This window comes from Triticum aestivum, chromosome 6B (genome assembly GCF_018294505.1).
Source record: "Triticum aestivum cultivar Chinese Spring chromosome 6B, IWGSC CS RefSeq v2.1, whole genome shotgun sequence".
Taxonomy (NCBI): domain Eukaryota; kingdom Viridiplantae; phylum Streptophyta; class Magnoliopsida; order Poales; family Poaceae; genus Triticum; species Triticum aestivum.
Window position 1 is genome coordinate 612,261,423 of NC_057810.1, and position 72,089 is coordinate 612,333,511.

Here is a 72,089-nt window from a genome sequence, read left to right on the forward strand (position 1 = left end):
TCTGGCGTTCTACAGTTCAGTCCACCGATATTGCCTTTTTACACATATACCCATGCATATGTAGTGTAGCTCCTTGCTTGCGAGTACTTTGGATGAGTACTCACGGTTGCTTTCTCCCTCTTTTCCCCCTTTCCCTTCTACCTGGTTGTCGCAACCAGATGCCGGAGCCTAGGAGCCAGACGCCATCGTCGACGATGACTCCTACTACACTGGAGGTGCCTACTACTACGTGTTGGCCGCTGACGACGACCATGAGTAGTTTAGGAGGATCCCAGGCAGGAGGCCTGCGCCTCTTTCGATCTGTATTCCAGTTTGTGCTAGCCTTCTTAAGGCAAACTTGTTTAACTTATATATGTACTCAGATATTGTTGCTTACGCTGACTCGTCTATGATCGAGCACTTGTATTCGAGCCCTCGAGGCCCCTGGCTTGTATTATGATACTTGCATGACTTATTTTTTTTAGAGTTGTGTTGTGATATCTTCCCGTGAGTCCCTGATCTTGATCGTACACGTTTGCGTGTATGATTAGTGTACGATTGAATCCGGGGGCGTCACACCCCCGAGCCTTAATGCGGGCACGGGAGGCCGAATTAAGGATCGATATCCATATTAAAATCACAAATTATGTGTAATGACTCTATGTATCGAGGTACTTTACATCATTAATGCTTGGATCCGCATTGTACGAAACTTTGTTGACCGACCATCGGCTTCAACCTCCTCGGCTAGCAGCCGAGGAGTGTTTGTCCTACTTTATAAAGCCTTTATGAGGGCAAAGATTTATGGCAAACAAGGCAATCCGGCCATACGGTTTTATAAATAAAGGTACACTGAGAGACATGTTATATTATTGTTTAACATAAGAAACATCATCCAAAGAAAATAGTCCCGCTATCGGTTTATTTCTTTGGGTAGTCATGCTAAGCATGACCATGAAACCTCAGCTCCGATAAATGTGGGAGGAAAATACTGAGGATTTAGTTCGGGGAAAGCTTCCAAAATCTGTGGTCTAAATGAACCCAAATTTTCACTTCCGTTGCGACCGTTTATAATCTGAAAGTGGCACATCGTCGGCTTCTACCCCCTTGTAGATGCTACTCAGGGTGTTTCCGAAATAACAAAACAACCCTTAGCCGACGTCTCGGTGCCCGAAGGCGGTTGTGTTGGCGGAAGCGAGGCAATCAGATATGCGGGCTTTATAACTTTCACTTAGTCATAAGAGCTTAAAGTTGGGAGGTCAACAAATAGCCCCCCGCTTAGTGTTCGGCGACAGCCGAGGTCAAGCCATAAACACTTCGGCCAATGTTATGAACGGTCCGTCATTTAATACAGTCATCAGACTGCTGACGTGTTTACGCTTATTGTGACAGTTAGTTTTCGGCTTTCTCCGCTGTGGTGCTTAACCATGCGAGCTGGAAGCACAATCGCAGTGGTTCTCCCTTTGCACACCTAGCCGAACAAAGTGGAACATAGGAGGCAAGCATATGAGCCGTGCAACCCAACTATTGACCGAAGACACAATTCGAAATTGATGCATATATAGAAATATCCGAGAATTTTTGCCGAATCTCTAAAGGTGTCCGGCGTTGCACTGCGAGACTTATGCGGAAAATACACAAATAGTTAAAAAGTGCCATAGGATTGGAAAACCAAAAAACATTAGTAAAAACTCGACGTCTGAACTAGATCAATTGTTCGGTGCTAATCAGAAAATTGGTCTTAGAAATAAAAATGTGCTTCTGTCGTGCTTTAACATGACACATCCTATCTCAAGACTTCAAGCGGGTCAGATTATGGCTTCAACCTCCTATCCCGAAGGCGGAGTACTTCTCGTTAGGCTAGTTTAGCAAACTTTAGCGGCTTTGAGAGGGAAATTAGGCTCCCCGGCTATTGACCACAAACTCGCGTCGAAAAAAGGAGTGATAGAAAAAAGACTTTGCAACGACTAGGAAGAAGAACACTTATTATAAAATAGCTCACATAAATTTAAGGGCCCCGAGTGACTTAGGTAAAAGAATTTTATGTATAATGATTGTATGTACCGAACTATTTGAATCGTATCTGTGTTCACCCGAACTTTATACGCATCTTAACCGACCGTCGGCTTCTCCCTCTTCGGTCAAGGACCGAAAAGTGTTATGTACTCCACCTGCCGAGAATATCGACGGTGTTTCTGATAACCAGGCAATCATGCCATAAGACCGTAATAGACAAAACGCGCTCAGGGAACTTATCCTATATTACCGACGAAGTGTAAGAAGCATCTTCGAAGAAAATAGTACCCCCACCGATACCTTTCTTCGGTTGCTCATTATTACTGTGAGACTTGTGCAATAGATTTTTTGTACTCATGAGTTCCGTTGTGTGCCGACCATTATTGAAAACAGTAAGAGCGCTAGCTTTCGGCTTCACCCAGTCTGAGGTCCGGCTCGGATGACCCGATCGTGACAATCGCAGAGGTGCTCCCTTTACTCCCTAGCCGAACAATCAGGAATGTAGGGGTAAGCACATGAGCCAGGCAACCCAGCTTGCGGAACAACTTAAGTCAATATGGTGCAAATTGTGGCATAATACACGAACAAGGAACGAAGCCGTACAAGTATAATCATATGCAAGAGGAAATGCTTCATAAAGGAAGCCCCCAAGGAAACGGGGTATTTGAATTTGTGTCTCACAAACAAAGTTTGGACAAGGAAGTTTTTCGCAAACAACTTTTTGCCAACAAAGTATAATGCTTGGCCAAATCGAACAACATTTAAAACTGAAAGTTTTGGAGCATGAAAGTGACTTAGCTGTTTAATGTGTTCGGCATTGATGACGCGGTCCGAGCTTGATGAGGGACAAGGTTCCATCCTCCAAGCCGGTCCCGAGGTGGCGGGGTGAAGAGCTCGGCAATCTAAAGTGGTGACATAGTACGGCCAATGCAGGCCGGCAGAGTGACGCCAAAGTCCCCAGCGTGGGGTAATGAAGTGTTGATGAAGTCCCCCGTCCAGCCGAGGTGATGTGGTATGTCAGTACGCCGAGGTGACAACACTGCGCGACCCGGATCATTTTCTTATTCACAAAAAATAGTGCAAACCGGAGATAATAGTAATAATAGTAAATTTTAAAGAAAAATTGTCGCATAATAAATAATTTATGCAAAGTGAGTAATAAAAGAAATATGACCTGTGCGCCGAACACTCAATGAGGTAGAGCTTTCTCGGTGATGCCGAAGTCCCCGAGGCAACCGAACACGTCGGTATAACAACGCGACCAACAAGTTGATCATGCGAGCCGATTTATGCCGATTGGGACGACAACATCGTCTTGCCGAAGAGACCACGTGACGCAGTCGAAATCCATTACCTGCTTAATTAGATAATATAAAGGGAGAAAAGGAAAAAAAATAGGTCAAATCTTCCTATTGTTGCGCCGAGCCGAACTCTCTTCGGACTCAATGGGCGTCGCTGCGCCAGGTAATGCGCGGTGTAAGTTAATTCCCTACACAGATAAAATAGTGCAAGGCCAGAGATGATAATATATATGTTTTTTTATAAAAAATGTCCTCTACTTAATTAACTTAAGTAAAGTAATAATTAAAGAAATATGGCCTGAACACCGGGGTCATCCTGATAGAATGGCCGCAGACATGCTGACACAGGGACGCGCGCTGACGCGGCGCCGCAACTTGATCGATGCAGGCAGAACGACGACGTCGGGCCACAGTGTTGACCACGTGACGCAGTCGAGTTAGTTACCTGCACACGTGAAATAGTGCAAGCAAGAAATAACAACAATAATAATAGTTGAAAGAAAGATGATTATTTGCATAATTAATTTTATGCACAGTAGAAAAAAGAAAAATAGCCTGGATGTGGCCGTGCGGAGATGCCGGCATAGGGATACACGCCAAGGTAACAGTGCGGCACGAGGTCGATTATGTGGCCTGTGCGTCAAAGATCCAACAAGGTAGAGCTCCTTGGGCAGTTTGCGTATAACGAGGTCGGCCGAGTCACGGACGCACAGTCCGCCGTACTATAGACATGAAAACAACCAGCTTTGTACGGAGCACCTGAAAAGTAAAAGGCTGACATGGAGCTCTTATTTAGATTAGTACTCCGCATAGTTTAGTCAAGATGCACTATTCATAAAACAATTAGTACATGTCTTGGCAAAAAGGGTACGTGGAAGTCAGACTACTTATTAAAGTAGTATATTTTCTTAGGTTTCAATAAAGAAAGGAAAGAACAAATAGTAGTTAAATTTTCCCTGATGATCCTTTGGTAAGCGCAACGCCTTTTAAGAGAAAAAGGCTGCAACTACGGCCTTGAAGTGTGTGCACCGGGATTTGACTTCCTAGTCGGTTTGCATGCTAAACCGAACTTGATTTCCCCTGGACCAGCAACACCTGCTACGGTTGATCTTGATCTCCAAGTACAGCTCGATCTCCGCTTGAACCTATGCCGAACAGTGGAAAAAGAAAAGAAGACGCATGGCGGTCGCTGGACTTTGACCCGATGTGTAACAGCCACAGGGCCGCCTCAAGGCACCACGCAGGGCATGGAGTGGAGATCGGGTTGAATCATGCACAAATCTAGGATACCAACTTTTGATCTCGACTTTTAGGCGAGAGCAAAACCGATCTGTGCAAATAAATCACACACGGCGACGAAAATAATTTGCAAACAAATTGATCTTTATAAAAAACGAACTATACTGAAAGTATAACACCTGATTTGACGTCGATCGAAGATCCCATCGAACCGCGACGATCACCTAGCTGGCTCTCAATGAAAGCACCAATGTCGATTCAATATCCGGCGTATCTCGTAGTAGGGGTCCTAAGCTAGGCGTCTTGGAGCGATGGTAACATAGACACGGGGTTTTACCCAGCTTCGGGCTCTCTTGATGAGATAATACCCTACATGCTGCTTTTGATTGTATTCATATGGGTGTAGTATAGAGTACATGTATCTACCACGAGATTGTAGTAATGAATATGAGATTGTCTATTGACTAGTCTGGCCTCGGTTTATATAAGACATCGGAGGCCTAGGGTTTAGGAGAGTCCTTGTCTTGGGCGCCAAGTCTTGTGGAGTCTTCCTTGTATGCGGCAGGGGTTGTCCGAACTGGCCCATGAGTATGCGGCCATGGGGATCCTCAGCCCAATCTAACTGATTGGGAGACGACCTGATGAGTACCCCCTAGTCCAGGACACCGTCACCATCCTAGGCGATGCAGCCACCGCGGACACCGCCGCGGATGAGAGCGCCAAGGGGGAGGTAGGGGGCTCCTGCTCGCGCCCCTCTCCCAGTCCAGCCGGTGACGTCGAACGCGCCAATGGAGAGGCAGGGGCGGGGGCCTCCTGTCTGCGCCCCCACACTGTCCGGCTACGGTGACCAAGTTCGTCGAAGGAGAGGCAAGGGCGGAGGCATCCTGCCCGCGCCACCCTCCCGGTCTGACCGTACCACTGTCCCGCGGCACGGGCACCGCCAGAGGAGACAGAGATGTACATCGCAATGCCACCTGCCCACGAACATCCCCACCAACTAGGCCCACCTGGACACCCAGATCAATCTCTGCCTGTGATGTCAGTGAACTCTCTAGCGAGGGTACCGAAACAACAAACTCATCAACCACCGGATCATCAGCAATAGCAAAATCCAAAGGAGGAAGCGATCACTCAAGCACGTCATCACGCTCCACCTGATCGCTCCACAATCGGGGAGGAGCAAAGGTAGGCTCGAAGGATCCAAATCTCAGTGAGTTCATGGGTGCACCCGTCGATGGAGCAGTCTCTTTCCCGGATGCCGGTGCATCGGAACTCGTGATGTTAGATGCCTCGCGCCCACTGTCATCCTCGTGCACCTCCTTATTGCCCGATCCATCCTCCTTATTGAGCATATCCACATCATTCGCAGCCAAGGCCTCAGAGAAGAGCTCGGTTTCCTCGAACTCAATCTCGAGGTTAAAAGTCATGCCTCTGTGAACCCACTTAACCACATCCGGCACGTACTCAATGTCTAGGATACTAACAAGCAATCTGGCCACCCCGTTGGCTCTGGTAAAAGCCATATCCACCCTCTCGGTCTTCCCAACCAGCGTCCCCAAACTAGCCGCCACTCGAACATCATTCAGCGGCTTAGAAGGTGCCCCTGAGAATCGTAGCCAAACCTGAGTGAGCGGTTTACCCTTCAGTTCAACCCTCTTCCACTCATGAAACTCGAGGATGCACTGAGTACCAGGAACTCAGCACAACCCAAAACTCAGAAGCCTTTCCAAGTCCTCAGTCGATGGGAAGTCAACCTTGTACATATTATCCTCAAGCCTAATAAGTTCCCACTGATGGTTACCTGGAGCTAGCTCGTTCAGCCTATGCAAGATCTGTGCATCTGTCAATACGCCGTGGGTCACTTTCACTATCCCCATGGTCGCATTCTAGGGCACATCAGGCACCTCCAAAGCACTGGGAGACTCGGAAACCATCAACTCTGCGCAGCAAACGCCATAAATAGTCAAACCTGGCAATGGATCACGCAAAAGCGGGCACTCTCCCGTAGCATGGACCGGTTTGGAACAAGTGTCACATAGTTCCGTCGTACATTCTGCAATGAAGTGCCCCTGCTCACCACAGCGATAACAAATCATTTTCTCTTTCTTATGGGCCCATTTGCTAGCTCTCTCACCGCCTGGCTTATCAGAACTCCCGACCGCACCCGCCACCACTAGCTCAGGCGCGAGCACAGCCGCAGTAGCCAATGCCGAGACTGCAGCCAGGACCTGTCCAGACAACGCAGGCGTCTGCGCGACACCCGCCTCTAAGGACAATGTCTGCTCAGCAACCTCGGACACAGTAGTAGTGACAAGCGGTGGGGGCTGACGGTAGCGGTTCCTTCCACCGCGGCCAATATGATTACCTCTGTAACCACCTCTCTGCCGGTGGTCCGGGCCAGATGCCCCCTCAACAAAACCTCCCAGAGGGTCGTAAAACGGATGCTCCGTCGAACCATCGCTCTTCCAAGCATAGCCACGACCACCACCAGATGACGACGAGCCACGATGCTGACCATCGCCATAAGAATCATATCCGTCGTCTCCCCATTGACCCCCGGGCGGATCACGACCAGCCTGACAATTAGCTCTTCCCCGGGACACCGGGAAACGATGGTAGCATGCGCCATCACCCACCACGGCGTGCCGGCGGCCCTGTCCTTTCCGTGGCGGGAGCATCCCTCGCCAGCTCCGAACTCTCCGGACCAGCTCGGTTCTATTGCGGTTGCGCCATGACATGAGGCGGAAGGGCACCCTTGGGTTTCGGCGCGGGTGCCGTCACCAGATTAGACCCCCCCTCGGCCCGGAACGGCGGCAGCGGCGTGCGCGGTGGAGCTGCACCCACGCGCGGCGGTGGCTTGTGGGTGGGCGAAGGCGCCCGAGGCACCGCGGTAGTGATATGTCTCCTTCGTATCTATAATTTTTTATTGTTCCATGCCAATATTATTAAACTTTCATATACTTTTGGCAACTTTTTATACTATTTTTGGGACTAACATATTGATCAGTGCCCAGTGCCAGTTCCTGTTTGTTGCACGTTTTATGTTTCGCAGAAACCCCATATAAAATGGAGTCCAAATGGGATAAAAACGGACGAAGATCATTTTTGGAATAATTATGATTTTTGGGAAGAAAAACCAATGCGAGATGGTGCCTGAGGGTGCCATGAGGCAGGGGGTGCTCCCCAGCGGGGCAGGCGCGCCCCTGACCCTCGTGGGCAACCCGTAAGGCGGTTGACGCTCTTCTTTTGCCGCAAGAAAGCTAATTTTTGGAGAAAAATCAGGGTGAAGGTTTCAATCCAATCGGAGTTATAGATGTCCGGATATATAAGAAACGGTGAAAGCGCAGAATTCGGGAGCGCAGAAAAAGAGAGAGACAGAGAAACAGATCCAATCTCGGAGGGGATCTCGCCCCTCCCATGCCATGGGAGCCAAGGACCAGAGGGTAAACCCTTCTCCCATCTAGGAAGAAGGTCAAGGAAGAAGAGTAATAAGGGGGGCTCTCTCCCCCTTGCTTCCGATGGCCCCGGAACATCGCCGGGGGCCATCATCATCACCGACATCTACACCAACAACTTCATTGCCTTCATCACCAACTCTTCCCTCCTCTATGCAGCAGTGTAACCCCTCTTTTACCTGCTGTAATCTCTACTTAAACATGATGCTCAACGCTATATATTATTTCCCAATGATGTATGACTATCTTATGATGTTTGAGTAGATCCGTTTTGTCCTATGGGTTAATTGATGACCGTGATTGGTTTGAGTTGCATGTTTTATTATTGGTGATGTCCTATTGTTCCCTCCGTGTCGCGCAAGGTTGAGGGATTCCCGCTGTAGGGTGTTGCAATATGTTCATGATTCGCTTATAGTGGGTTGTTTGAGTGACAGAAGCATAAACCCGAGTAAGGGGGTTGTGGCGTATGGGATGAAGGGGACTTGATGCTTTAATGCTATGGTTGGGTTTTACCTTAATGATCTTTAGTAGTTCCGGATGCTTGCTAGAGTTCCAATCATAAGTGCATATGATCCAAGTAGAGAAAGTATGTTAGCTTCCTCTCCCTCAAATTAAATTACAATAGTGATTACCGGTCTAGTTATCGATTGCCTAGGGACAAATAACTTTCTCATGACAAAAATCTCTCTACTAAAACTAACTTAGTTGTGTCTTCATCTAAACAGCCCCTAGTTTATAGTTACGTGCTCTTTATATTCTTGCAAACCTATCAAACAACACCTACAAAGTACTTCTAGTTTCATACTTGTTCTAGGTAAAGTGAACATCAAGCGTGCGTAGAGTTGTGTCGGTGGTCGATAGAACTTGAGGGAATATTTGTTCTACCTTTAGCCCCTCGTTGGGTTCGATACTCTTACTTATCGAAAGAGGCTACAATTAATCCCCTACACTTGTGGGTTATCAAGACCTTTTTTTGGCGCCGTTGTCGAGGAGTCATAACGTGGGGTGAATATTATCATGTGTGCTTGTTTGCTTTAACACTAAGTAATTTTTATTTGTTGTTCTAAGTTGTTCTCTATCTTTAGTTATGGATATGGAACACGAAATACCAAAAAAATTAGGTGTACTTTCTACTCATGGAGATGGGGAACCTCCTAAAACCCTCGATGCTCATTATGTGAAAGATATTATGTACTACTTTGATAATCCTGAGAAAACCCCATTCAATTCTGTTATGGGAGACACGTTGGATCAACAAGAATACTTTAGGGATTATCGCTTGACACAAAAAGGGAAACTATTATGGGATCAAATTTATATGTTGCGTTGGTATGCTCGGGAACTATGCTTGAGATATGATTATACTTGTTGCTCTAGGATGAAGGTTGCACACCTTTCCTTTTCATGCAAATTTAATGATAATGAAACCTTGGCTTCTTATGCTCATGGTATATATGATTACTATGATGTGGAACAAATAGAAGAATTTGTTGCTTTTATGGGTACTGATGAAATTGAATCTTTGTTTAAAACGTGTGAAAATCCTTATGATGCTGTTTACAGACCTGAAAATTTTGCTATACTTAAATATTAATATGAGAATTAAGAATATAATGCCGATATTGATGCATTTATTGAGGAAGTCTCCGCTGTCCAAGAAGAGATTAATATTTTGCAGGATGATGACCCGCAAGTGTACGGGATAGTTGTAGCCTCTTTCAATAAGTAAGAGTGTCGAACCCAATGAGGAGCTAAAGGTAGAACAAATTCTCTCTCAAGTCCTATCGGCCACTGATACGACTCTACGCACGCTTGATGTTCGCTTTACCTAGAACAAGTATGAAACTAGAAGTACTTTGTAGGTGTGATAGGATAGGTTTGCAAGATAATAAAGAACACGTAAATATAAACTAGGGGCTGTTTAGTAAAGAAGCAATAAAGTAAATATAGCGAGTGTGGAAAAGTGGTGGTAGGAGTTGTGGAATTGTCCCTAAGCAATTGACTATGTTACTAGACCGATAATCACTATTGCAATTCTATTTGTGGGAGAGGCATAAGCTAACATACTTTCTCTACTTGGATCATATGCACTTATGATTGGAACTCTAGCAAGCATCCGCAACTACTAAAGATTCATTAAGGTAAAACCCAACCATAGCATTAAAGTATCAAGTCCCCTTTATCCCATACGCAAACAACCTACTTACTCGGGTCTGTGCTTCTGTCACTCACGCCACCCACCATAAGCAAATCATGAACATATTGCAAACCCTACAGCGGGGATCCCTCAAGCTTGCGCGACATGGAGGGCACCATAGGACAGCACCAATAATGAAACATGCAACTCAAACCAATCATAGCAATTTATCAATCACCGATAGGACAACGAAAATCTACTCAGACATCATAGGATGGCAACACATCATTGGATAATAATATGAAGCATAAAGCACCATGTTCAAGTAGAGGGTACAACGGGTTGCGGGAGAGTGGACCGCTGTAGATAGAAGGGGGAAGGTGATGGATATGTTGGTGAAGATGGCGGAGGTGTTGGTGAAGATCGCGGTGATGATGATGGCCCCCGGCGGCGTTCCGGCGCCACCGGAAGCAAGGAGGAGAGAGCCCCCCTTGTTCTTCTTCTTCCTTGACCTTCTCCCTAGATGGGAGAAGGGTTTACCCTCTGGTCCTTGGCTCCCATGGCTTGGGAGGGGCGAGAGCCCCTCCGAGATTGGATCTATCTCTCTGTTTCTGCGTTCTCAGATTCTACCCCTTCACCGTTTTTTATATTCCCGGAGATCCGTAACTCCGATTGGGGTGAATCTTTCGCCCAGATTTTTCTCATAAAATTAGCTTTCTTGTGGCAAAATAAGGGCATCAACCGCCTTACGAGTGGCCCACTAGAGTGTCGGGCGCGCCCAGGGGGTGTGGGCGCGTCCCCTGTCTCGTGGCCACCTCGGACACTGTTTCGCGTTGATTCTTCCTCCGGAAAATCCCAAATATTCCAAAATAATTCTCCATCCATTTTTATCCCGTTTGGACTCCGTTTGGACTCCGTTTGATATATGTTTTTCTGCGAAACATAAAACATGCAACAAACAGGAACTGGCACTGGGCACTGGATCAATATGTTAGTCCCAAAAATAGTATAAAAAGTTGCCAAAAGTATGTGAAAGTTGAAGAATATTGGCATGGAACAATCAAAAATTATAGATACGACGGAGACGTATCACAGGAGTCTATGGAAGAAGAAATTGATGAAACTGTGAGCTCATTGGATGAAAAAGATGATGAGGAGAGCGAAGAACAAAAGGAGGAAGAGCGGATTAGCTACCCGTGCCCACCTTCTAATGAGAGTAACTCTTCAACCTATACTTTGTTTAATTTCCCTTCGTGCTTACCGAAGGATGATTGCTATGATGATTGTTATGATCCCATTGATTCTCTTGAAATACCCCTTTTTGATGATGCTTGCTATGCTTGTGGCCAAGATGCAATTTGAATTATGCTTATGGAGATGAACTTGCTATAGTTCCTTATGTTAAACATGAAATTGTTGCTATTGCACCCATGCATGATAGTCCTATTATCTTTTTGAATTCTCCCAACTACACTATATCGAAGAAGTTTGTGCTTATTAAGGATTATATTGATGGGTTGCCTTTTACTACTACACATGATGATTTTGATAGATATAATATGCATGTTCTTGCTGCTCCTACTTGCAATTATTATGAGAAAGGTACTACATCTCCACCTCTCTATGTTTCCAATATGATAAAATTGCAAGAAACTGCTTATGCTATGCATTGGCCTTTACTTGGTGTGCATGAATTGTTCTTTTATGACATGCCGATGCATAGGAAGAGAGTTAACTTCGTTGTTGCATGATATATGTTACTTTGTGCTCACTACTAAATCACAAGTCATTGTTAATTAAAATTGGCTTTGATATACCTTGGGATCTGGGTGGATTCATTACTTGAGCACTATACGCCTAACTTAATGGTTTTAAAGAAAGCGCTGCCAGGGAGACAACCCAAAAGTTTTAGAGAGTCATTTATTTCTATTGAGTGCTTTCATAAAGTTTAAAAACAAAAAAATAAAGGGGGGAACCCAAAACTTTTCAAAAAGGAAAGTGAAAGTGAGAAAGACAAGCATTGTTGAAGTGGGGGAGCTCCTTGAACTTTGTTCATGCTCATGGAAACTTTGTGAATCTTAATTATAGAAACTTTTCATAAAAAATATGTATCCCCTTGTACAATTCCATTGTATTATAAAAATAATGTGCCAAGGTTTGTCTTTAGGATGTTTACAATGCTTGTTGGTTTGTGCGGTGCAGGACAGAAAATTTGGCTGTAGTGCGCGATTTTACATTTTTTACTGGAACGTCAAACGGTTCTGAAACTTTTTACACTGTATTTCTATACAATTTTTTTTATTTTTCCTAATTTTGGTAGAAGTTTGGGATAACAGAAGTATGGTGAATGTTCAGATTGCTACAGACTGTTCTGTTTTTGACAGATTCCGTTTTTGATGCATAGTTTACTTGTTTTGATGAAACTATCAATTTTTATCAGTGGATTAAGCCATCGAAAAGCTATATTACAGTAGACACAATGAAAAAAAATATGAATTGGTTTGTAATAGTACTTAGAGTAGTGATTTGCTTTATTATACTAACGGATCTTACCGAGTTTTCTATTGAAGTTTTGTGTGGATGAAGTGTTTGGTCGAGGAGGTCTTGATATGAGGAAAAGGAGGAGAGGCAAGAGATCAAGCTTGGGGATGCCCAAGGCACCCCAAGTAAATATTCAAGGAGACTCAAGCTTCTAAGCTTGGGGATGCCCCGGAAGGCATCCCCTCTTTCTTCAACAAGTATCGGTATGTTCTCGGATTCGTTTCGTTCATGCGATATGTGCAAGTCTTGGAGCGTCTTTTGCACTTAGTTTTCACTTTTATTTTATGCACCATGCTGGTATGAGATAGTCCTTGGTTGATTTATAGAATGCTCATTGCACTTCACTTAAATCTTTTGAGTATGGCTTTACAAAATGCTTCATGTGCTTCACTTATATCATTTGAAGTTTGGACTGCCTGTTTCTAATCGCATAGAAAACCGCCATTTGTAGAATGCACTTTTGCTTCACTTATATTTGTTAGAGTGTGGCATATCTTTTGTAGAAAGAATTAAACTCACTTGCTTCACTTATATCTATTTAGAGAGATGACAGGAATTGGTCATTCACATGGTTAGTCATAAAATCCTACATGAAACTTGTAGATCACTAAATATGATATGTTTGACTCCTTGCAATAGTTTTGCGATATAGAGATGATAATATGTGGGAGGTTCTAGTAAATGGTTGTGTTTAGTAAGAATATTGGTGTTAAGGTTTGTGATTCCCGAAGCATGCGCGTACTCCTGACTATGTAACCAAATTGGCACGCATTGTATTTTGATTGTTTATCTTTGCGTGAAGGTCGGGGGCGCGCGATGGTTAACTCCTACCAACCTCCCCCCTAGGAGCATGCGTAGTAGTACTTTTCTTCGAGGGCTAATAAACTTTTTCAATAAGTATATGAGTTCTTTATGACTAATGTGAGTCCATGGATTATACGCACTCTCACCCTTCCATCATTGCTAGCCTCTTCGGTACCTTGCATTGCCCTTTCTCACCTCGAGAGTTGGTGCAAACTTCGCTGGTGCATCCAAACCCCGTGATACGATACGCTCTATCACACATAAGCCTCCTTATATCTTCCTCAAAACAGCCACCATACCTACCTATTATGGCATTTCCATAGCCATTCCGAGATATATTGCCATGCAACCCCCATCATCATCATATGCATGACCTGAGCATTCATTGTCATATTGTTTTGCATGATCGTAAGACAGCTAGCATGATGTTTTCATGGCTTGTCCGTTTTTTGATATCTTTGCTATGCTAGATCATTGCACATCCCGATACACCGCTGGAGGCATTCATATAGAGTCTTATTTTTGTTCTAGATATCGAGTTGTAATATTGAGTTGTAAGTAAATAAAAGTGTGATGATCATCATTATTAGAGCATTGCTCCAGTGAGGAAAGGATGATGGAGACTATGATTCCCCCACAAGTCGGGATGGGACTCCAGACCTTATGAAAAATAAAAGAGGCCAAAGAAGCCCAAATAAAAAAAGGCCAAAGAAGCCCACCAAAAAATAAAAAATAAATAATAAAAAAAGGAAAAAGAGAAAATAAAAAAATGAGAGAAAAAGAGAGAAGGGGCAATGTTACTATCCTTTTACCACACTTGTGCTTCATCATAGCACCATGTTCTTCATATAGAGAGTCTCTTGAGTTATCACTTTCATATACAAGTGGGAATTTTCATTATAGAACTTGGCTTATATATTCCGATGATGACTTCCTCAAATGCCCGAGGTATTCATGAGCAAGCAAGTTGGATGCACACCCACTTAGTTTCAGTTTGAGCTTTCATACACTTATAGCTCTAGTGCATCTATTGCATGGCAATCCCTACTCCTCACATTGACATCAATTGATGGGCATCTCCATAGCCCGTTGATTAGCCGCGTCGATGTGAGACTTTCTCCCTTTTTGTCTTCTCCACACAACCTCCATCATCATATTCTATTCCACCTATAGTGCTATATCCATGGCCTGCGCTCATGTATTGCGTGAGGGTTGAAAAAGCTGAAGCGCGTTAAAAAGTATGAACCAATTGCTTGGCTGACACTGGGATGAGCATGAGGGGTAGCTTGTGTTAAAAAAAGGAGCATAAAAGACTATATGATTTTGTAGGGATAACATTCTGTAAGCATTGGTATTTTGAAAGGCCCGAGTATTAAATTCCTTTATGTCAAATGATAGACTATTGCTTTGAATCACTCGTGTCTTAATATTCATGCCATGATTAGATTACATAATCAATATTGTGCTAGGCAGCATTCCACATCAAAAATTACCTTTTTTATCATTTACCTACTCGAGGACGAGCAGGAATTAAGCTTGGGGATGCTGATGCGTCTCCGTCGTATCTATAATTTTTTATTGTTCCATGCCAATATTATTCAACTTTCATATACTTTTGGCAAATTTTTATACTATTTTTGGGGCAAACATATTGATCCAGTGCCCAGTGCCAGTTCCTGTTTGTTGCATGTTTTATGTTTCGCAGAAACCCCATATCAAACAGAGTCCAAACGGGATAAAAATGGACGGAGATCATTTTTGGAATATTTATGATTTTTGGGAAGAAAAACCAATGCGAGACGGTGCCCGAGGGTGCCTCGAGGCAGGGGGGCGCGCCCCAGGGGGGCAGGCGCGCCCCTGACCCTCGGGGGCACCCCGTAAGGCGGTTGACGCTCTTCTTTTGCCGCAAGAAAGCTAATTTCCGGAGAAAAATCAGGGTGAAGATTTCAATCCAATCGGAGTTATGGAGTTACGGATCTCCGGATATATAAGAAACGGTGAAAGGGCAGAATCCGGGAGCGCAGAAACAGAGAGAGACAGAGAGACAGATCCAATCTCGGAGGGGATGTCGCCCCTCCCACGCCATGGGAGCCAAGGACCAGAAGGGAAACCCTTCTCCCATCTAGGGAGAAGGTCAAGGAAGAAGAAGAAGAAGGGGGGCTCTCTCCCCCTTGCTTTCGATGGCGCCAGAACACCGCCGGGGGCCATCATCATCAACGCGATCTACACCAACAACTTCACCGCCTTCATCACCAACTCTTCCCTCCTCTATGCAGCGGTGTAACCTCTCTTTTACCCGTTGTAATCTCTACTTAAACATGGTGCTCAACGCTATATATTATTTTCCAATGATGTATGGCTATCTTATGATGTTTGAGTAGATCCGTTTTGTCCTATGGGTTAATTGATGATCGTGATTGGTTTGAGTTGCATGTTTTATTATTGGTGTTGTCCTATTGTGCCCTCCGTGTCGCGCAAGCTTGAGGGATTCCTGTTGTAGGGTGTTGCAATATGTTCATGATTCGCTTATAGTGGGTTGCTTGAGTGACAGAAGCATAAACCCGAGTAAGTGGGTTGTGGCGTATGGGATAAAGGGGACTTGATGCTTTAATGCTATGGTTGGGTTTTACCTTAATGATCTTTAGTAGTTACGGATGCTTGCTAGAGTTTCAATCATAAGTGCATATGATCCAAGTAGAGAAAGTATGTTAGCTTATGCCTCTCCCTCAAATAAAATTGCAATAGTGATTACCGGTCTAGTTATCGATTGCCTAGGGACAAATAACTTTCTCGTGACAAAAGGCTCTCTACTAAAACTAACTTAGTTGTGTCTTCATCTAAACAGCCCCTAGTTTATATTTACGTGCTCTTTATATTCTTGCAAACCTATCCAACAACACCTAGAAAGTACTTCTAGTTTCATACTTGTTCTAGGTAAAGTGAACGTCAAGCGTGCGTAGAGTTGTATCGGTGGTCGATAGAACTTGAGGGAATATTTGTTCTACCTTTAGCTCCTCGTTGGGTTCGACACTCTTACTTATCGAAAGAGGCTATAACTGATCCTCTACACTTGTGGGTTATCAGGTAGCAGGCACAGGGACCGGGGGCCTATGCCCTTGCTAACCACCAGCACCGCGCCCCGCCATGCCGAGGGGCGGGATGCGTGCGGCACGTCCCGGCATGCATGCTGGAAACCCCAGTGTGGCGACGCGCTGCCGAACCCTAGCCGGCGGCGACGAAGGGGAACGAGGATGAAGCGATACAACTCTGCATGCGTCTACGTCCTCGCGAGATGTGTCAACTAGTTATGCCTGGGCCTCATGCCCCGCTAGTCCCAGCCCACTCCTGATCGTTACACCGCGGGCCAAATTCGTCGCTTCCATCGACGGCCCAACCGAGCCCAACAAGTCATTCAAGCGTTGCGCCCGGGCCTCCCTGATCCCGATCTCCGGAATCACCACCATGGACGCCGCGTTCGCCGGCGGAGGCGGCCGAGCCAACGTCCGGCGACCAAATTTTCTCCTCACAACCTTGGCCCAAGACTCTGGACGGATTAAATCGAATAGAGTTAAGTTTGAAAGACATACCTTGGGGAAGGGGCCCTTCCATGGCCGGATCGCCGTTGCCGCCGTCCTCCGATGAATGACACGTCAGACCATCTCATTCTTCTCTCCCGCATGTAGTCCAATCCTAGCCGGATCATCGAGTGGTAGCACCTTGTCAATAGTTGTCGCCACCTCCTCCTCATCGTAACCTGAATGGAAGAATTCACAGATCAAGTCGGAAGGCGTCGGCGACGGCGGAGACTCCGGCGAATCCTCGTCCATCTCCCCATCCGCATCGCCTGCCGCATCAGCAGCAGCAAGCGCCCAGAAGCGTCCCCCCACTCGGGGCCGCGTGCGTTAGCCTCTCACGCTCTCGTGGATGGCAACTGAAGGGGCGACTAAGGGGGCGACGGCGCCAGAGACGGAGATCGAGCACGGGCGACGGTCGCCCGCGCCGTCGCCCCCTTAGTCGCCCCTTCAGTTGCCATCCACGAGAGCGTGAGAGGCTAACACACCTAAATAATTAATTAAACCCTCCTTCATCACCACGACTCCTTCCCAACCTCCATGCTCCACCTCCATCACCCCATCTTCGCCCCCACTCCGCCCCCGTCAGCCTGTTGTGCCATCAGGTCGTGCGCCAGCTCGTGTAGGCCGCCCCACCGGTTTGCCTCTTTGTCCCATTCTCGTGCGCCACTCCCCATCGGTCGTGATCTACATCTCAACGATGTGCGCCACTCAGGTTGTGGCTGCTCGACGGCGGCAATATTTCATTTTGAAATTCTGAACCTGATTATATGTGTGTGCTTGTTCTATGTATATCTGAATTCTGAAACCTGTAAGTGTATGGTTTGAGCCTCGATACTACCCGAACGGAAACCTGCTTGATACAGTCTTCTCATCGGATGCATCCCCGGTCTGGAGAGGCATTGAGTTTGGTCTGGAACTCCTTAAAAAGGCCTCATCTGGCGTATTGGAGACAGCAAGAATATACACATCATTAGGGACCAATGGATCCAAAGGAAGGAGGGACTGAGAGCAGCCTCTTTTGTGAGAATATCGAGGCTCATATGGGTTAGATAGATGGAGAAACAAAGGAATGGAAAGTTGAGCTAGTAAAACAAATTTTCCATAATTTTGACGCTGAGGATATCTGCAAGATGAGAATACCGAAGGGAGAGGTTCAGGACTGCGTGGCATGGCACCATGAGAAATCAGGGATATTTACAGTTAGGAGCGCTTACAAACTTGCAGACTCTTTGAAGAGGAACAACAGTGCATCGGCCTCTAGTTCTATAAGCGAGCCGGATGACCGTAAAGTTTGGGATGCTATCTGGAAAGCGAGGATACGAAACAAAATTAAAAGCTTTGGTTGGAGAGCAGCCTCCAACTCGCTTGCCACCAAACATAATGCTTGTAAAAGAACCATTCCTACGGATGATGTATGTGAGATATGTGGCATGAGCAGGGAGGATGAATTTCATGCTATCATTGCATGTACCAGGAGTTTGGCATTGAGGCATGCTATGAGAGAATTCTGGGCTCTCCCAAAAGAAACGGAGTTTAGAGATACGGGCCCGGATTGGCTGCAGATGCTGTTAATTGCAAATCCCGAGGAAGTCAGGAGGAAAATCATGTTGGTACTATGGCAGTCATGGAATCTGAGGAACAATGTCATACATGGCGATGGAAAAGAGACAGTATCGGGTGCGGTGCAGACACTACTGAGGCTACATGCGGATCTGATAGTAGCTGACGACGATCCACTTGAGGAGAGGAATAAAAACAAGCTATCAACTTTCCCAACCATCGGTCGTGTTTCTCTGAAGCCGGATGCAAACCACTGGGTGGCTCCTTCATCAGATGCAGTAAAGTTGAACATTGACGCTGCTTTTTTGCATGATTCTGGTGAGGCTTGGGGAGGAGCAGTAGCCAGAGACCACCTGGGCCGGGTGCTCATGTCCATCGGCAAACGCCTAGACTGCTGCCACTCAGCAGAAGAAGCAGAGGGTGCAGCTGTCGAGCTGGGGATAACCACCTTTGCGGGCCTGTTCAGAGGACGTATCATCCTAGAAACAAATTGTGCGAACATTGGTGGACTGCTCCAGTCGACGGAAGGGGAGTGCAGATCAGCCTGCCGTGCAGTCCTGTCCAATGCCAAAAGGCAGCTTTCCGCTTTCTCCAGTTGGGAAGTGAGCATCGTCAACCGTACCAAAAATTCTCTGGCTCATGAATCAGCAGCTATAGCTAGAAGGAACGGGGATTTCAGTCTGATTGAAGAGGTCTCGGATGATGCAATACCTGTAATGACGAAGGAAACTGTAACCACCATGGCGTAGTTTTTCCCATGGTTCTAAAAAATAGGACACCGCTAACGTCCATACGTGTGGTGGGAGTCAAACCTGCCCACACGCCTTATAGCACACAGACTACGCTATGTTATAGGTGGAAATCTTAAATGCAAAATCCGATTGAAGATCGATTTTCACCATTAAATCTCTCGCGACGAGATCTTCGAAACCAGATCTCATATCAATATATTTCGATGGATTTTTTTTGGGTTAAAAGTTGCCATGTCTATTGCACATGAATTGCCATGATGTTTACACTGAAGTTGTCATGATATGTTTCATCTATTTTCTTCTACACTTAAAGGTAAATTTCAACATATTATAAAACAAGGAATTAAGAAACTAGACTTGCCATGCGCCATAAATTAAAATTGTCATGATACATGCAGTTAAAATTGCCGTGGTTCATACAAAAAAATATTTTCATGATCGAAGTACTGAAATTGCCATCATCGAAAAACTAAAATTGCCATGATCTACAAACTAAAATTGCCACATGGAAACTTTAGTTTAAGCACTATGGCAACTGCAGTATAAACATCATGGCAACTTTTGGGCAAAAAAAAATTTCGTCGAATATATCAACATAGGGTCTAGTTTTGAAGATCTCATCGAGACGGATTTAATTGTGAAAACAGATTTTTAATTCGTTTTTTAATTAGAAGATAAAACATTTTTAAGTCGAAAACCAAAAAAAAAATCTGCTGATGTCATCTATTTATACGTGGCAAAATGAGTGGTGATGGAGGCGTGTGGGCGATGTGCAAACGCCCACACGTGTGGGCGTTAGTTTTTCCGAAAAAAATGGTTTGGGCCTCAATTCAAGGTTAGTAATTATTTGTTCCCAGATAGTAACATTAGTAAGGTATATACAGTAGATAATTCCTCTACCCTTGGTGTTATTTTACATGTGTTATACTCATTTGCTTTGTATCAGCCACAGAATATACCACATAGGAAAAACGCTCTGAGCTTTTGTGAAATTATGGTTTCATGATCTTTATTTGCCTTTATTCTGGTTTTCATGCACCCTGTAAAAATATGGTCCGTGAAATATCGCATCCGAAAATAATCAACTACTCGGCGTGATTTAATTATGCCTTTAGTTACCCTAATTAATTATGCCCCGTACAAATTTGACCCGTCAAAATAGCCAACTACTGCACGTGTTTTGAATGTCTTCTTGCTGCCCTGATTAATATATGATCTTTGGCGCCCCATGCAAACCTCCCAGCGCATGCATTCACAGAGGATCTTTGCCGTGGATTGCATATGTGGTTGCTGCTCGATTTTTGGGTGGTATGCAACGTGGAATATTGATCAGGTATATACAAACAATGGAAAACGCTTGGGTTGTTCCCCTAATTAAGGATCACGTGACTTATGTACATGAATACCGGCGGAGGGAGCAACTAATCTGTTTTACTGACCAAATCATCGTCACCTCATTGCTCCAACCTTCATCTGACCCCGAGCAGTCGCTCTGTGGGCGTGTCGTCACTGTACCATCGTTATACGCATGGAGACATCAGGATCTCAGCCCAAGAAATCCATACACGTTCCGAACTTTGATTCTCCTCATAATAACGAAACATCCAAACAGTTTACTGCGGTGCGTGTTCTATCCAGATAAATGCTGATTGAATTGAGGGATAATTCACCCAAATTTGAATTGAATGCTCAAGATCTTTGGTGATTGTTGTTTTCGTGGATGTTCCAACAGCCTTGCGCGGCTACAAAGATGAGCGAGCAATCGGACGTGTAATGCAAAATGTCTGACATGCAGTCAGGGACCAAATCCATCACGGTCGATCAAGAGAATTCAGAGGTTAGTGTACCGACCAAATTAGTTCAACTCAAATTCTCTTTGTTGCTGCTTCGATGCTAGAGATGCCATTAAATACTGTTACATTTCACGGTGAATCAAGATAGGAATCCATTTTTTACCTAATCCTTGGACACCAATATCATGTGAGCTGGGTGTTGCAATGAGTAAGACAGTTTTGCGGCTAGAAAGAGTTTTTTTTACTGTTATCTCAATGCTGCTGTGATAACTGATTAAATTAATGATCAACAGTTGTTGGTTGCTATAGATGGTTCACATAGACTGCGAAATGGTTTTCAAACCTAATAATATTTACAGCAATCAATGTGTGGTTATATTTGTAGAATTTATAATTGGAGAAAGTACAATGTTTTATTATGTTATCTCTTAAAGGAATATATGTATTTTCTAATCTTCAATTCCAGAAGTGTTACTTTGGTTCCCCCATTTCACAAAATCAGTGATATTCATGTCACAAGCGTGGGGGGTCAGAGCGTTAATGGGCAAAACATTTCGAAGCAATGCACATGGAAATTTCGTGTTATACGTGCATTCTCGAGCAATGCACGTCAAAATGCCACTAGACTTTGTAATCATTTGTTAAGGATTTGAAAATTGTTTGTTGCAGAATTCAGAATCATATACTGGTTTGGAGAATAAAGAGGGCAGTGGTCAAGGATGGTATGCTCGTCTGTCCGGTTTGAAGAAAGCGGAATACCTAAAATGCTATGAATAGCACCCCGGGCGAAAGAAGATGCAACTAAGTCATCTACACCATCCAGCGGATTGGTTGAGCATGAGTCTGCTCCGTTTACTGATGTAACAAACACGTTCGCAAAAGGTACATGTTTGTGCACCCATCTCTCCATGGTTGCGATTATTCTCTCTGTGTGACAAAACCTCAAAACTGACATCCTTGTCTAATTTGCTGGATGCAAATGATGGAGTTGTCGAAAGGATTCCTCTTACAAATGGCACAAATAGGAATGGAAAAGGTTAGTTCCCTTGATTTAGATATTAATATATGTACATATGTTTAGTTTCGTTAAATTAGAGTGAAAACAGGGTAGCCTGTTGCCTAAGGTTAATGTGATATTTTTCTTTTAAAAGTTTGTAATCCTAATGTCATGTACCACCATATTTTATTTCCTAACTATGTCCTGAAGTTATATTGCCAGTTTCTGTCATGTTTGGTTCATAAATATATATTGCCAGTCCGTGGCTTGAAGCTTGTTGCCAGATTCTGTCATTTATAGTGCGTAAAATCTATTTGTATTTCCAGTGTCAAAATTGACTTGTACACAATTTGAAATTTTTAGACATTGTGCATACATGTGTTTGCTTTCGCTAAATTTAGTATAGATAGTGTTCTAACAGATAAAGTTGGTCAATAGTTGGATCATCTATCCTTGACTTGAAGTTCAAATGATTGACATTCTTGAGAATGCACAATTGACACGCTACAACCTAACTTCGATTGCTTACATAATCAACTTTCAGTTCAAGGAAGCTTTAGGTCTTACCTTAGAAATTTCTTTTGCCTCTTCCATCCATCCCACACGAACAAGTTTCCAGTTATTGATTGTACATACAAAAAGTTTCCAATAATCTCTTCTGCAATAGTCCAACTTAATCAAAGGAGTCACTATAAGTAGCTGGGAAATACCAAGGAACCTGCAGGCACGGCCGCACGGGCATCCTCCTCCCTCCAAAAAAGCATGTGGAGTTGCTTCTTTGTGTTGCCGCTGCAATAATCAATCCTCCTCCCTCGACACTTATGCCGCCGCTCTCCTCCCCGCGATCCAGTTTTCTCTCTCTTTCATAACTCTATGATATATGTGTTGCACGGGCACGCTTACTAGTAGCATAAAAAGAAAAGGTTGGCTTCTATTTGCATGCATGCACAGTTAGTGCTATATGTGTAATCTCACACACGTATATTTATCTTTTATATTCTTTTGCAGGGGTATTTATTTTTTATATACATGCATACAATACATATATGCACATAACATTTTGAAGGGGGAGAAGAGGGTATTTAAACCCATTTATTTATTTCTAGTAATCATCACACTAGATAACTTAATATTAGAATTGTTCTGATAAAATCTTAAAAAATTCAATCGGACGGTCGGTCACAGGCGTTGATGGACAGCGATGGCTGGAAAGTTGCACAATCTTAATGTCTCTAATCTCTATTCCTAATGTCTCAGTTGGTAGGTCGCGTTCCGGATTTTATTTTCGTCCCACCATTTTCGTCCTACCATTTTCGTTCGGTTTTTTTTCGCTGGTTTTTTTCGCCCTCTTCCCACCCCACCCATCCACGCAGCCACCCAAAAAAAACCCACACCCAGAAAAAAAAGGGCTCCATCGATCCCATCTATCATTGCCGCCGCCGCCGTCGTCCGAGAGGGAGACACCGCCCCCGCCGCCGAACTCCGAGAGGGAGACGCCGCCACCGCCGCCGCCGTCCGAGAGGGAGACGCCGCCCCCGCCGCCGAACTCCGGGAAACGCCGCCGCCAAGTCTCCAGGGCAGGGCGGTTTCAATCCCTGCCGCCGAACTTCGGGAGACGCCGTCGCTGCGGCACGGGGTAGATTTCGCGTCTCCACGTGGTCGCACGCACGCCTGCACCTCCACTTCCCCCCCCCCTCGATCTCGATCAGATCTTTCTCTCCACAAAAATCGCCACCACCGGCCTCCTTCGCTCAACTCGGCCATGGTGAAGCTACACCTCCCCCAATTCCTCCCGTCGTCATCGTCATCCTCCGTGTGACCCCTCCGGATTCCACGATTTGGGGGATTCCCTATGAGGAGCCGGCGCGTCGTCCTCATCGCAGGCGGTGGCGGGTGTTGGCATGTGTGCGTACGGAGGAGCTCCACCTCACCCACTTCAGCTTCCTCCCGTCGTCATCATCGTCCTCCGCGCGACCACGCCAGCTTCCATGGTTTGGGGGAGCCTTCCCTATGAGGATCCAGCGTGTCGTCCTCGTCGCACCCTAATTAGGTTCCTGGTGTGTCCGCACCGCCGCACCCTAATTTGATTTCGACTGGAGTCTAGGACGTCAGCGCCACCAGGTACGTACACCTGGTTGTTCATCTTTCTTCCTCCGAACGAGCAGCGACCTATGCGTTTCTGATTCTAGATTTGTCCAACGATTTACCTGATTGTTTCTTCTCTCTACTCTCTATAGTTTACCAATCAGGTCGTTAGCACTGCCGTCCAGGTGATAATGAACGCCGTTCACCACAACAAGAGGTGAGAGGCAGATTTCAGATAAGGTATGCCCTAGCAGGTTTTATGAACCAGAGGCGAGAGGCAGATTCTTGATGATGATTTTTAACTGGGTCTTATATTATCATAGCTTTGTGCTAATTTCCAAAAATAATTGTCCTTTTCAATTTTAGTACTGTCATGCCATCTCGAAAGTATGCATTGAGAAGAAATTGTTGGATGAGATAGATAGTTACTATCATTACTAATTTACTAATTTGCATCTCGGATGATTTTATCATTTGATATGCTTAATGATTTTAGATGCCCTTATTTTTTGGCCTCTAAATTTATGTCTACATAGATTGATTATTATTTAGACCTTTATACTAAAGGCCCTGGATTTTTGTTTCGCCCTGGGCCCCTAAAATCCGAGGACCGAACCTGCCGGCAGCACTTGATTCTATTTTAGCTGCAACCAAGTATCTACTTTAAAGTTATATAGATCAGATTTTGTCGATAAAGCTGATTTTCCTGATCCTATAATCCTTGTTTTTTCAAGCCAAACATGTCATTTTCTTTAATTTTGCATGACTGTATTTTTTATTTGTCATTTTCTAAAGTTTTATGAACACTTCTGTTTTTCGGTGGAGCACTAATAGAGAGAAAACTGTTTTCTTATTTAGCAAGATCAATAATGAATGGTTCAAGTCATGTGTTACAAGTTACAATGAGCAGGTGGTACTCAAGTCCGTTGATGATAAGGATATTATTCGAACATTTACTGCAATGAGGTCTCGGAAAGGGCATTTGCCTCGTGATTGTCTTTAGTGCGCTGTCGGTATTCGGTATGTTCCATTTGACCATCTATATTCTTGCAAGCTTTTGATTTGTAATATATTCAAATAATTTGTATTTAAAAATTATGGGTTAGTAGATCCGTTTTAATTTGCATTTCTATTCTTGCAGGTATTCAGTATTTGCATTCTTTTGTCCATGCTTTAATTCCTAGATCCCGTTTGTTTCGGCAGCATTGTTACTTTGTTGTTTCTTCTGCTACAAGGCCCATGGTTATAGTAAACCTTCTTATTTTAAGCATCCTATCAAACCTACTTAAACAAACGTGTGCCTTTTTGCCCACATCCTCATGCTATTCATCTGCATGTTGCCTTGCACATATATATTTGGTCAAAAAGCATACGGTTTCACCACAACAGGTAACACACAGGCCATGTGTCCTCTGCTTATGGATCTGTACTTGTGTTTCGTATATGCTAACCATACTTTCTGTTGCTCTCGCCAAACTCTCGTGTTAACTGTTGAGTGATGGGATCAGTTCATGACCTAACTAAAACCTCTGATCCAACACCTCATCACACTTTTGGTCAGACATGCATATTAGGCCAACGGCACATTTTAGTGAATGAAAACTATGAGATGAGAATAAATAGGCGCTCTGTTTGGTTCAGATATTTTCATACATAATTTGATGTACTTCTCATGGATATCTTCTTACACGTGAGCTTATTTTGAAGATGATAATAAGTTTCTGCCTTAGAGTAAATGCATAGTATATGACCATCAATCTCCAGTTCGAGGAAGATTTTGGAGCAGCAACATACAAGCAGAGCTAAGATTGGTCCAGCCACTTCATTTATTTTCTGAAAAGGAATTGATGAATGAGAGTATATTTTGAGAGATCCATCTATATGGTACGTTCAATGCTGATTTGATAATTTTGCGCATGTCTCGTGCAGGCATGCCAGCGCCTTCGTCGACCTCCACTCGCCAATCTGTAACGCCTATGCCCGTGGTGGCGGGTCACACTCTGATGTAGCCGTGCACGCCGCCGCTACCAGACGACACCCCCATCGAGTAATACACCCCAGTCGAGATTTTCTATATCATCTCTGCCAAGGCGCAGTCATTGGAAGAGATTCAGGTAAGATTATCCTTGTTTTCTACATCAAATTTTGCATGTTCATCTATCTAATCTTTGATACTACATTTCTTAGCTAATGTCCTCCTTGCTTGTACCATGTTCATATGATTAACAAAGGCTTGGCCATCTTAATATAGTAGCCCGTGAGGTGGATATATATACTACTCCCTCCATTCCTAAATATAAGTCTTTTTACAGATTCCAATATGGACTACTGAATGAATCTACACTCTAAAGAATGTCTATATGCATCTGTATGTAGTCCATATTGAAATTTCTAAATGGACTTATATTTAGAAACAGAGGGAGTACTTCAGTTTGCATGAGAGAATAATCACTTATATGTGTGCCTTGATATTATAGTAGGATTGCTTGGATTATTTCTGTAGTACTTTGTCCAAAAATGTTGTTCTAATCCCTATCTCATTTGAACCTGGGTGAACAGTAAAATAATTAAAAAATCTGATTTTTTTAGTGTGAAACATTGACAAATGTTTTCATAGCGAATAGAAATTTTTCACCAGATGACATTCGTGGAAAATATGTCCAAAAAATAGTTGCAAATTTATCACCAGATAACATTGTGGAAAATAGTTGCGTCCGTACAGTGTGTTCTTCGTCGAATTTGTGTTTGATTTTTTCACTATATATTACTTCTTGCTTGCGCGAGGGTGGTGTAGATTTGTTATTTTTTGCCCCGAAAAGAAGGTAGCCGGATTAGTAGTCTAATTGAGTAGATGCTGGTGAGGAAGGGTTACTTGATTTTTATTGAGTACATTATGCTCTGCTTTGTGACGAGGTTTGAAATTTGATGGTTCTGATGTGTAATAGAGGGGGCAAAAGTGTTATCCATTTCATTGTTTCTGTGCATGTTTACGTTGACCATCGGTGGCGGGAGGCGGCATTGCTGGCGGCCGAAGGGGTGCTTGTGGAAGCAGGTGGAATAGTCGGCAACTGTGGGGATTCGTTATTCTCCAAGGTTGGCGGGCTCGACGCGAGGCTCGATGGGGCTGCGGGATTGTCAAGCAGGTAAACTTCGTCAACTCGTCCAGTTTGATGCTTTTCAACTGCTGGATAATGGTTTCGTGCCATGCGTCGTCTCCATGTATTTACTAAAACATTTACTATGCTCTTCTATTTGGAGAAAGAAGCATGGTGTAGCCTACCAAGCTTTGGAGAGCCATATAATGCCCATCTTGGAATTAGCTGTTCGACTGAGATGTGCTGGACAAAAATATTACCAGTTCCTTTGAGTATGCTTGACTTGTATAATGTGATTTTCATTTTTTTAGAGTGAATTACATAATATATAGATATGCATTATTTTGGCTTTAGTAACTGATTTTCTCATGTTTAGAAACATGCGAGGTTGGGGGGGGGGTCTTCTAGCATTCCAATCTGCACTACTTTTGCTTTGTTTCATCGACAGACATCATGCAATTGAAATAGTTTGATTCAGGACACCAAGCATTTGGGAAAGTGGCATGGTGCTGGTCCTTGAAATTGATGTTCTTAGTGATTTATGATGGAGTTTTATCTGAATTTAACATCGCTGTCCTCAACATCAATTTTGTTGACTCATAGGCGGGTGATTGCTCAACGATGACAGGAGACGATCTTCGGTATTACAACTGGTTTATACCAATGGGTTATTTGCATCTCAAGTTAAATTAGTCACTGTTGATCAACAATGAGATGTGGCCATTGTTTGATGGATCATTGATGATACGGATGTGCAATGAAACAATGATATACCCACTGTATTGGACCCAAACACCTTCCTGAAAATTGTTCTGAAGGGTGAGACACTGAACCACCACACAATTTCAGAACTATATCTTTATATTATATCTCTTAATTTCCGCTTATTTGAATTTTATAATCCTTACTTTTCAATACATATCTAAATAGACTTGATGTTTTTGACTAATGGATTGCAGGGTTAGCACAAGGAAACTATTGTTATGACTTGCGAGGTCTGCTGGAGGTGACCGGATCCGGATGACTTGAGCAAAGCTGTGAAAATTCACGTATACCGTTTACCAAACTCAATTTGTTTGGTCTAGATGCATGACTTTTAGAATAAATTTAGATTGTATGTTTACTCATTGTCGTGATCTTTGTACATCTGTAACTACACCCTACAACCTGAGCCACTTGACGATCTGCAATTAGATGTTACAAAATATAGATGCAATATGTTAATTCTAAGGTGGCATCAAATTCCTAATAATTCATACCTAAAATAAAATTGTGATTTACGCACTATCTTACTATCATATCCGCGTCGAGCACAACCGAACGCCTCTATTTCCGGTGAGGCCAACTATCCAGAATCCTCCCACCATCTTAAATCCATTGATGTTTTTCTGTTAAAGGCTTTGCTCTATGTAGATACTGAAATTAGCAACGCCAAACTTTTATTTTGGAAATATCACTTTTTTGTGAGAACTGGAAATATCACTTTAGAGTACTTTGGTCTGTAAGTGTGTTATGCTGCTGTATTTTAAAGACGCGGTTTGTATTGGAAAAGATTACATTAAAGATGGTGTCGATCCTGACGATGGGCTGCCTTGCAAGGCAAGGGATGGGGGTACAAGGCATGGGTCTGCGACGCCACACCTTGCTGTTGCCTGCCGGTGGCCAGCGAGCTGTGGCGGTGCTTCTCTGTTGCATGGCGAGGGACTGGGGTGCAAGGCATGCATCTGTAGTGCCACTCCTGGGGCATGCCTCTCCCGCGACATTGCCGGCATACACAACATACCTTACTACACGGAGATTTCCTCTCTGAACTAAATATTATGTCAGAACTGAATATTACGTCCGAAGACTGAAACATCCAGAAAGCTTATTGAGACTATTCATTGATGGTGTTTCTCTACTACACGAGGAAGGTAATTGTCGTTTATGTGCTTCTTTTCCTATTTCAATGCACCATTGTGTTATTTTAGTTGAAAAATTAAAGTTTCTACATATTTTCATGGTTTATGAAAAGTAGCTGAGATCCGTTGTTTTATTCCTACATATTGAGGAAATTCTGGTGAAGCTAAAGTTGGTGTTGTTTCTCTTTTTTCTGCGATTTAGTACTGTTGACATAGTTGCTAAAATTTATCATTTCAAAAGATCAGTGTAGTTGGAGGGGCCTCGGTCCTTTTGAGCTAAGAGAAGTTGATGGGGCCTGTCCAAGCTATGAATAGTAGATGGTAAAGTGTTGAAATATTTTGTGTTTCCATGGTTTCTAAATGGTAGGAGGTATGTGTAGTAACCTGTACGGTTTCAAGTGCCTAATTTCATGTGTAAAAGTTTGCTAGGGAATTCTGGTTGTAGAATCTTGGAATAAGGAAACAAATCCTACATGTGTCATATTTAAATAATGAGTGAAGTGCACTACAGGTCCTCGAACTATTTCAGGGGTGTCATGTAGGTCCTCAAACTATGAAAATCGTAATCCAGGTCCTCGAAGTGCAGTAAGTGTGTCATTCAGGTCTAAGATCTCCTTGACCCCCTCTAACTGGCCAGCTGACGCCGTTAACCATGAACACTGAACAGTAAACCATGAACAGTAATAATAGCTTCCAGTTCCAACATCATTTCTATTCATGGTTTACTGTTCAGTGCTCACGATTAACGGCGCCAGATGGCCCGTTAGAGGAGGAGATTTTGGACCTGAATGATTCACTTACAACACTTCAAGGACCTGGATGACGATTTTCATAGTTCGAGCTTCGAGGACCTACGTGACACCCCTGAAATAGTTCGAGGACATACATTGCACTTCACTCTTAAATAATGGATAATAACAGACATGCTATCATGGGATGATTAATCTTAAGCATAAAAGGGCCTTAAAGAATGATATAGGTTTTCTGTATGTGTAGAATAGGATTTTTTTCCTTGGAGAACCTACTAGCTGGAGTGGTCAATGTCGATATCCTTGTGAAAGTTCGCATGATCTTAGCATGAACCAACTCACAATGCTATCTCGAGCAGTGCTTTATTCACTTAAGTATCTTTTTTAGGAAAAATACTAGGTTAAAAGCCTATTGCAAAAAAATTAGACGCGAAGTTTACAAGGGTTGCATGTATGCAATTTACACGGGCCTATCTAATGTTAAAGTTTCATGCCTCTAATTATTTGTATTTATGTATTCTAGCTATGGATACCAGTAGCCTTAGTTCTTTTAAAGTACTGCATCTATAAACTTTACTATTTAGATATTGTATATGAAAATATCAAGTAATTATAGATGCCATTTATGATCACAAACAATCTTGTTGTATGATTGGTTTTCATGGCCTTCAAAGAAGAGATATCCTAGAAGTTGAGTGCAGTTGGAGGGGCCTCAGTCCTTTTGAGCCAAGAAAAGTTGATGGGGCCTGTCCAAGCTATGAATAGTATATGGGTAAGTGTTGGAATATTTTGTGTTTCCATGGTTTCTAAATGGTAGGAGGTATGTGTAGTAACCCGTACGGTTTCAAGTGCCTAATTTCATGTGTAAAAGTTTGCCAGGGAATTCTGGTTGTAGAATCTTGGAATAAGGAAACAAAATCCTACATGTGTCATATTGAAATAATGAGTGAAGTGCACTGTAGGTCCTTGAACTATTTCAGGGGTGTGATGTAGGTCCTCAATCTATGAAAATCGTCATCCAGGTTCTCGAAGTGCAGTAAGTGTGTTATTCAGGTCCAAAATCTCCCAGACCCCCTCTAACTGGCCAGCTGATGCCGTTAACCGTGAACACTAAAAAGTAAACCGTGAATAGTAATAATAGTGTTCTAGTTCCAATATCATTTCTATTCATGGTTTATTGTTCAGTGCTCACGGTTAACGGTGCCAGATGGCCCGTTAGAGGGGGAGATTTTGGACCTGAATGACACATTTACAACACTTCGAGGACCTAGATGACGATTTTCGTAGTTCGAGGACCTACGTGACAGCCTTGAAATAGTTGGAGGACCTACGTGACACCCCGGAAATAGTTCGAGGACCTACAGTGCACTTCACTCTTAAATAATGGATAATAACAGACATGCTTTCATGAGATAATTAATCTTAAACATAAAAGGGCCTCCATGTGCCACCTATCATTTGTAATGCCCAATAAAGAGTTCTATGTTTTTGTATGACTTTATTTGTTTTGTTCATTATATCTGGTCGTATATTACCGAATTACATTGCAAGTGAAGTGGATCTCAATATTTTCGTATGTGATTGGCTATCTTTTTTATACATGTGAAATTTAATATGCAATCAGTAACAACCAACCTGCAATGAGTAGGAAGGCATAGTGATGTAATCAGTAACCCGATATTGAATACTAATAATAATATCAAAAAAAATGTTCTCAATTTTTTAAGGCCCGTGGCAACGCACGGGCACTCTACTAGTAGGTTAAGGGAGCGAGTCCCTCGCAAAACAAAAAGTTAAGTGAGCGACTACAGGTCTGTCAGCTGACACCAAAATCATCTCAGTCAACCCTGTTGTCGGGGGCAGTGGCGGAGCTTCTCAGGGGCCAACCTGGGCCGTTGCCCCCCCAGCCCATGATTTTTTTCTGAAATACCCCTTAGTATTTGGCCCATATCTCAAGCAAAATCAGCCCAAAATACATATTGTTTGCCCCCCCAGCCCATTGCCCCCCCTAGATTTCAGCCCAAGCTCCGCCACTGGTCGGGGGACGTCCTCAGATGATCAGCTAACATTTGCATATCCTGCACATAGTTATTTCTACTAAGTACTACCCCTATGTACATATTACATCTACACAGTCATGCCCCTACACTAGTACTCCTACATAGTCCTGCCACTACATAGTAGTTCCTAGAAGCACATGTGCTAGCTTTACATGTTGGCCGGCTAGCTACTTGATATTTATTAAAGAGGTTGTCTTATTTTATTCTTAATTTGGTGTCTTTTTGTAATTATTTAAAAAATGTAGGAAATTTTTGTTACGTCTTTTTAGCAAAATGCACCTGACATTTATTAAATGAGAACATATTTTAATAGTTATATGTATTTTCAAAAAATATGAGAATATGTTTTAGTTACATGAACATTTGTAAGGACACGATGAACATTTTTTCGTACATGATAAATATTATCAGTTGTGCATAGACACACCCTTAAAGTTGCAGTTAACATTAACAGTTTGCAGGTTGCCCTCTGATGGTCTGAGTTTTATGGTCTTCACAATGGCGGTTGCATTACTGGTGTCAAGTTTGACGTAGTGGTTTTTAGTTTGTATGCCTCATTTTTTTCATATCTCTTGATCTCCACCCTGGTGTTCCAACAACGATACAACGATTTCATAGACTACCTTACGAGGAGTGTACCCCCCCCCCCCCCCGCTTCTCACATTCTGCAGTAGATGACTCTTCCCAAAGACGTAGATAAAGATGAAGACTCGGATGAACTTAACTTGATTTATGGTTTTATTAGGTACCTAAACTTTTTTTTCAACTTCAATAGTCGATTGTATTTTTTTTTACTTATTCAACAAAGTCGATTCATTGCTCAGATGATATGTCGAGGTTGTTGCACAAAAGAATTACAAGGATTTTGTTTCGTGTAGGAGATACCATGTGAATATTTCTTTTAATTATAAGATTCGTTAGTTTTGCTGACCAATCCTAATTCAGAAACTTAGAAAGTAAAAATATTTAAGTTTGAATATATGACTAACATATTTTTCAGTTTGACCATTACAAATTATATACAAATATATTAATAAGGGATGCATGATTTTCTTCTCTATGTAAGTTTGAACTTCGACTATTAGTAAAGGAACCACACATGTTGCATAAGAAATTAATAAACAAATTTGAAATATATTTGAACCCGTAACGGTCATTCGAGGTTATTCCGCGTCCTTTGTGCCTGGTTCTCTCTATGTTGAGGGACAAGGTGATGGTATGATCGTTAGTTTTCATACACCCTTTGGACCCCTTTTGGTCCAATTGAGATAGCACATGTCTACGATGTAATAGATTGGACTACTAAAACTAAAGGAAATGTAAAAGTGACTATTATGATAAATGACAAGATAGGCCCTTATTTTCCTACTAAGAATGGTTTGAGGCACGAAGAGCCTCTCTCCCCTGTGATGTTTAATATTGTTGTTGATGCTTTGATTTTTAGTGGATATGTCACATGAGCAAGGATTGATCAGACCTTTAGTTTTGGACCTACTGGTTGGTGGCCTGTCAATGTTGCAATATGCAGATGATACAGTTTTCATGTTTGAGGATGACTTGTCTAATGCTAGGAATATAAAGAATTTTTTGTGTATCTTCGAGCATCTTTTTGGCTTTAAAATTAACTTCTTAAAAAGTGAGGTTATCGGTTTTGGTAAATGTAAGGAGAGGAGTGATGAGTATAAATACATTTTACTTGTTTTTAGAGGATATTCTTTTAAATACCTAGGTATGCCTTACATGATTAAAAATTTGAGAACTTTATATTGGACAAATGTAGAGAATAAGGTGGAGAAGAAGGTTGGTCCTTGGTAGGTTAGGATGCAATTCTATGGGAGTGAGATTGGTGTTGCTTAGGTCTTTTCTAGGCAATGTACCATTTTATGTTGGATATGTTTGTTTTAACTAAAGGGCCATGTAAGAATATGAATATTTTTAGAGAGAAAAAATTGCCTCAGTCAAACTTTTGATGCAATTTAATGGCTACCTTTTTTACATGTTTTCCCCTTCTCGCGGTCTCAAGCATGGGGCCCATATCTCCGTACTTATTCATGTCCATGGCGGAGGCCCATTTGTTGCTACTAAATGATGCTTGTGCTGAAAGGGACTTTCAAGATTTCCATTTGAATAGGCATGCTCTGGGTATTTATTAACTATTGTTTGCCGATGGTAGTCTTCTGTTTTTCAAGGGATCCATTGATCAAACGTTGGCCATGAAAAATATTTTTTCGGTCTATAAGGAGGGGTCCGGACAATTACTGAGTCCGGATAAGTGTTCCATTAAGAATGCCTATTTGGGAAGAAGTGCAGTTTGGAAAATCAAGTGTCCGCCATGGTGATATTGTGAATTATTGTTGATGGTTTTGACAATAAATAACTTGGTTCACTAGTGCCGGAAGAATGAACGCTGGTAAGTTCTAGTCTACCAAACAAAAGACTCTTAAAAGTTCATCAGTCTGGATTGAAAATTTTACTTCTAGTGGGGCAAAGAAAAATTGGATAAAGTCAGTTATTCAGGCTCTTCCAGTGTATGTCATTGGTATTTTCAATTTTCGGCGTCACTTTGTGAGGAGCTATATCAGAGTACTAATTTTTTTGGTGGGGTGACGAGGAGTACGGGAGGAAAACCAATTGATTGGCTTGGGACAAGCTGACAAGACCTGAAGGCGAGGGAGGCATGTGAGTTCACAATCCCAAGTTATTTAACCAAGCACTACAGGCTAAGAAGGCTTTGGTGGTTAGTGGTTAACCCAGGGGCATATTCTTGAATCTTGACATTGTCTTTCCAAAGTCGGCGTCGATAACTTGGCAAGGCATTATGCATGATTTAGAGTTGCTTAAACTCAGTGTCATTTAGAGGGCGTGCAATGGGTCTAGTGTTAATGTTTGGAGAGATAGTTGATTTCCCAGGAATTTTGGCCTACCAGGATTGAGTGGGTATCTGATCTGTTCATGAGTGGGTCGAGGAGATGGAACAAGAATTTGATTAGGCACCCGTTTTATCCCCATGTTGCGAAGAAGATTTTAAAGATACGTATTTAGTCGTGGGGCATGGTGATTTTATTGTTTGACACTATGAGAAGAATCGTTTGTTGTGTGTTAAAAGTGTGTACAAGCTGACCTTGAACATTCAGGTTCGTAAGGAAGATGCGGGCTATCTAGTGGAGCTCGGATTGGGAAAGGAAAATATCAGGATTTTTGCTTGTCGTGCCGCTACCAACATTTTGTTGTACATGTTAATAGAGCTTCGCACCACAAAGATTCTTCAAGTATGTGCTCTATATGTCGTGTGGGAGATGAAAGCGCTTTTCATGCTATGGTCACTTGTCTCAAGGCTCGTGCTCTGTGTATGGACATGAGAAACATCTGGAATATTCTTGGGCAAGAGATATTCGAGTTTTCGGGGCATGGTTGGTTGCTTATTCTGTTGGATCGGTTGAGTTCACCGTTGCATGAGCAAAACATATTCATTTTTGGGCAAGCTTGGCAATTAAGAAATGATTTGATTTCTTGCAAGGGGGAGGAATCTATCTCTGCCTCTGCTAGGTTTTGTGGACAATTATTGGTCATCCTTTGCGTCTTGTCACTCCTTTGCAGAGTTGGATTAACAACAACAAAGGTAAGCGGGCAGTGGCAAGGGTAAGCCTTGAAGCTACTCCTACGAGGAGTCAGTTGAGAGGTAGCAGCCCCCACCTTCTGATTATATCAATGTTAACATCGACACCAGTTTCATGAAGAGCATTAGCACCGCGAGTGTCGGGGTTGTTTCCAGAGACTCCTTTGGGGAGTTCATTATCTCTTTATGGGATTATATTGGGTTATGCACAAGTGTGTATGAAGCAGAGCTTCGTACCTTTCACAAGCCTCCTATTTTGGAGACTGGCTATGCATTTGTCGTTGTCTTTCTTGCAAATGAAAACCTTGACATAACCCTATTGTTGATTTGAAGAAGGAAGCAATGAGCATCACAAAGCTTATCAACAATGTTAAGCTCTCAAAGATTAACCAGTCTGGCTGATATAGTTACCCGTGAGATTGTAAAGTTTAGTTTTGATAATAGATCAATGGTGTCTTTGTTAATAACGTGAGAGCTATATCTCGCTTATAGCCAGACTAGCTTGTGTCTCGCCTAAAGCTTTTTCGTGTTCTCTCCAGCCCGTTTCTCAGCGCTCCCTGGCGCATTCGGTTGGGCGCGCTCGCTCGTAGCATTTGTTGCGTTTTGCTCGTGATTTTTTTCTTTTTCATTTTTGTTTCTTTTTTTTCATCACGGGTTCTTAGTTTTTTTTCCATCGTTTTCCTCGGTTTATTTCATCATTTATTGGTTCTTATTTTCTTTATTTTTTCTTCATCTTCTTCGGTCTTTCATCTGTTCATTTCTCCTTTTTATTTATTTTTTGATTTCCTTTCTATTTTCTTTATTTTTACTTTCTTAGTTTTCATCAATTTTATTCTTTGTCTTCAGTTTTGTTTTATTTTTCTTGGTTTTCTTCGTTTCCTCATGGGTTTTCTTCGGGGTTTTTTTCCTTCCATTCCGAGCTGTTTCATTCTTTCGTTTCTTCGGATTTCTCTGCTTTACGTCTTTTTTTTCCTCAACACATGTCTACATTTTTCATACATATTTGCACATTTTATATACACATCAGAAAGTTTGTATACATCTTTAACATTTTTTAAATACATGGTTAATATTAAAAAAATATGTTCGATGACTATTTTTTTCATATACGTTGTGAATTTTGTTATATATCAGAAAATTGTTTCAATACATGTTTAATTTTTTGAAAATATATGATTAACATTTTTATAGATGATACACATTTTTAAATCAATTTTGTATGATTAACATATATATATATATATATATATATATATATATATATACATATACATATATGACAAAGGTTTCCTACAAGCAGTGGTAGTTACCGTTTTGTATGTTGTATGTACTATCTATCGAAATTGAGAGTATGTACGTGTAGTATGTAGTATATAACAATGATTAGGTAGTATATATACAAATTTTTAGGTAGTATGTACCATTTTTTGAGTATGCTCTTTTTTACGTATAAATATGTACGTATTTCACAAATATAGCAAAAATTATGGGCTCATATGCAATTTTTTCATGTAACTTGTTTTGAAATATCTTAGATATAGTATATGAACATATTTAAAATAATAAAATGGTATATATAGTACCACATGTTAATATATGAGACATGTGGGGTAACTACCACCAGGTGGTAGGATGGATTTTCCATATATATATATATATATATATATAAATATATATATATATATATATATATATATATATATATATATATATATATATATATATATATATAGATAGAGAGAGAGAGAGAGAGAGAGAGAGAGAGAGAGTAGAAGTCCAAAAAATAGAAGCAAAAAGCAAAAACAAAAAAGTGAAAAAAGAAGAAAAAACAAGGTTGTGGCCTTATGCAAGCTGGGCAGGCCCAGTCTTGCGCTCTCTAAGGCAAGGCTGCCCTACATCTCGCGTCAAGCGAGACATAGGCGCTCCCTTGTTAATAGTGTCATGTCATGCATGACAAATGATGTAGTGAATGATTGTAATAACATTTTAATTAAGTAATATATGCGGAGGTGTTTTTCAAAGAAAAATGAAATTGAGGAGTGGGGCTTCTATTCAAGAAAAAATGAAGTTGATAATGATGTTGGGCTTCCTTTTCAATGCTGCTACAAGCTTACAACTATGTAAAGTTCAGTAGTGGGCTGACCATAGAATTAAAGTCTATTAAGGCATTTATGGTGGTTGCATTGGACACCTCTTTTTCTTTGTACAGTCCAAAAAAAATCTTGTTCTTCGTGCCTTAATGTTGCAGTTAGTGTTGTCAATTCGCGGTTGCCCTCTAATAGTCTGATTTTTATGTTGTTTGTTTGATCTTCACAGTGGTGGTGGCATTACTGGTGTCGAGTTTGATGTTGTGGTTTTTAGTTTATGTGTTTCGTTCTTTCATGTTCTTGATCTTCACACGCAGTGTTCCAATGACGATACAATGATTTGATAGATTGTCTTGAAAGGGGTCTGCTCCCCGACACAATGCATTGAGATTTTAGGTTTCTCATGTTTTGAGGGTGGTGACACTTCTAAACCTTTGAAGTTAGTCAGCTTGTCCAAGTCTTTTTTGTATGTGGTTTCTTAAGCTAAGGCAGAGAGGAACATCAAGATGTGAAAGATGGGGACATAGATGAAGACCTGTGATGAAGTTTACTTGACTTTTGGTTTTATTAGGCGCCTTAACTTTTTTTTGGCTTCTTCAATCACTTGTATTTTCTTCACCTATTCAATGAATTTGAATTGTTGCTCAAACAGTCCAGGTTATCGCACGCATGAATTACAGTGCTTTTCTTTCATGAGGGAGAGACCACATTACTTTTTTAAATTATAACTTTTGTTGCTTTTGTTGACCAATCCTGATCAGAAACTCGGAATTTTTTAAAGATCATTTGGCTATATTCCAATATCAGACTAACATATTTGTCAGCTTAATCATTACAAATAACATAAATTGAAAAGGGATACATGATTTTCTTCCAGCACATGTAAGTCCAAACACCGACTATATAAACGTACAAAGAAACCACACATATTGTATATAAGAAGAAATCAAAATACAGTAAGATATGTACTGATACTTTTATTTCTCTTATAATATGTCGTTAGTCAATGAAAATGCCCTTTATCGAAGAACATACTGAACTCGTAACGACCCTGCGTGGCTATTCTCCAGTCATCCTTCGTGTCCGCTAGACTCATGCCGAGGGACAAGGAGGGGCGCCAGGATTGTGAGTTTTCGGACACCCGCCGGGCGTGGCGTGCTCGCTCCCCTCCAACTGAGATAGCACGTGTCCACGCCAATGCGTCGGCGACGACACCACAATGCCATCGGAGGGTCCCCCGGCGTGCACCTGATGACCTTGCAACGGCCTCGCAGCCGCCCGGGTGCATGAGCCAGGCGTGGCCATGAGAACCAAGAGCAGCATGGCCACTACAAGCTTCCTCATCATCGTGGCCATGGAGAGACAGATCTATGGTGTATACTGATTCGAACTTTGTCAGCGATGAATCAAACTGCGCTCTCCGTGCTGTGTGTATCAGTGTATGTCAGGTGTGAGTTCTTGTTGCTGTTGGAAGCCGGTTATTTATAGGAGTGACTCGTTGCAGACCTAGGTAAGTACGGTGAAAGTTCCATGCATCGTGTTTACGTGTGTGGCCTGCCGGTAAATTTGTCAAGCACGAACCACTAGCCAGTTCAAACTTGCAATGCGTCGAATACGTACGCGGTTTTTTTACTGTTGCCAGCTTAGAAGTCGGCCGACGCATATATAGATTCTCACGAACTTGAGCAGCTAGTTCAGAGTGTACAAGCCCTTCTACAAAAGCTGTAGCTTTCGGCCGCACCGTTCGTCTTTCCCGTGAACATTGTGTGCAACTGTGCATGGCCATCCCACGTCAGGGAAGTCGAAACACGTACCGCGATGGCATGGAAGACGAAGTGAAACTGCCCGGCGCAATGCATTGCTTCAAGCGAACGCATGCACCTAACTTGACTGGCACCATTGGGGAAGAGAAGACACGACTCCATTGGGGAGGAGACCCGTGATACTCATGCACCGGGCAAGAGGCACCCTTCGATCTTCATGGCCTCTGTTCTGGTCGTCGATCGCGTTCAAGCACTCAAGTGCCCAGGTTACTTTCGTGTAACTGGCAAGCTATCTTTTTATTTTTGTGAAAACGTGTCAAGCTTTGACGTGGGAGAATATTGGACTTGTTTTTAATACAATACAGATGCACACGCTCATACATACACACATATATTCATCCTTATAAACACACGCACGCACAACCTACCCTATGAGCATTTCTGAGAGACTGAGCCGACACATCATCTTGAGATTGATAAAGTCGTCAGGCGTCTTCGTAGTCGACGGGAACGTCTTCTTCCACCGAATGCAGATCGTTGCAATGCCTGAAATAAATTCAGAAAAATGCGAACACCATCATCAAAGTATAGGATTTGAATTCTGATGGGCTGGGATACCACTATCCTCCTAACATCCAACCACACATTGGTTTGTGCAAGAATACCGGACTTGTTGTGCACGAATGCACCTAACTTGAAAGAATTTTATATTTTAAAAAAAAGGGCAAATGTATTTGGCGAATACTGTACTTTTAGGGTTATAGGGAGCAGGTAGTGGACCTGTCCGGCGGCCATTTGGTTTTGTCGCGCTGTTATACCACATTTTTTTCCTTTTGTTTATATTTCAAAAAAATACTAAATACATACTCCCTCCGTTCCCAAATATAAGTCTTTCTAGAGATTCCAACAAGTGACTACATACAGAGCAAAATGAATGAATCTATACTCTAAAATATGTCTACATGCATCCGTATCTTGTAGTCCATTTGAAATGTCTAAAAAAACTTATATTTAGGAACGGAGGGAGTATATTATTAGAAATAATTTAGATAATTTTTTAAAGTGTTCATCACACATTTAAAAAGTATGTATGGAGTGTAAAAAACTCACTCAATTATAGGAAATCTTTGTACCATTCAAAAAATATGGCATTTAAATATTTTCACACGGTTCAAAATATATGTGACATTTAATAAAATCTTATACAATCTAAACAATGTTCATGTAATTCAAAGTCTATGCTAAATACAATTCAAAAAAATGTACGTTATATTTTAAAATGACAGGCATCTAAAAAAAATATTCACTCCGTCCCAAAATTCTTATGTTAGATTAGTCTAGATATGGATGTATCTAATAATAAAACATGACTTGATACATCCGTATTTGGACAAATTTAAGACAAGAATTTTAGGATGGAGGGAGTATGTGTGTGGCATTTAAAAAAAAAGATTATACAGTGTAAAAATAATGTCCACATAGTTTTAAGAAATGTGTTTCTTATCATTCGGAAAAATGTTTCAATGTGTGTTTGAAAGATATTGAGCACGTATACCACAAAAATGTTCAAACACGTATTTGAAAGCATATTAGTCATAGATTTGAAAAGTGTTGAACATAAATAAAAAATGCTTTAGATGTATACAAAAATATATGATGTGTATAGAAACAGTAGACATAAAACATATATTTGGAAAAATGTTATACATGTATTTGAAAAATATTAAATGTGTATAGAAAATATGTTCTTAATGTATAAAAATATATAGAATGTGTATTAAAAGATAGACAAGTTTAAATAAAAAGTAAAATAAATAGAATAAAACCAAGAAAGTTTGTGAAAACTAAAGAAGGAAAATAACAAAACCTAAGAAAATTAGAGAAGACCAAAAAAAACCCAAAGAAAGCTAATGCGAAGTAGTGAAAAAATCGGATAAAAACAAAAAAAAAGCACTAGCATGCAGCTAGAATATTGTATCGACTTAGTAGCGGGGCATTGTAGACGAGACCTAATACGACCGGCAATGGGCGATACATAGATCTCGCGTGTCTGGTCCGCCTCCTATCCACATCGCGCATATGGGCTGGGTTTGAGAGGTGGCTGATAGCTTGAACATTTGTGGTGGATATATGGGGGGTAGGTGGTAATTTCTTCAGCGGATAGTGACCTGTCTGCCCGCCCTGACGTTTAGTGGGCGTTTGGGGGTCCGGTTGTAGATGCTCTTGGATCTTGGATCAGAAATAACATAGATTTCGGGTATTCTGAGTATTTATTCTCTTTTGCACGCGTTTGGGGGTCCCGTTTGGGGGTCCGGTATTCTGAGTATTTATTCTCTTTTGCACGCGTTTTGGGTCTTATTGTTTTTTCTGTTTGTTTGGCTTTTCATTTTTTGCTTGGTTTTTCCTAGATTTCGACGGAATGTAGGTTTGTTTAGAAGTGGTGCTATTCCACCATCGAGAAGCACATCTATGTTTTTCGAAAAATAAAAAAGCAAAGTCGTGCTTCTTGGAAAGAAGAAAAACAAGCACATATGTGCTTTCATGAGAAGCACAATAACTATGTTTCTTGAAAAGGGAAAGCACAACTATGCTTCCTTGTGAAGCATAGCTTGTGCTACACGAGAAGCGCAACTATGATTCACAGAGGGGAAGGGGAAAGCACAACCTTTCGCGAGAAGCACAAGTGTGCTTATCAAAAAGGAAAAAAAGCACAACCTTGCTTCACAACTGTGCTTTTGGTTTTTGTTTTTCTGTCTAGTTTCGTCTTTTCTTGTCTTCCCTTTTTTCTGGTTTTGATTTCCCCCCCTTTTTGGTTTTGGTGTCTTTTTTATTATCAGTTTTGTTTGTCATTTTTTCATGAAAAAAGTTCATCAAAACCTATTAACAATGGATCTAGTTTTGAATGTCTCAATGCGACTCCAACAGTGATAATGATTCATGATTTGGATACACAGTTCAAGAGAAAAAATGTTTTGGAAAAGGGAGTCTACAAGAAAAAAAACACCTGGTTACGACAAGTGAGTGCAATGCGCCACTTGTTAGCACTAGAAAAACTTTGTACCCCTTAATTAATACTCCCTCTGTAAACTAATATAAGAGCGTTTAGATCACTAAAGTAGTTATTTAAACACTCTTATATTAGTTTACGGAGGGAGTACTTCGATCTGCATGGCAGTGGCAGCAGAGACGTGGCTAATGTCACGCTGGAGTAGCATTGACAGTGGAGAGGTAGGAGTAGAGAGATACAGGACGATTAGATGTTGGGCTTTCCCTTCGCTGTTAGGACTACCCGAAGTCCAGAATTGGGCCGACTATAGAATTAAAGGCTAACATCGAAGGTAGGAGCGGTTTTGTTTTCATTTTTTTGGTTGTCCACGTCGTGCAGTTCTTTTGTCGATTTTCTTCCATTTTTCAGCCTTTTTTCACTTTTCATTCTTCTATTTACTTTGCTATTGTTTTAGCATTGATAGTTCATGATTATTTTTAAATTTTATGAAAAATGAAATTCACTATTATTTCCGAATTCACAAGTAATATTTTTTAATTCATGGACATTTTAAAACTCACGTACGTTTTTTGAATTCAGATTTTTTTTTAAATTATGAACATTTATATGTAAAATAAAGAACCAGGTTCCTGGTTTTCTTACAGAGTGAAACCAACCATCTTTTATTCGGTTTCTATTCAGAGCAAACCAGCAGCGTCCAGTAAAAATAAAGAACATTTCTCTTTGGCAATATTTTAATATTCAGATTGCTAAATCTAAGTCGATTGAGCTCAGTCGATGTTATATTCGTGAGATCTTACGTTAAGATCCGTGCAAAAAATCTTTTTAATTTTTTATTTATTCTTTTTTTATACGTTGTGTCACTTGACCGGGACTTGGTTAAATCCTACTCAACTAAGATCTAGCCGCACCCTTTAATATTTGACTAACATACTTGTTGGTTTGGTCATTACAAATAGAAGTGCTATAGCATAAATTTAGAAGGGTACATAATTGCTCTTTCCTTGCCTGCAACTAAGATATAGCCACTCTCCCTTTAATATCTGACTAACATACTTGTCGGTTTGGTCATTACGAGTAGAAGTGCTATAACATAAATTTAGAAGAGTACATAATTACTTTTTCCTTGCCTGGTACCTGCTAGTCTGAACACCGAATATATGAGACCACACAAGCGGATAGATCACCACTGCGATACTTTGCACCGCGAATCGAACCAATAAACTTCAGGTTCGGATCCCATGCAAGGCATGATGATTCCGTCCGATGATTCCCGTCCTTTGTGTCCGCTCGTCTCTATGCCGGGGGACAAGTTGTGGTGTGATTGTGAGTTTTCGGACACCCGTTGGGGCCCTTCTCCTCCAACTGAGACAGCACGTGTCCACGCCAATGCGTCGGCGATGGCAGCGCGATGCCGCCGGGGCTGGTACCGCTGGAGGAGGGCTCCCCGTCTTGCACCTGATCACCTTGCAACGGCCTCGCAGCCGCCCGGTACCATGATGAGCCGGACCTGGCCATCAGAACCAAGAGCAGCATGGCCGCCACAAGCTTCCTCATCATCGTGGCCATGGAGAGACCGATGGAACTTTGTCAGCGATTGATCGAACTATGCTCTTCTGTGCTGTGTGTTTGTGAGTTGTGGGTTCTTGTTCGGAAGATTTGGCCGGTTATTTATGGAGAGCCACGCGTTGCAGACCTAGGAAAGTACGGTGAAAGTTCGACGGATCGACGTATGCAGTTTTTACTACTGCCAACGTTGAAATTGGGCGATGCATAGATTCTCACGAACTTGAACGGCGAGTTCAGAGTGTACAAGCTTTTCTATACAAAAGCTGTAGCTTTCGACCGCACCGTTCGTCTTTGTCGTGAACATTGTGTGAACGCCTATGCTCACGAACGTCAGCAAAGTCGAAACGCGTACTGGCATGGCATGGCATGCATGGAAGACGAAGTTAAACTCCCCGTTGCCTCAAGCGTACGCAAAAGGAAAGGGAGAAACCCTCACCGGAGAAGCATACTGGCCGGATATGCTCAACGACTTTTTCTTTGCATGTTAATACGTGTTTCATTTATATCATAAAGATCAAAGTATAAGTCACATGACGACCGACATGACAAAACTAAAAAGATAGCAGAATATCTCTGAGCTTGACACCAATGTTCATCACCTGCCTCAGGCATCACCATAGAGCCACCGAAGAAAAAGAATAACGAATCATCTTCTCACCCGAGCTCAAGGCTGCTTCATGCTGATATGCAGCTTTGCAGGCCTCCAAGTGGCTCACTAAAAGTGAAGCCATTGCCGTTCAATAAAAAATAGCCGACTTGTCCAATAATATTGTGTATTGTCTTTTTTTTTCTTCTGATAACTCTGCTATCCGGCATTTTATTCATATAGCGGATGCATGTCTGCGTGCAACAGGCTTGACAGAAACCCAGGGGCTACATAGTCTTTGTTGAAATACACGTTGTACACATATTCTGTTGTAACGTACACTCCTAGTCTATCGGCCCTCTCTTGGTCGTGGCCTTGCATGCACCTGCGAGTGCCTATGCATGCCCTCCTTTCTCTCCTCTAACCATGTACTCCCTTGAAAGATAAGTTTGGGACAAGCTTTTTCGGATAGAGGGAGTATATCTACCAGCAGTTATGGAATGTAATCGGTGTGGACAATCAATATATTTCAACTTCGTTAAAGAGCCAACCATGGCCGGCACCACGACTAGCACCGCGTCGGCCACCGCAGCTTCCATTGCTTCCGCTACCTCTCCTCCACCATTGCCGGATCTCTCTATACTTTTGCCCCAACCTTCATCTCCCTCCATCCCCTCTCAGTCCATGGATGCAACATCACGCACGGTTCTGCCTCAATCCATGTGTAATCTTTTCATGCACATTGTACATTTTTTGTATACAAGGGGAACTTTTTTAAACACATTTAACATTTTTCAAATACATAATTAACATTTTAAATATGCTTGATGTTTACCTTTTTTAGATATCTTTTATACATGTTTAACACTTTTCAAATATGTTATTAAGATTTCTTTCAAACTTATGCTTTGAATATTTGTTAAACATTGTTTCAAACACACATTGAAACAATTTCTAATGATACTGGACATATTTTTAAACTACAAAACATTTTAATTTATAAAAAAAGTAAAGAAATGGCCCGGACATATTTTTTGAAATGCATACACATTTTTTAATTGCAGTGTTCTTTTTTTAGTGGTACAAAACATTTCTTTGAATTACAAGATTTTTTTCACATTGTAGAATTTTTATAAAAATTCCATTTACATTTTTTGAAACGCGTTAATTTTTTTTAATACAAACATTTTGTTAAAGCTATCAACATTTTCTAAAGTTACTCTAACAAAAAATTATACTGCGTTAACATTTTCCAAATTTGAAGTTATGTAATTTTAGTTTTGGAATGTAGTATGTATTTAGTTTTCCGAAAATATAAACAAAATTCAAAAACATTGAAAAGAAATAATAATTAATAGAAAACATAAAAGAGAAAGGAACCAACTAGGAAGTTGGGCCGGCCAAATAATTTCCAACCGAACGGTTCAGGTCAAAGAACAGAGCCCACTAACCATGACATTAGACGCCATACTGGGGCTGGAAGCCTGGAGCTCCTGTGTGACGCGGGAGCAACTAATTAACGAGCGCTCCTTCGAAGGCTCGCAACGATCAGCGCCACTTGGCATGCTCACAGCCATTCGCTACGTGTCGCGCTCTGGGTACTCCCTTCGATTTTTTTTTATTTTTACGCATGCGTTTTTGGCTTTTTAAAAGTTTTTTTTTTCGTTTTTTTTACGTTTTGGTTTTCTACCGGTCTTTTCTAGCTTTTCGACCAATTTTTTTTAAACAAATAACTTTTTTGCGCAAAAAAATATAATTTTTTTTTCGCGAGAGTCACGATTTTGTTTTCGCGAGAGGCACGGTTGTGCTTTCGCGAGAGGCACGGGCGTGCCTCTTTTGGAAAGGAAAAAAAAATGCATTTTTTCTTTTTTTTTCTTTAGTGAGAGGCACGGTTTTGCTTACGCCAGAGGCACGGCTGTGCTTTTCGAGAGGCACGGGCGTGCATCTTTCGAAAAGGAAAAAAAACGCGTTTTCTGTTTTTTTTTCGCGAGAGGCACGGTTTTGCTTCCTCCAGAGGCACGGTTGTGCTTTCATGAGAGGCACGGGCGTGCCTCTTTCGGAAAGGAAAAAATACGCGTTTTTTGTTTTTTTTTCTTTCGCGAGAGGCACGGTTGTGCTTTCGCGAGAGGCACGGGCGTGCCTTTTTCGAAAAGGGAAAAAACGTGTTTTCTGTTTTTTTTCTTTCGCGAGAGGCACGGTTTTGCTTCCGGCAGAGGCACGGTTGTGCTTTCGCGAGAGGCACGGGGCGTGCCTCTTTCGGAAAGGGAAAAAAACCCGTGTTTCCGGTTCGGTTTTTTCGTCCAGTTTTTTCGTGAAAAAAAAGTTCGTCAAAACCTATCAACATGGGATCTAGTTTTAAAGATCTCGAGGCGAGGAATCCAATGGCGAAAGCGGTTCGAGATTTAGATGCACGGTTTAAGAGATAAAATATTTTAAATAAACGGATCTACGAAAAAAGGGAAAACTCCTAGGTTGCGACAAGTGGCGCACAGACAGCGCGCCACTTGTCGCAAGCTGAGAAAGTTGAAGTGATCTCCGCAAGGAGTACTCCTTAATTAGTGATTTCCGTGTGACACTCTTTGCGTCAAAGTGTTGACGTTTCGCAAAGGGGCGACTCACATGGGCCGGCCCATTTGGGGGTCACATGGTGAAAAATGCGAAAAAACAAAATAGACAAGCTCTGTGGTAGGCGGACTCGAACCCATGACTACGTACCCATGCGTGCGCTGTGTAAGCCACTACGATAGGCCAGCTCTCGTGATAAACGTGCAGCGCAACTCCTAAAGACACCAAATACAGCAGGAAAAACTTGAAACATTCGCAAAATTTCCCAAAAATTAAAATTCCCGGTGAGGGATCGTACGGAGGACCTCCAGCTTGTGAAGAAGGTAGCTAGCCACTGTAACTCCTGGGAATCTACACCATATATGGCAGCCTGTTCTATATGAACTATAAACAACAAACATATTTATTTTTTTTGAAATTTTGAACGTGATTTGTTGTGTAAAAGGTAAATATTTTAAGAAACGAGAAACTTTTCAAAATTAGAAACTCGAACATTTTGTGAAAGGCGAACAGTTTTTGGGAGTTTCAAACATTTTTCGAAAAAAGTACAAAATTAAAAGCAAGAACATTTTTTTTGAAATCATGAACAATTCTAAAAAAGACACAAAAATTTCATGAAAACAGGGGAAAAAATTGAAATGAGAACATTCTCAAAATTGTGAACAAATTTGCCAATACACGAACATTTTTGGAATTTGCGAACAAAATTTGCCAACAGGAACATTTTTTGAATTTGTGAACAAATTTGGAACTCAGGAACATTTTTAAAATTCTCAAAAAAAATTGAATTTGCGAAAATACATCCATGTTTCTTTGTGAACAAAATTTGGAAGTGGGAACATTTGAAAAAATTGTTCAACAACATGAACGTTTTTAAAATTTGTGATTAAAATTTGAAAGTGGGAACATTTTTCAAAATCCCCAAACAAAATTTGAAAGTGGGAACATTTTTTGCATAAGAAAGCGAACAAGAATTTGAAATTCTAAACTTGTTGTAAGCATCAACATCTATTGATTTGTGAACAAATTTTACAAACTGGCCCATTTTTCGAAAATTGCGATTTTGTTTGAAATTATGATCATTTTTTTCGAAACATGATCATTTTATGAAATTCCCCAATCATTTTCTAAATTTGTCAACAAAATTTTAAAACATGAAAAACTTTTGAATTACTGAAGAAATACGCAAACAGGAACATTTTTCCAAATTATGAACATTTTTTTCCAAACCGTGAACATTTTACCAAGTTCCCGGAACAGTTTTCGAATTTGCGAACAAATGTTGGAAACATAAACATCTTTTGAATTTGTCCACAAATAATGAAAACAGGAAGATTCTGAAATTCATGAAGATTTATTGAATTTGTGAACAAAATTATAAAATGCGAACATTTTTGCAATTTTTAAAATCTAATACCTTTTTGAATTTTCGAACTTTTCTTCAATAGTATCAAACAATTTTATACTTCTAATCATTTTTGAAATTTTTGAACCAAATTCGAAAACATAACATTTTACAAGAAAAATAAAAAAAATAAAAATAAAAAAAGTGAAAATGCAGTAAAAAGGAAAAGAAAAGAAAAATGAAACTGTAAAGATAAAAAGTAAAATGAAAAACATAAAAGGAGAAAAACGGTTTAGGAACATTCTAGACGTTGCCAAAACCCGAAAAAAAACGACTGGAAACATCCAGAATGTTCCCAAAACGGAAAACAGAAACCTTCCCCGTACCGCTACATAATGGGCCGGCCCATTGTGCTGGATAGCGATCGCTGCCTGTGCGTTCCAGCGATACTTTGCCGCAACGTGCGGCAAATAGGAAATCTCTGTGTGGAAGCCTGGAACGCTGCGTAATCGACGTACATCCGACGGTAATCGGTTCCCTCAATCAAAACCTAACGAGACTGTCGGTTCGCCGGTACACACAAACAGCGTCTTCCGGCGGCCGCACTGAATTGATCGATCGCCGTCGCCCGTCCGACGGCCGCCAACTGCTCGTAGCTTCGGACATGGGCAAATCCTTGCCCCGCCCCTCCAAGGAGGAAGAGGAAGAAAAGGAGGAGAATGTGATGGAGGGGATGCGGAAGCGGAAGCGGAAGCGGGAGGAGGAGAAGGGGATGTATAGGTTGGAGGAGGAGGAGGAGAAAGAGCAGAAGGGCAAGGGAGGTGGGATTCTCACAAACGAGCTTTTCTCAGAGCTCTGCGTATCCGAGCTCACCGCCAAGGCGATCAGAGAGATGAACTACACCCACCTCACCCAGGTCATGCACGCCTCCGTCAAAATTTTACCATCACACAATCTTTTTGGCATGAAACATGCTTCTATTCTCAGTGCAAGTCCATGGTCGAATGTTTCTGTGAATGATCTCGTTTTGTGGGTCGATCTGCCCTTTGCCGCGTTGTTGGATTTGGTATCTTACTGAAAGTAAGAGCAATAATTAACATGTATTCATGGATGGTTGTTCTCGTGATTGCAGATTCAAGCTAGATCAATACCTCATTTGATGGTAGGAGATGGTGTGCTGGGTTCAGCCAGGACTGGCTCAGGGAAGACACTTGCTTTCCTTATACCCGCGATCGAACTGCTACACAATGCGCACTTCACGCCGAGGAACGGAACTGTAGTTATTGTAGTCTGCCCAACAAGGGAGCTTGCTATCCAGGTATGTATATAATTATATATGCATGGAGCAACCGTATTCCTCTTTTGACCCCTTTTTCATGTTTTATTACTGTTCAACTTGCTGTGAATGAAACAATCAAAATCAGATGTCCCAACTGAGATAAGGTTATGCTTTGCTAACATAATTCTGTGTAAATATAATGCACAAGCTTGCTCGTTTTAATAGTATTGACAGGGTAAGAAATTTAAGTGCCTTTCAAGTTGCATTTGCCAAATGTTAGCAAGTTGTTTAGCTTCAAAAGGCAGTTTTCTATATGCTATCTGAATACTGGAAGCTGGATATAGTTGCTGAGACTATTCATTCATAGGGACTCACACAGTCACACTTCACCTATCCTTAATAATGCTTTTCATTGATTCATTTGTTCTAGACACACGATGTTGCCAAGAAATTAATGAAGTATCACTCTCAAACTCTTGGATATGTAATTGGTGGCACTAACATGAGAAGTGAGGCCAACCAGCTTGTGAAAGGGGTCAATCTATTAGTTGCAACGCCGGGCAGGCTTCTGGACCATCTGAAAAGTACCAGTGGTTTCAACTACAAAGGGCTAAAGGTAAAGACATTCTGGCCCCTATCATTTTTTCAAAGCTTCAAGGAATTTTTTCTGTTGAAGTAGTGCGCATGTTTAAGTTACCACACTAAATAACAAATGCAACCAGCAATTTCATACTTCTCTACTCTATTTGCATAATCAGTGACCTGATTATTTTATAAGCGAATTCTTTTTGTGCGTCTACAGTCTACCCTTTTCTTGTCCATGACTGAAAGTGTCTACCTGTTAATACTGAATTAGAGTATGTATGAAATCTCAGCCTACATTATTCCAAGTATATGCAAAATCGTAAAAGCTAATAGTTCCTATTTTTACAAAGTTATTATTAGCTTGTTACATGTTTCCGTGTTCGTTAGTTGTTACTAACTCTGTCCCAGATTAACCGCAGTTCTAACACTGTCCTAAGTCGACTATTTTAACTCTGACCAAGTGTGCAGAAAAGAGTATCAACATCAAACAGGTAAAAATGAAAATATATTTCATGATGATTCTATTGATACTTTTTTCATGAATATAAGTTCGGCCAAACTTAATGGATGACTAAGGACAAACCTAGAAATGCACTGATTTTGGGATGGAGGGAGTAGTTGCATTGGCAAGTCCAGTGGATACAATGCTGTTTGTTGTTCTGTAAACCGAATTAAGTGGGAACTAATTACAGTGGTAGAAGTGTTGGATCTGTAGATAAAAGTTTATTTTCCATAGCTATCACCAATACTAAATTCTGTTTTCTAATGAAAGGAACATATACTTGCATTGTAAATATATTGTCAGGCAGCGATGGAACCGATCTTGTTGCCCACTCATACCTTGGCAAATGGCATATTTTACCAACCGTGCTGGTCTGACCATTGGAACTCCAAAGCTTTGCTTGCATGAACATGTGCCATGGGTCACTATTTAGCAGGAAAATGACATTGAATTTCATGATAATTGCTGTTGAAGGCAATGAATGCCACACCTGACCTCTGTGTCTACCCTATTTTTTCTGACATAACTTACCCTGTGTTGCAGTGCCTTATAATTGATGAAGCTGATCGCATACTTGAGCAAAATTTTGAGGAGGACATGAAACAAATATTTAAGCGCCTCCCTCAGGTATGTCATCATCTGGCAATTTCATTTCATATGCAAAGTGCAGCCTTTAACTTTCTGCTGAGATTACTGTATCTTGTCCTGGAATTGTTATGCAGAATAGGCAAACTGTTCTCTTTTCTGCCACACAGACTCAACGGGTTAGTGGATCTGTTATTCAGCCTATTCAAACTTCCCCCAGTTTTCTCTATCGGCAGCAATACTTATGTGCTGTCGTCCCACAGGTTGAAGATTTTGCAAATTTTACGTTTGGGAAAAAGGAAGAAAGACAACGAAAACTTGTTTATGTTGGAGTAGATGACTCTGAATTAAAGGTTGGAACTGCTTCACCCTGTTGTTCAACTCTCTTCTAAAGGCATTTTTGCTTTATTTGGTATGAGAACTGACTTGATGCTCTTGCAGCCAACCGTTGACGGCTTGCAGCAGGGCTACTGTGTCATTCCTAGCGAGAAAAGGTTTCTGGTTCTGTATACTTTCCTAAGAAAGATGCAGCTTATGAAGCAGAAGGTGAAGGTCATGGTGTTCTTTTCATCGTGTAGCTCTGTCAAATTCCATGCAGAATTTCTAAATTTCATTGGGATAGAGTGTTACGAGATCCACGGGCAACTGAAGCAGCAGAAACGCACTACTACATTCTTTCAATTTTCAAAAGAGGAAAAATGGTATCTTATTGTGCACTAATGTGGCAGCACGTGGGCTTGATATTCCTAATGTGGTAAGATTTCTTCCTTTAGTTTTCAAATCATTTGGACAACTCCTTTCTATATCGCCGGACTAACCTAGGGATCGTTTGTGCTTTTTTAGGACTATATTGTGCAATATGATCCTCCGGATGACCCAAAGGCAAGTGGTTAACTTTTGCGAAACAAATTATCTATTTTCTCACCTTTGCTAACTTGACACTGAAATTTAATTTGTAGGACTACATACACAGAGTTGGTCGTACTGCCCGAGGCGATAAAGGCAAAGGATGCGCATTTTTGTTCTTACTACCAGAAGAATTGAAATTGCTTATTTACCTACACGTAATATCCCCCCTCCCCCGTGAAATATGTATCTTGTACAGTTTTATACGCTAAGGATTTGACTTCTCCAATAACAGGCATTCTGAACGTAATTGGATGTTTGCTTTGCAGGCGTCCAATATTTCTCTGACTGAATACGAGTTCAGTGAAAAGCATGTGCCAAAATCGCAATCGAGACTTGTGAGTGTTTCTTTTGCAACTCCAGCCTGCTGTCTAAAAGTGTGGTATTATAACTCGAGTTTTGGAGCAGGAGAAAATTGTTGCTGGGAACTATTTCCTAAACCAGTCAGCGAAGGAAGCCTACAGGTCCTACCTTTTGGCATACAACTCACACTCTATGAAGGACATCTTTGATGTCCATCAACTTGATCTTAAGGTAAATATTTGCAAAGTTCTTTCTCAAGGTTCTGTCATCAGTTTCAGTGCATTTGTCTGGTCAGCATTTTGTTTCATTGCAAGCTGAAATTGCTGTAATTGTTGGGGGAGATTTGTTTCTTAAACTTACAAAATCTTAAGTTGTCAAGTAGAAGCACATCTGTCAATTCCTTACATAACGTATCCCTTAAAAGTGCCAAGCTAGCTGATGATGAATGAAAAGTACAATACAATTTTTCTGTTCTGATATCTCACCAACTCTGTCTTGCATCAATGACACGAGTTGCATTTGAATTGGTTTTTTTTTGTACTACACTGAATTACAAGGTTATATGTCTAATTCATTGCTGTCTTTCAGAAAGTTGCGGCATCTTTCTGTTTTAATAGCCCTCCTAAAGTGAATCTGAACCTGGAGAGTAGTGCATCGAGACACCGAAAGATGACGAAAGTGGACGGCAGAAAGAGGCATGGAATTAGCCCTTCAAACCCCTATGGAAGGAGAGGCGGTTGTGATCGCATGGATCTTGCAAGATTCTAGGAAGGATATATCAAGAGGTTAAGATCGGAGATGCTGGAAATCACCATCTTTGAATCTTGCTTTCTGGTAGATCTCCAAATATTATGTTTGGATGTGATGTATGTTATGTAGTTTCAGAAGAAAAAAAACTGAGAGTGATTTGTGCCCTTTGCCCTTTTTGGATTCTTAAAACAAGTGATAGTTATTACATTTTTTGGTGGTATATTGGTTTCCGTTCTATGACTAGCAAGTTGTCCGTGTGTTGTAACGGGTTCCGCTCTATAGGTTGATATCACGATGCAGGTCCTGCAAACTGAATTCGTTCGTTTGGTATCACCACCAGAGGAAAACGAATATTGCAGGCAGCGAAAGATAAAGTTTACACAGGTCTGAAACTTGAAAGCATGCCAATAATAAAAAAAACGTGACATGGATCTGGTAGCAGAACTTGGTCAAGAACCAAATGTTTGCCAGGTAACATTAGCTGTCTAAATGTAGAACATGCCACTAAAGTACAACATTTTAGTAATATCATGGTAAAATAAACCATAACAGGATGGTCCACATATACTCCCTCCGTCCCAAAATTCTTGTCTTAGATTTGTCCAAATACGGAAGTATCAAGTCACGTTTTAGTATTAGATACATCCGTATCTAGACTAATCTAAGACAAGAATTTTGGGACAGAGGGAGTACCATTCTACATGATTTCCATGGGCAGGAGCTGCACATATACAAAGATATAAGGGGTACTCTGCAATCTAAGAACTAGGATTAGTACTAGTGTCCATGTAAATGGTACCACAATAGAAAAATCTAACTAACTACTGAAGTGGTAAACCGTATCAAACCAAAAGGCGATCACGGTTAGTTGCATGACAGAACAAGCAAAGCACTACGAAGACCTCACTAATCGACTACACTAAGATCACGTTATGTCTAGTTCAAGGAAGCCAAAGGGAGCACATGGAGCCTGCAGCTACATGGGCTCAGCGCTTCCTCTTGCGTGATTTCAGGATATACTTGATGGCTTCTTCCAGTGTTGCTCTCCGATCATCCTTGTAGTTCCACAGCTCCGGCATAGGAATACGGCCACTGGGGTTGTACTCGTTAATTTCAAACAGCGCCTTCATTACTAAAGCGTATATTTCTTCACCGTGCCCTTTTAACTCCTGAAGCTTAACATCATCCTCTAGCAGAATTTCCTATACCGGATAATGCATCTACCGTCAAATGGAATGACAGAAATGTTTACGAGTCTATAAAAAGATACACAAGTAGCAGAGAGACTATTCATACCTTCGCTTTACCATCAATCATGCGGACCTCGAAAGGGTGCCAGTTTGGGTCTGCAATTCGAGCTTCCCATTTCGAACAAAGGAGAGCAGAATCAACTTGTGCATCCTCTTGCAATAAATCCTGTTTGCAAGCGTTTGGAAATTGTTTCGGGTCAAGCTCGCCCATTCTTTTAACACGTATGTGTGCTTGTCCATTCGAGTTAAAATTCTGCAAGATCTGTGAAGCATGCACGCCGATCACAAGGAAAATAGTGACGGACAGTACGGTGTGAGACATAATGCAAAATTATCACATGAAGATGTGAGAAATTGTTGGAACAAATCGATCATGAAGCGAATTAATGGTGATATGTGGTGCAAAAGCAGGAGAAGCTACTAGCTGCTCACTTACATCTATTAGCGCTTTCCGGGCGTCTTGCAGCTCGTCGTTGCTTCTTTTTTCCTTGGTTGTCAGAACCTTGTTGTCTGACTCTAGCCCTTCACGCTCATCGCTTAGATCTTTCATTTTTTTCCGGATATCTTGCAACTCGTCTTTGCTTTCTCTTTCCTTGGCAACTATTAGAGCTTTGTTGACTGAATCCATTATGGACATCTCGTCTTGTAAATCCGCTAGTCGCTTGCTTACATGTGCTAGCTCGTTCCGTACCCTTTGCAATTCATCATTGTTTTCTTTTCCCTTGGCATCCATGACCTGGTTGAGCAGTTCAATGGCGTGCATCTCCTCCTGTAAATGTGCTAGCTGCTTTCTCACATCTATCACCTCTTGCTCTTCTCGTTGAAGTTCAGAGTTTCTTTTTATTTCATTCTCAACCAGAGCCTCGTTAAATGACTCCACTGCGTGCATCTCATCCTTTAACTCTTCTAGCTGCTTGCTCACATAAGCCAGTTCTTCCAGAGCTCGCTGTGCTTCATCATTGCTCTCTGTTTCCTTGGAAAGCAGAACCTGGTTCAACAGCTTGACTGTGTGCACCTCATCCTGCAACCTTTTCTTATCTTGCTCGAGGTTCCTCATGTCATGGTGATACTGTGCAGCTAGAGAATCAAGTTGCGTTTTGTTATCTTGCTCGAGGTTCCTCATGTCATGGTGATGCCGTTCAGCTAGAGCATCAAGTTGCTTTTTCTTATCTTGCTCGAGGTTCCTCATCTCATGGTGATGCCGCTCAGCTAGAGCATCAAGTTGCCTTTTCTTATCTTGCTCGAGGTTCCTCATGTCATGGTGATGCCGCTCTGCTAGAGAATCAAGTTGCGTTTTCTTATCTTGCTCGAGGTTCCTCATGTCATGGTGATGCCGCTCTGCTAGAGCATCAAGTTGCCTTTTCTCTTGCTCGAGGTTCCTCATGTCATGGCGATGCCGCTCAGCTAGAGCATCAAGTTGCTTTTTCATATCTTGCTCGAGGTTCCTCATTTCATGATGATGCCGCTCAGCTAGAGAATCAAGTTGCCTTGATTTCGCCTCAACCTCCACAGACCTCGCTTGAAGCAGCTCTGACCTCACCTCATACTCCTGCATCTTGGACTCCAACTCTGAACGGAGCTGCTGATTCTTGTCGACCAATGCCGCTTGCTCCGATGGCGCGACGGGTGGTGGCCAGAAGAGGTGCGGCCTCTGCACCCAGATGAGCCTGTGCAGGTATGCGCCGTAGTAGCACTCCCAATCGGTTCTCTTCCCCCTCCTCAGCTCGAACACCTCCTTCTCCACAAGGCGCCAGAGTAGAGCTGTCCAGTCGACGGTATGCGCCATCCCATCCTTCACCTTCCGCACCGCTGACTCGACATAGGTGGGCAGCTTCCCCTTGTTGGTGGCCGCTAACGGCGTCATGATGTACGCCTCCATGAACTCCGACGCGGCGGAGGCCACGGCGGCGGGGTCGACGCCGGACGGGGGCTCGTGATGGACGGACGCGGTGCTTCGCGGGGCCGGGAGGCAGAGCGCGGCGGCAAAGGTACCGCGGGAGATCTCGAAGCCGGCGCCTCGTGCGTAGCTCCACTCAAGTGTGGGGAGATAGTTGGCAATTAGCGCCGTGACGAGGTCGCTGCGCATGCCTCCGGAGGATGGGGAAGGCGAGAGGTCCAGATGGACGAAGCTGAGGAGGCCGAGCGCGCGGAGGCCGGCGTCGCTCGCGGGGGACGGGGCCGGGGCGGCGGGCGGGGGGAGGAGGCGGAGGTTGGCGCGGATGGCAGGGAGGCGCTCCGCCGCCCCCGCGCGGTTCCGGTGGTGCAGCAGTTCAGGGATCCCCGGGGGCGCCTCCCGTGGGGGCAGGTCTGGGTCATCCTCATCGGCGGTAAGAGCGCGGGGATTAGGGCTCTTGGAGGCGGCATTGGCCGCCGGGGAAGCCTGTGAGCAAGAAGGTGGAGGATGCATGAAGAGAGACGGCTGGCGCCGCCGCGGACGGGGAACGGACCGCCTCGCGGGTGGGGAATGGTGAGTGAGCGGAGGGGTTTGGGTGCGACGCGACCGAGGAAGAAGACGCAATTTTGATGGGATTTTCTTTTCTTTGGATGGGCATTGGGCAAACACTTTCCTGGGTGAGTGTGGGTGAATGTACTGGCTAGTCGAAATGCATAAAGTATCGTGTGTCGTCTTAATGTTGTAATTCACTATACGGAATCTGGTGAAGTGAATCTATCTTCAATGGCGACCGTAAATTTCCTCCAGCTTTCGTTCATGGATAAGGAAGACGGGTTCGTGAATACGCATACAGGAGGCCGTCGTCTACGCTGCTCGCACACCTCCGGCCAACAATTCAACATAACCGAACGAAATTCATTCAAACACGGCTGGATTTCATATAAACATGCCGGATTTCATACTTGGCTCTTTTTCATTGTGTCGAAAAAAACACGTCCGAACCGTTCGGCGGATCAATACAAGACTGTGTTGGATCACAACCAAAAAGAGGCAAGTATGCTTAGTTTTGATATGACCGAATCCAAAAGAGCATCAGTTCGGCAGTCCGCGCAATTATCTGTGTTGTCGGACCGGCAATCCCGGTCGTCTCCTACCTGATCAAGGTGGTGTCGTCGCCGCCACGTAGACAACCTCCGCCTCTGAATCCGCCTCTGCAATTATGCCGCTGCAACATCTGGTAGCAGACGGATTGCACGACCATTCTTGTGTCGGCATCCAAAGAGTCCATTAAAGATCAACATCTCGGCGTCCTTCACACTGGCGGAGATCTTCACCTTCTTTTTCTCGAGCACTGCTTTCCTCTTTTCAATCATGGTCCTCCTCTCTTCAAGCTTGAGCTTCTTATTTGTCGCCTCCATCAACAATTTGAACCTCTCCGCCTTATTCTCCCCCTTATTCCCCCCCTTGATGTTCGAGCGCTTCACGCATGCCTCATCCTTCTTCGCCACGATGTCCTCGAACCTCTCTATCAGCTTGGCCCGCCGCACTTTCTCGCTTCGCCCTCTCCTCCTTCCACTTCTTCCTCCGTAAATTTCTTCTAACCTTCTTCGGAAGTTCTTCGATTGGTTCGGTAGGGTCACCAGTTTCTTCCTCGTTGGGTTTGACAGTGGTCTTGGCTATGAAAAGGTTCCACTTCGGTTGCCCATTCAACTTCAACCAACAATGCATGACGGTGAAGGACTTCTTCTCCAACTTTTGTACATCAAACAAGCACGAGTAGTCTATATAGTGAAACATTGTCAACAATGCATATCCGGCTAGTGAGCAACAAAACAATGCATGTCCGACTAGTGAGCAACAAAACAATGCATATCCGGCTAGTGAGCAATAAAACAATGTATGTCCGGCTAGTGATCAAGAAAACTAAGCATTGGCGGCTAGTGAGCAACAAAACAATGCATGCTCGGCTAGTGATCAACAAAAGTAAGCATATCCGGCTAGTGAGCAACAAAACAATGCATGTCTGGCTAGTGATTTGTGCACCGCTAGGCCACCGTGCAATGAGATGCTTCAAGTGCCCGTAATACTTGGACACGGCCTCTTGGATGGTGTACCATCCATGGTTGGGGGACTTCCATTCACGGTTGCGGATGACCACGTCGGAGTAGGGTGTGAAATGCTTGTATTCATAGAACCATATGTGAATGTTCCCCCAAAAGGTTGTGCTATTTTGCTCCGTGCCATGGACATGATCGAGGCTACTGGCCAACCATGCATCGCAAAACAGCTCATCCTCCCGCGTGTTGAAGCTTTCTCATCTACCCTTCTTCGGATTGCTGATTGTATCATCCGGATCATCGTCCTCACCATCCTCCTCCACCTCCGGTTGCTGCTGTCCGGCAGCCCAATGTTGTTGTTGCTTGATATGTCTTCATCGTATCTATAATTTTTTGATTGTTTCATTCAAATATTCTACAACTTTTACTTACCTTTGGCAACAATTTATATGATTTACTTGGACTAACATATTGAGCCAGTGCTCAGTGCTAGTTCCTGTTTGTTGCATGTTTTTTGTTTCACAAAAAATCATATCAAACAAGGTCCCCACGCGATAAAAAGTTATGAAGATTTATTTTGGAATATATGTGATTTTTAGGATTAAAAATCACCGTGAGACAATGCTCGAGGGCCCACAAGCTCAGACGGCACTCCCCCTACTCTGGGCGCGCCGGGCAGACTTGTGGCTCCTTCTTAAGTCGGTTGGGACCCTTCTTTCATCGCAAGAAAGATAATATCCGGATAAAAATCCCCTCAAAATTTAAGCTCAATTGGAGTTACGGATCTCCGAGAATTTAAGAAACGGTTTTTGGCCAGAAAATGAGAACGCGAAACGGAGAGAACAGAGAGAGAGAGAGATCCAATCTCGGAGGGGCTCCTGCCCTGCGGGAGCCATGGAAACCATGGACATAGGGGGAACCCTCCTCCCATCTAGGAGGGGGTGTCGGTGTCAAAACCGGCGGATCTCGGGTAGGGTGTCCTGAACTGTGCGTCTAAGGCTAATGGTAACATGAGGCAGGGGACACGATGTTTACCCAGGTTCGGGCCCTTTCGATGGAGGTAATACCCTACTTCCTGCTTGATTGATCTTGATGATATGAGTATTACAAGAGTTGACCTACCACGAGATCGTAGAGGCTAAACCCTAGAAGCTAGCCTATGATTATGATTGTTCTTGTCCTACGGACTAAACCCTCCGATTTATATAGACACTGGAGGGGGCTAGGGTTACACAGAGTCAGTTACAGATAAGGAGATCTACATATCCGATCGCCAAGCTTGCCTTCCACGCCGAGGAGAGTCCCATCCGGACACGGGACGAAGTCTTCAATCTTGTATCTTCATAGTCCAACAGTCCGGCCAAAGTATATAGTCCGGCTGTCCGAGGACCCCCTAATCCAGGACTCCCTCAGTAGCCCCTGAACCAGGCTTCAATGATGATGAGTCCGGCGTGCAAATTGTCTTTGGCATTGCAAGGCGGGTTCTCCTCCGAATCCAGAGTACCTATTGTAGCGAGTAGTGTCCGGCTTCCCATTAATGTTGTACTCCTCAGCTTATGTGCTTCAATAATGGTTATCTCCACGTGTCGAGTGAATACGAGAAGTCGGGGCATTTTTACATTTGCCACCCTGACCATGTAAGTAAATCATCTATTTGAAGAGACGGGAATCCTTAGATCCAAATCACACCATCTTCCCCCAACAAGCATTCATTAGAGCGCGCCCGAAAGAAACCATACCATCATGGCCGGCCGTCGCAGCTCCTCCTCTCGCACCCGTAGCACTAAGCCAGTCGATTGGGAAAAGTATTCTGTCCCCCATAGCCGATTAGTAGAGTTGCAGACCAAGGGGTTTCTTCCGCCTGCATACATGGTCCCCGTCCGAACCGGACTAGCCACCTACAATGGCAGGGAGCAAGCGGAGAGCTCTCCCAACCCGTGCAAGGGGGAGCGGGTATGCCTTGTCCCCTATTTGCTGAGGGGACTTGGGTTTCCAATCCACCCGTTCCTTCGCGGGCTCCTGGAGTTCTATGGCCTCCAGCTGCATAACTTCACCCCTGCCTCACTACTGCACATCGCAGGTTATGTCGCCCTTTGCGAGCTATTTTTGGGCTGCGAGGCTCATTTCAAGCTATGGAAGAGGTTGTTACGCCTCGTCCCTCGTAATCAGGAGGGATCAATATATCAAGTGGGTGGAGCCGAAATATGGCGCGTCGCCGAGACCGGATACTTGTCCGAAACTCCAAAGAAGACATCCGAAGACTATCCTTCGGAGTGGTTTTATGTAGAGGACGTCCCCCTTCCGTACCCAATTTGAACGGGCCTTCCTGAGTTTACTAATTCCCCGCTGAAGAAATGCCATAGCTGGCGCCCCCGGAGCCCCTAGGAGGAAGATAACAGAGAGGTCCTTTACCTGATGAGCAGGATAAAAAAGCTGGCCAAATTAGGATTGACAATAATCGAAGTTATGTCAATATGCATAATGCGGGGGGTGCAGCCACTTCAATATCAGGGGAAACCCATGTGGCACTTCAATGGAGAAGACGATGCTACCCACTGCGGTCATAAAGGTCCGGACTCTGCCACCGCTCTGGCGAGAATATTGTCTGATTTGTACAAAGGAGAAGAAGAGGAGTTCCTCCGTATTAAGCCACGGGATGGATTTTCCATGTACAACCCCCCAAGCTAGGTAAGCTGTCATCCTTTACTCAACTCCATTCATTCTCGCATTCCTTATCACAATTATTTACCTTGCTATTTCATAGCAGGAACTGAAAAAGGCCGTGAGAGAGGTTAACAGCCCGTCTCCACAGCCGGAGGACCCTGACCGGGCCCTCGACCCCGGACTTGAAGAAGATCTGGACATATCTGTGGAGCTTGTCGACGGGACATTTTACCAGGCCAGCTGTGACGGCACCTTGGTGGCCATCATCACCGACTACCCCGGACTGCTCCCTGCATCGAATGTTAGTAAAACCGAAGTCCTAACTTCCGAGAAGGATCCCTTCTTTATGCCTTACCCCATGCACATATGCTGTACTTTATAGAAATGGCTACCGGGGCGCCGTGCCGAGCCCGCAGGGGCTCATCAACAAAGGGCACCCAAGCTGGGCAGGCTTAAGAGGAAGGCGGTTAGGATTGAGACATTGTCGCAGAGGTATAATTCGAACCTACTCCGTGATTATCGTCTTTGAAATGTAACAGCGTCCATTGTGCCCTGGCAGAAAGAGTAGTAGCCAGACTATGTCCGGAGACCCTGCCGGCCATGCCTCCGCCAGCCAGACTCCAGAGCCAGCCTCGAGGGTGGAGGCTAACGTGGGGACAATGCCGAACTATCCCCCTACAAAGGATGCAGATAGAATCTCCGCTACGAATTCCAAAGTGGAGAGCGCCATGAATCACCGGCGCCGCCGGGCCGTACTCCGTGATGCTAATTTCTCCGAAGAGGTGTTCAATGCCTTCAACTCAGGGGACACGTACATCCGAGCTGCTCAAGATGGACTCGCCAGAGCCACAGACCAGTATGTAAAGGATATACGGGTAAGAAAATTTGATAAGTATGTATATCAGTAGCCCCTGAGACTTGAAACAGTTGGTACAACTGATTTAAGGATAATTGTATGCATAGGTTCTTACAGAGAAGAATGCCCAGCTGTCAAAAGAGCTGGAGGAGTGCCAAGCCCAGCTGAGGGGCCGCAGTTGCCAAAATGGAGGAGTCCAAGAAGGCCTCATCTGGTAATACTTGTCTCGGTCAAAGAGAACATAAGTATGTATACCAGTTAGTATTCGGCATGGATGCAAATCTAACAATAGATTCTACAGGCAATCCCAGAGGTAATCCGAAGATCGTACCCAGGCATGAGCCATATGCTGAATGACAGCTGAAGGCTGGCGAGCCCGTGCTTACAAAGGTTATACAGGAGAAAAATAATCTCCAGGTCGACGAAGACCCGACTGAACCTTGAATTAAAAGATGTTCGGTCCCAGCTTGCTGACTCCATGAAGGAGAATAAGAGGCTTCGATGTAGCATTTATAGTAAGTGCTCAAACGAACCATTGCATAGTTCGGCGAATAAGCGAATTAACAGAGTTATGTATGTAGGTATGCTGACAGGCCGTCCTGAAGAGGAGATGCCCGGATCCGTAGGTGATCTTCTGCAAGAGCTTTCACAACTGCACGAACGAGTTCGGCAGGTGATGTAGGGTATTGCCCAGGCCTTGTGGCCTTCTGCCTCCCAGCCAAGAAGCATGGGAGAGCTTGTAGAGCTTCTCAAGGGAGCGCGGCGACGCTTCCTATTATGGAAGATATCGGCCTGCCGACAAGGTGTGAGGGAAGCCTGGGCCATGGTAAAGACACGGTACACCAAGGTGGATCCAAATCAAATGGCCCTGGTCGGTCCTGTAGGGTCAGATGGGAAGGAAATTCCTATTATTCTGGTATATGACCAAGTAGGATTAGTGAAAGTGCAACTATCCCTAGGTGGTTTTGGTAATTCATAACAACATATAGCTCATTGAGCTAATACTATTCCAAAACAAATATTTCAGGAAAGCTCAATGAATGGCATGGCATGGATGATGAAAGTGGATCCCTCAAAATACTATGGACAAAAAGGATTGGCTCAAGCTCAAAAGCTCAAGACTCTACATTTTATATTTTAGTGATCCAAGATCACATTGAGTCTATAGGAAAAGCCAATACTATCGAGGAGGGATGAGGTGTTGCTTGATGAGTTTCTTGCTTCAAGTGCTTAGTGATATGCTCCAAAAACCCTCAACTACTTTCTCATATCCACATATGACCTAAACCTAAAGTCAAACTCGGCCCCACCGATTCTTTCTATCCGGCGCCACCGAGTTACAGATGTCATAGCCACTGCCATAAACCCTAGGCAAATCGGTCTCACCGATAGGGATCTCGGTCTCACCGAGATGGGATTGTAATCTCTCGGTTTCCCTTTGTAACGTTTCGGTCTAACCGAAGTGAGCGATCGGTCCCACCGAGATTGCAATGTAAACTCTCTGTTTCCCTTTCGTAACATTTCGGTCTCACCGAAAAGAGCGAATGGGTCCCACCGAGTTTACCTGACCAACTCTCTGGTTAGCTAATTACCAAAATCGGTCTCACCGAGTTTGTGTAATCGGTCTCACCGAGATTACGTTATGCCCTAACCCTAACCATATCGGTCCCACCGAGTTGCATGTCGGTCCCACCGAAATCACTAACGGTCACTAGGTTTACTGAATCGGTCCGACCGAGTTTGTTGATTCGGTCCCACCGAGATTGGTAAATTGTGTGTAACGGTTAGATTTTGTGTGGAGGCTATATATACCCCTCCACCTCCTCTTCATTCGTGGAGAGAGCCATCAGAACAAACCTACACTTCCAACTTACCATTTCTGAGAGAGAACTACCTACTCATGTGTTGAGGCCAAGATATTCCATTCCTACCATATGAATCTTGATCTCTAGCCTTCCCCAAGTTGCTTTCCACTCAAATCTTCTTTCCACCAGATCCAAATCCTATGAGAGAGAGTTGAGTGTTGGGGAGACTATCATTTGAAGCACAAGAGCAAGGAGTTCATCATCAACACACCATTTGTTACTTCTTGGAGAGTGGTGTCTCCTAGATTGGCTAGGTGTCACTTGGGAGCCTCCGACAAGATTGTGGAGTTGAACCAAGGAGTTTGTAAGGGCAAGGAGATCGCCTACTTCGTGAAGATCTACCGCTAGTGAGGCAAGTCCTTCGTGGGCGACGGCCATGGTGGGATAGACAAGGTTGCTTCTTCGTGGACCCTTCTTGGGTGGAGCCCTCCGTGGACTCGCGCAACCGTTACCCTTCGTGGGTTGAAGTCTCCATCAACGTGGATGTACGATAGCACCACCTATCGGAACCACGGCTCAAAAATCACCGTGTCTCCAAATTGCGTTTGAAATCTCCAAACCCTTCCCTTTACATTCTTGCAAGTTGCATGCTTTAATTTCCGCTGCTCATATACTCTTTGCATGCTTGCTTGAATTGTGTTAAGATTGCTTGACTTGTGCTAAGATAGCTAAAATCTGCCAAAGACTAAAATTGGGAAAAGGTTAAGTTTTTAATTGGTCAAGTAGTCTAATCACCCCCCTCTAGACATACTTCAAGGTCCTACAAGTGGTATCAGAGCTTTGGTCTCCATTTGCTTTGATTTCCATAGCTTTTGGTGGTCATAGCCTTGGTTTCACAACCTAGGAGAGTATGGCGTCTAGCGAGGGAAATTATCACCGTAGAGGTCCTTACTTTGATGGTACTAATTTTGCTAGTTGGAAGCATAAGATGAAAATGCATATTCTCGGACATAACCCCGCCGTTTGGGCTATTGTGTGTATTGGCTTGCAAGGTGAATTCTTTGATGGGAGGGAACCAAACCGTGAAGCTAGTGCGGATGAATTGAAGATGCTGCAATACAACGCTCAAGCTTGTGATATCCTCTTCAACGGATTGTGCCCCGAAGAATTCAACAAAATCAGCCGTCTTGAGAATGCAAAGGAAATTTGGGATACTTTGATTGATATGCATGAAGGTACCGACTCCGTCAAGGAATCCAAGTTGGATGTGCTCCAAAGTCAGCTTGACAAGTTCAAAATGAAGGATGGTGAAGGTGTCGCTGAAATGTACTCTAGGCTTGCTCTTATCACAAATGAGATTGCGGGCTTAGGAAGTGAAGAGATGACCGACAGATTCATCATCAAGAAGATCCTAAGAGCATTGGATGGAAAATATGATACCGTGTGCACATTGATTCAAATGATGCCCAATTACAAGAATCTCAAGCCAACAGAGGTCATTGGAAGAATTGTTGCTCATGAGATGTCACTCAAGGATAAAGAGGAACTTCACAACAAGTCAAGTGGTGCTTACAAAGCCTCATGTGAAGCCCCTACATCATCAAGTGAGAAACAAACCTTCAATGAAGAATTGAGCTTAATGGTGAAGAACTTCAACAAATTCTACAAGAGTAGAAGCAAAGAAAGAAGCTCCAAGTCAAGGTCTTACAATGACAAAAGATCTTCCAGTCGAGAGCGCAATTGCTACAATTGTGGGAGACCCGGACACTATTCCAATAGTGTACGACACCCTACAAAAGAAGAGAAGATTCTCCCAAGAGAAGAAGTAGAAGAGAAGAATCACCGCCAAGAGAGAGAAGGAGTAGAGATGATCGTTATGAACGAAGAACATCCCGGAGAAGCAAGGATTCGGAAAGGAAGGACAAGTCATCAAAGAGCTACACAAAACGAAGACATCAAGCTCATGTTGGTGAATGGGTATCCGGTTCCAACTCTGAACATCACCCTGAGAGAAGCTATCACTCCGACTCCGAACATACTCAAGATGAAGGTGTTGCCGGTCTAGCACTTGTGTCGACCAACTCCTACGACATATTTGATTCACCAAATGAAGGAATTGGAAGATGCTTCATGGCTAAAGGCCCTAAGGTAACTCACCCCGAGTATGTTGATTTCAATAGTGATGAAGATGACTTGTTAGGTGATGATGATTTACTTATTGACAACTCTAGTGATGAATACTATGATGAAACGTCAATTAATCATGCTAAACAAGATAAAACGAATGACAATGATAAGGAGAAGATTGAGCTTCTAACTAAAGAACTAAACACTCTTAAGTTAGCTCATGAAACTATCTTAGGGGATCATCGAGAACTTTTGAGGACTCATGAGAAGTTACGCTTTGAAAAGCTCAATCTTGAGCAAGAGCATGAGTTCTTAAAAGCAATCAATGATGATCTTCGCAAGAAAAGTTCTTCTTACATTGCCAAGCGTTTACTCTTATCTACTTACATGCCTCAAGTCAAGTCTAGTAACAAGAACAAGAAGGATTCTTCCTCTAGTAGTAACAATAATCATGCTAAATCCAATATTGTTGCTTCTAGTAGTTCTCTTGATTCCACTAATGATTCTCTTAGCCAAGTTACACTTGAGCAAGAAAATAGCTTATTGAAGGGAATTATAGAGAAAGGTGTATACAAGAGCCTTGCCGGGAGTAAGCAATTCGAGGAAATTGTACGCAAGCAAGGAAGGCACCGGAAGAATCAAGGTGTTGGTTTTGAACGAAAGTTCAATGCCAATGGAGTTGAGTGGGAAGAAGATCAATACCCCAAGACGAAGTTTGTTCCTCAACAAGAGAAGTATGATCCTACTTCCTTCAAGGGAACACAAGCTCAAGATGATCTTCCACCACAAGACCACAAGCACAAAGGCAAGGACAAGCTTCAAGAGGAGATTGATGCATTTGAAGAAGCTCCTAAGGCCTTGGTCAAGTGGGTTCCCAAGACTACGTCAAGTTCTACTTCATCAAGCACGACTACAACTCCAAGGATTCCCATCAAGATGATGTGGATCCCGAAGAAGAAGAACTAGAGAGTTCTTGAGGGTGACTCCGCCAACATTCTTCACTCATATCATTATGGCAAGGACAAGTGCAATCAACTTCCACATCTTGCACTAGTTCAAGGAGTCACAAACCCTCATGTTGGTAAGGCAAGGGACAAGGTAACCTAATGCTTTCATGGACATCATCTTGTGTGTGCATCACTCTATGTCTATGGATATACTTGTTTGTTCCTTGTGGGACTAACCCGTGTAGGTATTGAAAGTGCAACTCACTCCAAAGGATTGCTCCAAATGATCTACATCAACATTGAGCATCCACATCTTCAACACCTACATGAAGTCATCATCGACAAAACCCAAGGTTAGTTCATCCCTCTAAGGGGGTATCTCACATCTAGGGGGAGATTAACTCTAAGAATTGAGTCAAAGCAACTCTAATGATGTGAACACATCAATGCATTATGTAAAAGTGGTAACCCCACTTGAGCTTAAACAATGAGTATGACCTATGATCAAATGTTCTCATTTGACTCCTAAGTCAATATACTCATATATAGATGACCTAGTCATCGCCAATTGTTTGATAGATGCTAGAATTGGTTGTGCATGTTTTGCCACATATTTCATTTGCCATTTTATTGTGTGAGCATGTTGGTTGCATATTTAACTCATTCGAGGACATCCACTTGTTGCTTTGATTGATTGGCTTCTTTTTCTTTTGCCAAGTGGATGAACAGGAATGCCTAAGAACCTTCTCTAGCTATCTATGTTTTTCTTGTCTCAAACTCTATTCATGCTACATCACAAAATTTGATCAAGTCAGATTCGAACCACTCTGTGTGAGGAGCACTCGGAGTCCCCGATTCGTCATGGACTTAAACTTCCAAAACTTCTTTGTGTGTTTCGGTCTGACCGATTCTTCCATTTCGGTCATACCGAGATCACTAAGTCGATCTAGGTTTTCCATCTCGGTGCAACCGATTTGAACTTTTCGGTCTCACCGAGTTGCTGTAACTGTCAACAGTTATGCATCTCGGTGCCATCGAGTTGTTCCACTTGGTCACACCGACAGGGCCGGGCTATATATACACACGGGCAAAATTTTGGAAAACTTCTCCAAACCCCTTCGCCCGTGCATAGCTCGCTCTGCCTCCTAGGTCTTCGGATTGTCGACTTCGTCGCCAGCGGCCTCCAGTCGCTGGTCTCTGCCACCGTCAACGGAATTCATCCCCGCCGTTGCTGCCGTAGCGAGTTCATCGCCAAACTAGGGTATGGACTCAATCACAGTGCTATCCCCGTCCAATTCCTAGCACATTGTGTTCATTATGATTCTTGCCATGATTGAAACGCATCTATCCAGTCAAAACAATCCTTAGAATAGATGCGATTTGAAAATTTAGGGTTAGGTTTCCGCCGAAACCATCTCGGACCCACCGAGTTGAAAAACTCGGTTCCACCGATTCGGCTAACGCCATTGCACAAGTGATTCTCGGTCTGACCGAGAATTGCAAATCGGTGTGACTGATTTTAGAACTCTGTGAAACCCTAGCAGTCTCGGTGCCACCGAACTGTGACTCGGTCTGACCGAGATCACTAGTTTAGGTTCCAAAAGCTGCTTCGGTATCACCGAGTTTGCAAATCGGTTGATCCGAAATGCTTTCTGTGGAAAACTAAAACTAAGTTTTTGAATCATTCTTTTGCAAAAATCTCTGCATTTTGTGATGCTCATCCATTCTATCTCATCTATAACTATTCACAGGGTCAGCAGTCAGTGTTTTCAGCATGTCAGACCAAAGTGACAGCCAGAACAGGGAAGAAGAGCAGATTCACATGAGTGAGGGCACTAGTCCCTCTAGTTCCTCAGATGAAGGCAGCAGAAGCACTCCTAGCAATTTGCCCAAAGCAGCCACAAGAGCCAGAAGGAAGAGAACCTCAGACTCTGAGGATGAGGACTATGTGGCAGCTGAAGATGAGGCTACTTCCAAGAAGGTAGTGCTCAAAAAGGAGTATGGCTAAGCAAAGACCACAAAGCCTGGACTGAATAGGAAGGTCCCTGCCAAGAGGACACCTATGCTGAAGGTCAGAGGATCAACACAAGAACCTGAGAAACCTGATCCCAAAGAGCCAGCTGCAGAAGGAAAGAAGAGAAAGGAAAGGGTCAGAAAGACCATGGCCAGAGTTGTTGGACAACCTTCCATGATGGAAGAGGAGGAGGAAGAAGAGGTTGTTGCACCAGCACCCAAGGCACAAAAGCTGATGGGTGATGCTATAAGGTTAGGGTTGCATCATCAAAGCCCAAAGAAGCACCCAAAGCTGCCTCCAAGGCCAAGTCTGCACCTAAGAGGAATACCAGGAGCATACCAGCTGCTGAGAAGAACAAGGCCCCAGTGCCTGAAGTTGCTGCTGAGGAAGATGATGAAGGACAAGTTCCTGAGGAAGCTCAAACCCAAGATTCCAGACCACAACGATGCTCATCCAGTGGCTGAGAATATGAAGCTGAGGAAGGATGCAAGGCTCAGGCAGTGGAGATTGTCTGATCCCTATGCAATCAGAAGAAGAACTGTTGTTGATTACAGGTTCCACACTAAGGAACAGCATGACTTCTATGAGACTGTGCTGTTGGATAAGAAGCCCATAGTTTGTGACATGAGGTGGGTAGACTGGAAATACATGAAGGAAAATGAGGATCACTACCCAGGAGTATTTGACAGCTTTAAGGCTTGTGGAGTTGATGAGTTTGTTGGACAGAAGTTCACAAACTAGAATGATGAGCTAGTTATGCAATTCTACTCCACAACTCACTTTTATCCTGATGGCAGAATAGTCTGGATGTCTGAAGGTACAAGGTACCAATCAACTATTGAGGAATGGGCCAATTTGATCAAAGCCCCAGATTAGAAAGAAGATGATTTGGATGTCTACTCCAAGAAGAAGAAGGATCACAATTCAATGTCACATATGTACAAGGAGATCCCAGACAAGACACTTGAGACTTTCAAGTTTGGGTCTGTCCATTTTCTTCTGTCAGGGCTGCCAACAATCAACTGGATCATAAGACACACTCTATTGCCCAAGTCAGGTGACCACAACATGATCAGAGGGCATGCAATTAATATGCTACACATATTTGATGTGCCACAGAAATTCAAGGTCATGAGCCTCATAGTTGAGACTATCAAGAGGACAGCAGCAGATCAGAAGAGAAGTTGTGGGTATGCCCCACAAATCCAGGAGCTGATCAACTCAAAGATGGGCACAGGCAAATATCTGTTGGATAAGGAACACTTTGTTCTCTATCCAGATTTTGAGGACAATCAAGTTGTCATGAATGAGAATGAACCATCCTCAGTGCAAGCTCAAGAGAAGAAGGAGAAAGCAAAGAAGGAGAAGGCTGCCAAGATGCCAACTTTAGAGGAGGCATCTGAGTACTTTTTGAAGAGCAAGCAGGACCAGCTTGGTTACTTGATAGCATCAACTCTAAGGATTGAGAAGGGGTTGTCCACCCTAACTCAAAACCAAGAGAGCCTGGAAAGAATCATGGAACAAAAATTCTATGATTTAGATGTCAAAGTAACTGAGATTCAATCAGTTGTGGAACAGCTACAGGATGACATGCAGGAGAGGAAGGGCAGGACAACTACTGATGCATTTGCCAGAGTGCCTCGAGCTCAGAGATCAGCTGCAGAGCCTGTGACAGACACCAGAGCCACTTCATCTGCACCAGCTACAGCTCCAGTGCAACCAGCTCCAGCACCAACTCCTTCAGCTCCATCCACATCAACTGAAGTCTTCGTCCAAGGATCCATCTCTACACCACCAACTGAAGACCAAGCCTGAGAGACGAAATAGTACTATGCATTTTCTAGGAACTTTTTGGTAACTTGTTGCCAAAGGGGGAGAAAAATGTATAGATCATAGGCTTCGAGAGAGAGAGAGAGTTTGCTTTTGTTCTCTCTTGTCTTCGTGGTTGAACTTTATTTGCTTTTGCTTGCTTGAGATACTATGCTATTATCTGTGAGACATTGATGATCATGTGTTTGATCATAAGCTACACTTATGCTTGTTAGATGATATTATCTTATTTATCTTTATATGATCATTCACTTTGCTTGGTGATGAGTGCATGTATTCAATCTTTATTATTTTGAGCGCTCCACCAAGATGTATGTGACATGGAAGAGTAACCCATGAGCCTAATTCCTTGTGCATTTGCAGTCCAAAGCAAATCTTAAACTATGCACAAATTTAGGGGGAGCTCTTGCTTATCACATACTTCTCAAAGCGACGATGTTTTTCAATCTTATTATCATTTGTCGAAGCTTTGATCTATATGTTGTCATCAATTACCAAAAAGGGGGAGATTGAAAGTGCAACTATCCCTAGGTGGTTTTGGTAATTCATAACAACATATAGCTCATTGAGCTAATACTATTCCAAGACAAATATTTCAGGAAAGCTCAATGAATGGCATGGCATGGATGATGAAAGTGGATCCCTCAAAATACTAAGGACAAAAGGATTGGCTCAAGCTCAAAAGCTCAAGACTCTACATTTTATATTTTAGTGATCCAAGATCACATTGAGTCTATAGGAAAAGCCAATACTATCAAGGAGGGATGAGGTGTTGCTTGATGAGTTTCTTGCTTCAAGTGCTTAGTGATATGCTCCAAAAACCCTCAACTACTTTCTCATATCCACATATGACCTAAACCTAAAGTCAAACTCGGCCCCACCGATTCTTTCTATCCGGCGCCACCGAGTTCAGATGTCATAGCCACTGCCACAAACCCTAGGCAAATCGGTCTCACCGATAGGGATCTCGGTCTCACCGAGATGGGATTGTAATCTCTCTGTTTCCCTTCGTAACGTTTCGGTCTAACCGAAGTGAGCGATCGGTCCCACCGAGATTGCAATGTAAACTCTCTGTTTCCCTTTCGTAACATTTCGGTCTCACCGAAAAGAGCGAATCGGTCCCACCGAGTTTACCTGACCAACTCTCTGGTTAGCTAA

At 42.8% G+C, this 72,089-nt stretch overlaps 1 protein-coding gene, 1 long non-coding RNA gene and 1 pseudogene across 3 annotated transcripts; 2 read left to right on the forward strand and 1 right to left on the reverse strand.

Annotated features, from left to right (window-relative positions):
• Positions 1 to 26,329: 26,329 nt before the first annotated feature.
• LOC123134554 (uncharacterized) lies at positions 26,330 to 28,444 on the forward strand. Its single transcript, XR_006465669.1, has 3 exons — positions 26,330 to 27,377; positions 27,933 to 28,148; positions 28,289 to 28,444. It is a non-coding gene; the product is annotated as an uncharacterized lncRNA (long non-coding RNA).
• A 20,572-nt stretch (positions 28,445 to 49,016) lies between these two features.
• Positions 49,017 to 53,901, forward strand: LOC123138296 (DEAD-box ATP-dependent RNA helicase 27-like; annotated as a pseudogene).
• Positions 53,902 to 53,920: 19 nt separating this feature from the next.
• On the reverse strand, positions 53,921 to 57,338 carry LOC123138295 (apical junction molecule). 2 transcript variants are annotated; one of them, XM_044558243.1, is made up of 3 exons: positions 55,174 to 57,333; positions 54,784 to 54,999; positions 53,921 to 54,689 (listed from the first exon to the last, which is right to left on the reverse strand). In XM_044558243.1, the coding sequence occupies exons 1-3, from the start codon at positions 57,142 to 57,144 to the stop codon at positions 54,474 to 54,476; spliced, it is 2,403 nt and encodes an 800-aa protein (XP_044414178.1). In that variant the 5' UTR covers positions 57,145 to 57,333; the 3' UTR covers positions 53,921 to 54,473. The 2 variants fall into 2 exon arrangements, with proteins under 2 accessions (XP_044414178.1, XP_044414179.1); XM_044558244.1 differs by having other exon boundaries at positions 54,513 to 54,707; positions 55,174 to 57,338.
• Between the last annotated feature and the right edge of the window lie 14,751 nt (positions 57,339 to 72,089).

Excerpts from the sequence above, each read along its gene's own strand:
- LOC123138295 (XM_044558243.1), bottom strand. The coding sequence starts at position 57,144 with ATGCATCCTCCACCTTCTTGCTCACAGGCTTCCCCGGCGGCCAATGCC. Across the intron at positions 55,000-55,173 it reads CCCGGAAAGCGCTAATAGAT|ATCTTGCAGAATTTTAACTC; the intron begins GTAAGTGAGCAG and ends CATGCTTCACAG. Across the intron at positions 54,690-54,783 it reads TGATTGATGGTAAAGCGAAG|GAAATTCTGCTAGAGGATGA; the intron begins GTATGAATAGTC and ends TATCCGGTATAG.